This window comes from Martes martes, assembly GCF_963455335.1.
Source record: "Martes martes genome assembly, chromosome: 10".
Classification (NCBI taxonomy): domain Eukaryota; kingdom Metazoa; phylum Chordata; class Mammalia; order Carnivora; family Mustelidae; genus Martes; species Martes martes.
The window spans coordinates 10,081,922-10,151,480 of NC_137898.1; the positions used below are offsets into that span (position 1 = coordinate 10,081,922).

Below are 69,559 nucleotides of genomic sequence, written 5' to 3' on the forward strand. Positions count from 1 at the left end.
CACGTTTTATGTATTTGAAAAAAAAATTTTTTTGAAGTAGGCTCCCCGCCCAACATGGGGCTTGAAATCATGACCCTAGGAAGAGTCGTCGCGTGCTCTACTGACTGAGTCGGTCAGGTGCCCCCAAAGTATTTGTTTTTATAGCTACCTTGTTCGTTTGGGCAAGTGATGCCATTGATAACAGTTTTTCCCATTTACAGCTGTGATGTAAAGTTTCTTTTCAAAAATTAATTTGTTTAAATAAAGAAGGGACTCAAGGACGACAGTAAGGAAATATTACTATAGATGGGGCACGGATATGGCAAAGCTCAGGAAGGCAAGGAGAGGACAGGGTGTCTGGGACAGGTGGGGTGTTGGGAAGTACACGGCAAGATCTGGGGAAACCTGGATTTACCTCCTGTCTCGCTGCTTCTCGGCTGTGTAACCCCCCAGCCCCTTACGATATATTTTTTTTATGATTTATTTATTTATTTGACAGACAGAGAGATCACAAGTAGGCAGAGAGGCAGGCAGAGAGAGAGGGGAGGAAGCAGGCTCCCTGCTGAGCAGAGAGCCCGATGCGGGGCTCGATCCCAGGACCCCGGGATCATGACCTGAGCTGAAGGCAGAGGCTTTAACCCACTGAGCCACCCAGGTGCCCCCCTTATGTTATTCTTAATAACACTTTCTTTTCTCTAGCTTACTTCATTGTAAGAATACGGGATATAGTACATATGCCATACAAAATATGTGTGACCGACCGTTTATCTTACCGATAAGGCTTCGGTCAACAGTAGGCTGTTAGTAGTTAGGCTTTTGGTTGAGTCAAGAGTTGTATGCGGGTTTTCAGCCCCACGTTGTTCAAGGGTTGACTGCGCCGTGGGTCTGATCCAGCAAGATGTACTAGTACGAATAGGATAGGCTGTAACGAGGGAATGAATAAAGCACGAAATCGCCCCAATTTGAGAGCCCCTGAAGCAGTTTGAGAGTTTAGGCGACCCCCTCCCTGGTGTAGGCACCCCATCTAGAACATGGGTTGGATGTCTGTGGCAAGGTAGCAGCCACACTTGGGTATTTCTTTTCTGTTTTTTTTTTTAAGATTTTATTTATTTATTTGACAGAGATCACAAGTAGGCAGAGAGACAGGCAGAGAGACAGGAGGAAGCAGGCTCCCCGCAGAGCAGAGAGCCCGACACGGGGCTTGATCCCAGGACTCTGGGATCACGACCTAAGCTGAAGGCAGAAGCTTTAACCCACTGAGCCACTCAGGTGCCCCGCTTTTCTGTTTTTAAGATTGTATTTGTTTAACAGACACAGCGAGAGAGGGAACACAAGCAGGGGGAGTGGGAGAGGGAGAAGCAGACTCCCCGCGGAACAGGGAGCAAGATGTGGGGCTCGACCCCAGGACCTTGGGATGGTGACCTGAGCCGAAGGCAGATGCTTCACCAACTGAGCCCTCCAGGCGCCTCGTCGGGGTGTTTCGAAGGGCCAGGCCTGAAAGTGGCTCTCCTTACTTCTGCCCGCGCCCAACCTGCCGGTCCCAACCACGCAGCCCCGGCCTTATAGAAGGCAGGCTGGGGCCGTGTCATCTCCCTGCTTGGTCAGGAAGAAGTGGCAGTGAGCCGGGTGGACACCGTAGTCTCCGCTGCAACCCCACCTTCTGTGTGCCAAACCAGCCAGTCTTTCTTCTCAAGCATGGCACACTCACATTCTCCCTAAGGGACACCACCCTAAGTCCTGTCCAGTCCCTGCACCAAGCTCGAAGCCTGGGGTCTCCGGTGACACTGGTGCACCAGCCTCTTCCTGTCCCACGCGGCTCATCCTGGGCCAGGGACCCACGACTGGAAAGACAGGCACGCGGACGCTGGGGGGCCCATCCAGTGTGGCGCAGGGACGGCGCTGCACGGAGGCTCCTCCGCTCGCTGATCCTGCTTTGCAGGAGATCACGCTCACTGTTGGCATTGGCCCAGCTCTTCTACCCACGGGCCTCCTCCTCCGCCACCTCTGAAATGGGCATGGCACGGTCTGTCCCCCTGGGGGGCTGCAGACTCCCCCTCCTGCCCATGCGTGGTAAGTCCTTTCACAGCTATAAACTGTGGCACCCGCAGCTCGCGGTTCTGTTGGCAACACAACTTGTCACCGACCCACTTGCTTCTAGTCAGTTCTGTGCCCCCACAGTCACACTCACCCCAAGTCTTTTCCCAGACAGTTCTAGCACATAACCTGTCTTGCTGGTTCCCCTCTGTACCTCTCCTCTCCTCGATGGCTGTCTTGAAGGTACTTGAAATGATAAAAAGGAGATATGCCCTCGTCTGGTCCTGTCCTGAGGTGCTTTATCCAAGGGAAAAGTTTCACTGGGTTTTTGTGGCCCTCAAAAATTTTTTTTTAACCTCATCTTTTTCTACCTATGGCATAGAAGATTTTTCAACCCCGGAAGGCCCTGGATCTCTGGATTCTATTTCCCTTCATTACTACTTGAACACCACATAATTCTTTCCTGAGCTCATCTCTTCCTCATAACTCTCCTCCAAATGCAGAAAGAAGTAGCCAACAGAAAGGACTAGCTTCTGGCTTCCCAACCTCTTCTCCGTGGGTTGGCAGCTTGGAAGGCATGTGGGGTTCCTCTCAAGTTAGAGACCGCAATAGGTTTACCAAATTTTGTTAATGTGTAACATAGTGAAGGCCATTACAGTGCATCTTTAAAATTAAAGTCTGGGCATCTTTAACTGCCTTTTTCTACTTGAGCTGGGAGACACGTTATCTAGTGCAATATCTACAAAAATTTCTCACGTCCGTGGGACCCTGATGAGAGGGTGGGAGCCAAGAAAAACAGGAGAGTGAGGGTCCCGCTCACAAGGCCTGGCATCAGAGTCTCTGGCTCAGAGGAGCCAGCACTGGGCTGTCAGCAAAAGCGCAGGAGCCAGGGGTATGCGAGAGGTTGGGCAACTCATCTCTGTACCATGGAATGGGGTTTGCGTGGCCCTCCCGACCTGCCACGCCCAGCAAACAGAGCCAGCCCTCCAGCTCAGAGGGAAAGGACGGATAGTGACGGGGAGATCCAGAAAGCTTCAAACCTCATCTCTGCTGCTGGAGGCAGGCATAAAACCCTTGACCCAGGGCAGTTCGAGCCCTGCCCTCTGACTGCCCCCCAAATCCAAAGTGCTCCTCAACTCCAAACCATCATCGGGAGGTGGCACCGGTCCTGCTGGGAGGGCTCAGGGGGTTAAGGCTGGAGGTGCTGAGGCCATGCCGTCATGTCTGCAAGAGTCAGGGCCCAGGGGCCTGGCAGGGAACCAAGGGAGGGTCTCTGCGAAGTCCACACAGCAGTCCTCCACGGATCACGACGAGATCCGGGAAGATAAGCCAGTGTCGGGGGAGGGCTGGCCATGGTGTTCTTGTTTGCAGGTGACTCTGAGCAAGTACCTTTATATCTCATCAGGCCTCACTTTTCTTACCTGTGGAAGGGGAATGACAACCCTACTTATCTCCTGTGACCATGGTGCGCCTTCAGCCGGAGTCCTCGTGATGCTCTTAGCAGCGCTGGGCCCGCATCAGCAAAGAGCACGTTGCTAGGTCGACCTAGCAACAGCGTTGCTAAGGTGCCAGGTCCTGTGCTAGGCACCTTCCGTGTGCGACCTCATTTGGTCCTCACTCCCACACATGCGGGGAAGTTCCTTTTCTTTCCCTTTTACTAAAAAAGACACAGAGAGGTGGAGAGGTTCAGTTGACGCGCGCACCCGGCTGATGAATGGGCGATCCGGGAGTCTTCCTTCGATCTCTCAAGCAGCTGCCCTTAACTGCCCCACTCTACCTGCCCTCGCCATGGGTCCCAGCACATCGCGGAAGGTGAACGCTTCTCTCGATACTAACTAAATGACCTGAAATCCACTGGCAAACAAAATGCACACCTTAATGTCATCGCTCGCTTTACAACTCCGGGCTATGATGGGTCGTTATGTAAGCTGCGCTCACGGCGCCCTTCTTAAAGAAAACATCCTCGTCCTTGGCAGGAGTATCTGGATTCAGGCAACACCTGGGACCCAGCAAAAGACCGTGACTCTTCTCCCTGCGATTGTAGGTTACCAGGTGGTAGATTTCTTCTCTGCACGTCTTTCCCTTTCAAGCCTCTTATCTTGGATAGCTTCCACTTCTCCGTAATCCACCTTAAAATGTCAGACTGCTGACAGACCCGTGTTCCTTAAAGCTGCAAGAGCACCCCTTGCCTCAGGCCACCTGTCCCAAGGCCACTTTAGCTGACTGGGGAAGATCTGGCACCTTTCCTCACTCCCAGAGGGCTCCCTGGGAAACCTGTGTCCCGAAGACGGGCACCGTTCCCTTGACAGCTGCAGGATGGCAGGCCCACCCCCTCAGAAACGGCCGGCTGGGCTAATGGGGGGCTGTCGGCTCAGAAGTCTCCCAGACCTGCTGGCCCCTTAAGGCTGCCTGACTTCCGCATTGTGAACCCTTCCTCTTCCTTGAGCCACAGCAGCGTGGCGGATGGACTGACAGATAAACATGAGAGTCTCAACTCTGCCAGTAGAATCTCTTTTCCTGGTGATGTTTAAAAATATGAACGAGGTTTGTGACTGTGCCCTCCTGGCTGGAGCTACGAGATAGACCAGATAACCTCCAGATAAAGCCCAAAGCCAGAACGCGACACCTCTAAAATGACCCCAACAGACCCCCTCCAAGGCATAGAGCTCAGGCAAAGGGGTGTGGCTGGTGCACTGGGAAGACTGGGAATGATTGAGACACAAGACTGGGAAGAGAACAGCCTTTGTGAGCCAGTGGGACGGGTCACGAGGCAGCCCGGGTGGCAGAACTCACTTTGGATGGGGCAGGGCAGGGCCCCGGCTCGGAATGAGGTCACCGAGCAGTTTAGTGTCAGACTGAGAGAGATGGGGCCGGCTCCTTGTCCCCACACATCCTTGGGGGGCTGCTGGCCCTTGCTGTATGTTTATTAATTTTTAAAAAATGCGCTGTGGCCGGCCTAGTTTTAGTTAATGCCCAATAAAGGGAAAAACTGTTTACATAGCACCCCTGGGTCTGACGCCGAGCAGCTGAAGTTAGCAAGATCCTTCACTTTCTGAGGGGACACAAGCCAGCAGCCTGGGAGGAAAACAATTCTTCGGAAGCGCGCCAGTCCCAGGGGACAATGGCAACTGTTGAATACTATGTTAAATGAGACAAAATCAGGGTCAGGACACCTCGAACCCCCGGGGGGGAAAAGGCCCAGGCTGCCCACTAGGCCGCTGGGGAGGGCTGCAGCAGCGTCCGGGATGGATGGGCAAGTCGCTGCCCGTCTGTGTGTACATCTTACAGTCCAGTGCGCTCCACAAACTCTCCGGCTGCTTAACGCCCTCTGCCCAGTGCCTCAAACGAGGCCCCAAGTGGCCAGAGTCTGCAGGAAGCCCCCAGGCACGTCCTCTCCGAGGGCACTGCTTCTGCCTCCCAGCTGTCACTCCCACACCTGCTTCTCAACCCCAGGGCGTTTCTGTCTTCCCTGGCTGGTGAGACACCCCCGTGGTTCTCGAGCGGGCTCGGCTTTCCCGCTTGCACAGGTGACATGCCAGGCAACTGGTATTAGGAGACGGCTTTTAAGTCTCCGGCTGAAGCCTCGACCCAGCATGGACACCGAGTAGCTACTGAGAGCCAAGTGCGCTGGGGGCCGTGCAGGAACTTTGCGAGTTTTCTCTATTCTCATCTGGAGCTCACAATCAGCTCAGATAAGGAGAGTCGTCACCCCCATTTTATGGATGAGGACATGGGGGCTCAGGGCAATGCACTCAGCCAGCAGGGGGGCAGCAGAGCCAGGATCTGAACCTGAAACCGGTGCCAACACTGCTCCTTCCTGCCTGCGAGCTGCCCTGGGTAGCCACGGGCTTACTTTGGGAAGCATCTAGCAGCTTCCTGTCCCCTTCATGACACACAGGTTCACTATCTCAGAATGATCGTGTTTTTGCCCTAACATTGCAAAGCATGAATTCCTACTAAGTTTCCACCAGTAAAGAAGAGTGATCTAGTGGAAAGTTCCTCCCCTTTGGCGGCAGAACTAAAGGAGATTGTCACTTTCTGATGAAACAGCGACTTGACCTTGGACAAACTGCTCTCCGAGCCCACTTTCTCATCTACAAAATTGGCATAACACCACTTGTCCATAGGGGTGCTGTGAGGCTCTCACGGGGTCCCATAAGTAAAAGCTAGTTCTCTTCTCTTCTCTCCTTAGCTGGGGACACTGAGGTGCAAAGAGGACCGGGAGGAGGCTCTCCAGGAACCCCTCAGCTCCAGGATGCTGGAAGCAGGCACTGCCTCTCCGCACGCATCTCCTGTGATCACCAACCCCGTGCTTATCCACCTCGGCCTGCCTTCTGAGGTCCGCACCTCAGATGGTCCCCGCCCAGCCCGGGGGCGACAGTGCTGACTGGGTTACAGTTCTGAGAGCAAATCCTTCCAGGGAGACCACTGCTGGACACACATTAGTCTCCCGGCCCCGGAGCTCAGCACTGCCAACTGAATCATTCTAAGATGTTATTGCTTATGTGTTGTCAATTCGTCAACTACGATCACCGGGAAGACTGTAGAAAGACAGAAAAAGCTCGCCATCGTGCCACACGAGAATCAATCCTGTGGCTGTCACCTTATATAACTCTGGAGACAAGTGACTGTGGATTATATGAGGACAGACAGAATTAAAATAATTGTGTGAGGGCCGGGAACTGTGATTTCTCCTTCATAAAATATTCTTTAATATTTAATTATCTTTCAGTGTACAGAGTGAACGTTTGAGAGAAAATCTGATGAGGAGGATGTGGAGTCGTCAGCAGCGAGCCCACACATCCCTGCCTGCCACCCTCGCTCTGCCCGCCGTGCCTCTGAAAAAGTCAGCTCAGGGGGCTTGGGTCTGCTGCCCCAGGAGGAAGGACCCTACTGGGGGGGGGGGGAAGGGGGGAGCAGGTTTCACTTGAACAAAGCCCTGGGCTGCTCGGGGAAGCTTACTACCCAGCCCCCGCGGCTGGCTGCCTCTTTGCAGGGCACACACTTCTGGTGGAAGCTACGGGTGAGCACCATCGCGTCCCGACACTGCCCTCCTGTGGCAGAGGCCCGACTCCGGAGATCGGAGCCAGAGAAACAGGCCAGAGTGCCGGCAACACCAGCAACAGCTTTTTAGGCTTAGAACTAAACCAACGAAGTGTGAGAATGAGTCACACCCAGTATTTACATGTCCCGAGAGATGGGTCCATCATCTGAAGCAAGACAAATGGTCTAGGAGGGCTGAGTGTCTCAGGAGAAGCAGGAAGTCAAGGCCGGAGTCTATCCCAAGTTAGGGTCCACGGATGGAGCCCCCAGGCAGGCGGCGGCGGTGCAAAGCTCAATGTGGCTTTTCAAAGAGGTATTCCAGATCTGGGGCGCGCAGTCTCTGCTCTTTGTTTTTATTTTTAGCAAAGTCTCTCAGCAGTGCCATGACTTCGTTTTCAAATATTTCTGGGGCTGGTTTTGCTTCTGCAAGAGAAGAATGGGCAGAAAGAATGATGTCAGCTAATCTTCAGGCATAAGGACCCTGACACTTGAAACTGGCCTTTGCAAAGAACCAGGAGATACACAGACTGTCTCCAGTTTTCCTCTAAATGCACACAGTGGCCTGGAGCGGGAGCGGGTGACCCATGGCTGCCCGCCTGGGTAAACAGCTCTATTGGAACAGCTGCTCCCATCTGTTTACATACTGTCCACAGCCGCTTCTGCACGAGGATGGCAGAGCTGAGTAGCTGCAACAGAGACCATATGGCCACAAGACTGAAATATTTACCGTCTGGCCTTTTATGAACAAGTCGGCTGACCCCCAGGCCGGTCCATACTTGGCAGCACGATTTTGCTCTACACTCGGTATTTCCGTGATTTCTGGGTACTGTGTTTCCCCTTCCAGCCTATACGTTTCCCGAGGTGGAAGTCCTCGGTTGTACATGACAGACTAGGAGCTCTACTAACTTCAGCAAAAAGGAATTCATTAGAAGACTGTCAGAGGTGCACAAAATGGACATGACCCCAGAGAACCAGATGCAGATGGAGAGGCCACAAGGGCATGGACAGCAAAGCCACGGGAGTGTCATCTTGGGGGTGTGCGAGGGGGCCCCGTACGCCTGCTTATCCCCCAAGTCTCTCCACCTGGAGATACTCGCTTAAGATTCCAGTTACAAGCAAAGCCTCCCACCAGGGAAGCTTAGGTAATGTGCTGGAGAATGACCCTCCTACCAAGACTACAGTGCTGGGAGAGAGAATTCCTCAAAGCTTAATTCCCCCTCACTCAGCACAGAGCCCAGCATCTAGTGGGCTTGGTGTCGGGTTTTGTTTTGTTTTTGTGATCACTGAAGGCCAGGAGGTTGAGGCATCCCCCCGGGACAGTGCAAACTGGAAAGAACACTGGGCTCATCCTAACAAGAAAAGCCAGAAAAACTACAAATAGCACGACTTTCTGTGAAGTCATCCGAGAACAGAGGTCACGGGGGAACCAAGTAGAATAAAATCTAAGGGAAGAGAAGCTCCCCTCCCAAAGGAGAAAGTGCACTTGAGCACCTGCCTGCTTCAGACAGGGCCCAGGAAGAACAGACACTGGATACCATCTGGACAGGTCAGAAGAGTTCGGCTAACATGTTTAACCAACTGCTATAAGCCAAGTGGGAGCTAGCCACAGACGCCGGGGGAGTGCATGCCCTGCAGGCTGTTCTCAGTAAACCTCCAGAGTGTGCTCCTGACCAAGACTAGTTCAGAGCAAGAGGTGGGAGAAAGCCTCCCTCACCGGTGCGAGCCAGGAGCAGCGGAGTGGCCAACAGCGCAAAAAAAGCATAAAGCCCAGCCCAGCCCTTCTCCTCTACGAAATAAAAGCCTTAAGAGACTGGGTGTAGGTCTGCAAATTCTACCTCCTACTCGTTCAAGGACCCATTTGGGATGGTGAAAGAGAAAAGGAAAAAAAGAAAAATCTCATCCTGTGGGACAGGCAGGACCACAGGGACCGAAGGTGAACCAGGACAACGGAGAATGCCCCCCCAGCCTTCCTTCCCCCAAGCGGGAAGAGGGAATCTACTGTTGGGGAAAGGCAGGAGCGGCAAGAGATTCCCTTTGAGGCACAGACATGGGAGGAAGGGTGAAAGCTGACGGGAGAAAAGGAACACTGAGAAATACCTTCCGGAAACTCAGCCCCTACTCTACGTGGATGGGAGCAAGAGGCTGGTGGTGCAGGGCCGGGAAGGAGAGCAGTAACAGAAGCGAGGTGAGCGTGACTCCTAACCAGACTGACTCGATCCCATCCTAACAACTTACTGGAAGCACGCCCATTTCTAGGCATAAATACCATTCGCTTCACTCTTTACTGTCCTACCTGTAATGTCTAAGACTCAATTAAAGATTATGAGATACGCATGCACACAAAAGAAGAAAAACACAACACACTGTGAAGAGACAAAGCGATCAACAGAAAAGGCCTTGGGGATGACCCAGATGTCAGAACTGTTACGGGATTTAAAGTAACTAATACGTTAGGGTGTCTGGGTGGCTCAGTCATTTCAAAGCATCTACCTCAGCTCAGGTCATGATCCTGGAGTCCTGGGATCCAGCCCCGCCCCCGGCTCTCTGCTCAGTGAGGAGTCTGCTTCTCCCTCTGCCCCTCCCCCTGCTCACGTGCCCCCTCTCTCTCTGATAACTAGAATCTTTAAAAAATAACTAAAATATTAAAGGTTCTAGCAGAAAATGTAGACAAACTGTAGGAACAAATGAGCAGCTCGACTACAGAGCTGGAAACATAAAAGCCAAATGTCAATGTTAGAACTAAAAACACAGTAGCAAATAAGCAGATTGACCTCAACAAGCTCATCTAGAGACTCAACACTTCAGTGCAGGAAAGAACTGGCGAACTAGACGACAGATCAGTCTCACCCGCTCCACATTCCCCAAACTGATACAGAAAAAGGAAAGACTTAAAGACACAAAACAGAATCTAGAAGCTGAAGGGTACAAGTAAACAGTGTATGGGAGCCAACATGCCCGGAGAACCCAAGCAGGAAAATTACCAAGAACAAACATCAAGACACATCATACTCAACACCTCAAAACCAAAGATGAAATGGTGTAAACATTCAGGAAGAAAAGAGACATTACATGCACAGGAATAAAGAGACACAGTAGAGTTCTTGTCCTAACCTACACATACCAGGAAACAGCTCACGGTAATGCTACAGGAGGTAAAGATACAGTGAAGGTAACCGAAACAGCAAACCCGAACCCAGCACCGCTCCTGACCAGACGGCCTCAACCCCGCACACTACCAGCCAAACAAACAGGCCCCTGTAACGCGCTGAAAGAAAATCCCGTGAACCTGTAATTCCACACCCAGTGAAAATATCTTTCAAAAATGACAAAAACAGAGATAATTCATAAGAGCAGGGCTGCACTACAAGAAATAGTAAAGGAAGTTCTTTAGGCAGAAGGAAAAGGATACCAGATAGAAACACGGATCTATACAAAGAAATGAAAATCTCCAGCGATGACTAAAATAAAGGTCAATATAAAATATATTTGATAGTTATTTATTGTTGTACATATATAAGATATACTATAAAAATTACAATTTATAAAACTATATATATAAAATATAACATATTCTCTACCTTATTTTAAACTGCTCTGAAGATAATTGTCTCGGGTGTCTGGGTGGCTCAGTCATCTAAGCGTCTGCCTTCAGCTCAGGTCACGATCCCAAGGTTCTGGGATCAAGCCCCGCACTGGGCTCTCTGCTCAGCAGAAAGCCTGCTTCCCCCTCTCCCTCTGCCAGCCACTCTGCCACTTGTACACTATCTGTCAAATAAATAAATAAAATCTTAAAAAAAAAAAAGAAGACAACTGTCTAAAGTGAAACAAGAGAAATATAGTATAGGCCTACAACATAAGTAAAAGTAAAAAGTATGCAAGCGACAAGATGAGAGGGAAGAATTGGGAGTATATTATTGTAAAGTTCTTATATTTTATGTGATACAGTAAATATAACTGGAAGAGAGACTAATTCATTACAGATGTATATGGTAAAGCCTAGGCAATCACTATAAAAAGTGATACAGGAAGTATAAACAATAAACCAACAATGGAGATCATATGAAATTTAAAATACTCAATTAAAAAAATGGAAATAGAGGGGAAAAGGAAAAAAAAAGATGGAAGAAACAGGAAACAAAAGGACTGCAGATTTTAATTCAACCACATTGTTCAATTAATAAATGCAAATGGCCAAACATATCAATGGAAAGGTAGAGACTCTAAGACTGAATAAAAAAGAGACTACATATGCTATCTAGAAGAAGCTTGATCTGAGCATAAAAACAAAGATAGGTCAAAAGTAAAGGAATGGTGTGGGAGGCAGACTTCAAAGCTGGCCCTCAGTATTTCCCACTCTCCATGCATACAAGTCCTGCGTAACCCTCAGGACTGTGAACATGACAATGCTCACCATGATCAGGTTATACGGCACAGCTGACCTTAGCACAGAGAAATTATCCAGGTGGTTCTGACCTCATCACATGTGCTCTTTATTTTATTTGTTTTTTAAGGGGGGACAGGGAGAGAGGCTTAAGCAGGCTCCACACCCAGCACAGAGCTTGATCTCACAACTCTGAGATCATGACCTGAGCTGAGATCAAGAGTCAGATGCTTAACTGACGGAGCCACCCAGGCGCCCCACATGTGCTCTTTCAAAGCAATGTTCTCCAGCTGGTGACAGAAAGAAAGTCAGAGAGATCTGAAGTGTTCAGAGGGATTCCACGTGAGGGAGAATCTCCGTTGCTGAGATGGAAGGAAGCCTGCAGCAAGGACCTGCGAGTGGCTTCCCGGAGCTGAAAGAGATCAACAGGGAGCCAGACAATCGTCCTCAAGCCCCTAACCCTAAGCACATGAATTCTAGGAACCTGAATGAGCTTCCAGACAGGAATGCAGAACAGCTGACACCAATTTCAGACTGAGTTCTAGGCCTATAGAACTTCTCACTTATAGAACTATGACTATATGACTATACGTGTAGATATGTATGAACCATGGTGTCTAAAATCACTGTTTCTCGTAGTTCTTTTAGATTTTATTTATTTATTTGACAGAGAGAGAGAGAGAGAGAGAGAGAACACAAGAAGGGGGAGTGGGAGAGGGCGAAGCAGGCTCCTGCTGAGCAGGGAGCCTGATGTGGGACTTGATCCCAAGACCCTGGGATCATGACCTGAGCTGAAGGCAGATGCTTTAATGACTGAGCCACCCAGGTACCCGTTTCTTGTAATTTATTATGTAGCACAGAAAACTAACACAGATGGGAAAAATACATACCATGCAAACACTAATCAAAAGAAAACTGGCATGCCTAAATTATTATCAGACACTTCAGAATAAAGAATATGATCAGCAGTAAAGAAAGACATTATATATAATGGCAAAGGAGTCAATTCGTCAAGAAGATAGAACCACCCTAAATATGTTTTCACAAAACAGAGCTTGAAAACATATGAAGGAAAAACAGAGAACTGAAAGGAGTAATAGACAAATCCGCAAAGATAACTAAAGATTTCAGCACTTTTCTCTTATTAATCAACAAACAAGTACAGAGGAAACTGGTCAGAACATCGAGAACAGGAAGAACGGCATCAACCAAGCTGCCCGAGTTGACAATGACAGCGAGCGCACTTCATCCACAGGTGCAGAAGACATGTTATGTTGAAAGAAGTGCACACGAGACATTTATCAAGTGTCACAGTCATAGTTCAGGCCATAAAACAAATTTCAAGAAACTTAAAAGAACTGAAACTACACAACCTAAGTTCTGTGGTCCTAATGGAATCAGTAAGTTTCATTCATTTTGAATGAAACTTCCAGGGGCGCCTGGGTGGCTCAGCTGTTTGAGTTCCAGGGTCCTGGAATCAAGCCCTGAGTCGGGCTCCCTGCTCAGCAGGGAATCTGCTTCTCCCTCTCCCTCTGCTGTTCCCCCTGCTTGTGTTCTCTCGCTGTCAAATAAATAAATATTTTAAAAAAAAAGAAAAGAAAAGAAACTTCTAAACAACTCATGGGTCAAAGAGGAAGTCAGAAGGGAAATTGGGAATTGAATGAGTGAGCACAATCCATCCAAATTTGCAACAGGACACTAAAGCAGTGCTTAGAGGGAAATTCATAGCATTAAATGCTTAGAGTGGAAAAGGAGGTCTCAAATCAATGAGCTCAACTTTCACCTTATAAGACTAAAAAAGTAAGAGCAAGCTAAGCCCAACAAAAGGAGGAAAAAAGGAAATAAAGAGCAGACATCAATGAAATTAGAAAATGAAAAATAGAGCAAAACAATGTAACCAAAAGCTGGTTCTCTGAAAAAATAAATAAAATTGATAAACTTTTAGCTACGCTGACCAAGAAAAAAAGAACAAAACCCCACAAATCACCAATATTAGAAATAAAGGAGGGAACTTACTATAGCTCTTCAGACATTTAAAGAAAAAGGGAATATGACCATACCTTTATATCCATAGACTTAATGGCTTATGTGATGTGGGCAAATTTATTAAAGACACACTAATAAACATACTTCATCTAAGTAAGAAGAAACAGAGAACTTGAATTGTTCCATAGCTATAAAAAAAAAAAATTAGACTTTACAGTTAAAAACTTCCAAGAGAGGGGCGCCTAGGTGGCTCAGTGGGTTAAAGCCTCTGCCTTCGGCTCAGGTCATGATCCCAGGGTCCTGGGATCGAGCCCCACATCGGGCTCTCTGCTCGGCGGGGAGTCTGCTTCCTCCTCTCTCTCTGCCTGCCTCTCTGCCTCCTGTGATCTCTGTCTGTCAAATAAATAAATAAAATCTAAAAAAAAAAAAAAAAGGGAGTTAGTCCTTTAAAAAAAAAAAAAAAAAACTTCCAAAAGAGAAAACTTCAGATCCAGAAGGCTTCCCTAGCAAATTCTACCAAATATTTAAATAATACCAACTCTATATATTTTCCAGAAAATGGAAGAGAAGAACACTTCATAACTCATTTTATGAAGCCAGAATTCAACATCTATTTATGAAAAAATGCTCAATATACTACAAATGGAAGGAAATTTTCTCAATCTGATAAAAGGCATTTATGAGTAACCTACAGCTAACAATATATTAATAATGAAAGAGTGAATACTTTCCCCCTAACACTGGGAACAGGTCAAGGGTGCTGCTCTCACTGCTACTATCTAGCATTATATCGGAGATCCTGGACACTGCAATAAAGCAGGTTAAAGATACAATGAGCATGCAGATTGAAAAAGAAGAAAATCTTCCCTGTTCACAGATGACACAGCTGTCTACACAGAAAATCCCAAAGAATCTACAAAACAGCTTCTAGATCTGAGTATACAGAATACAAAAATCAATTGTATTTATACATTCTACCAACAATGGGAAATTGAAAATTTCTCTTAAAGTACCACTTATAATGGCACAAAAGTATATGAAATACCTAGTTACAAACCCAGCAAAATATCTCCAAAATACGCTTAAATTACAAACACAGATTGTAGCAGTTAGGTTTCTAGATGGCCCCCAATGACCTGCACCTCTATCATGCTCTTGTGTGATTCTCACGCCTACTCCCTGCCCTGGGCTGGACCTAACAACTTGATTCTAACCAACAGAACACAGCAAGGATAACACAATGTCACTTCCATGACTAGGTTACAAAACACTGAGACTTCCTTCTTGCTAGGAGACTCCTCTCTTGCCTTCTCGGCTTGCATGTTCTAAAGAAGCAAGCTTCAAAGCAGGAGAGGCCCTTGTGAGAAGAAACAGAAGGCAGCCTCTAGGCAACAGCTGGCTAAGAACTTGGGACTGCAGGTGGGGAACCTATGAGGAACTTAACTGTGCCAACACCAGAGAGAACTTAAAGCAGATCCTCCCCGGGCTGAGCCTCCAGATGACCCTAGGCTGACACCTTGACTGAAACTTTGTGAGAGAGCAGAGAGTAGCACCCAACTAAGCCATGACTGGATTCCAGGTCCATAGAAAGACTGAGATAATAGAGGCGGGTTTGTTTAAAGCCAATAAATTTTGGAGTAATTTGTCATACAACGACAGATAATATGCTAAAGAAGTCAAAGACCGGGGAGGAGTCAAGATGGCGGAGAAGTAGCAGGCTGAGACGACATCGGGTAGCAGGAGATCAGCTAGATAGCTTATCTAACCATTGTGAACACCTACAAATCCAACGGGAAATCAAAGAGAAGAAGAGCAACAATCCCAGAAACAGAAAATCGATCACTTTCTGAAAGGTAGGACCTGCGGAGAAGTGAATCCAAAGCGACGGGAAGATAGACCCCGGGGGGAGGGGCCGGCACCCGGCAAGCGGCGGAGCGACGGAGCACAAAATCGGGACTTTTAAAAGTCGGCTCCACTGGGAGACATCGCTCCAGAGGCTAAACTGGGGGGAAACCCAGGCGGGGTCAGCATAACCCCAGGACCCGCAGGGTCACAGAAGGACTGGGGGTGTCTGAGTGCCACAGAGCTCGCAGGTATTGGAGCGGGGAAGCCGGCTATAGCGACAAAGCCGAGGAGTGCGCTCTAAGCCCGGGGTTACCTTGTGCCGGGCGCAGGCTGGGTGGGCTCGGAGCGCGGCCGGAGGCCACGGAGACAAAAGCGACCCGGCGCTTTTCTCCAGCTCCAACAATTGACTGCTTTCCTCGAGGCGCGACCGCAAGCCAGGGAGGCGGGACTGTTGGGCGCTTTGCTCTGAGAGCGCACTGAGGAGCGGAACCCCAAGCTCTCGGCTCCTCCGGGCCGAGAGATTGGGAGGCCGCCATCTTTATTCCCGTCCTCCGGAACTCTACGGAAAGCGCTCAGGGAACAAAAGCTCCCGAAAGCAAACCCGAGCGGATTCCTTAGCCCGGCCCCTGGCAAGAGCGGTGCAATTCCGCCTGCGGCAAAGACACTTGAGAATCACTACAACAGGCCCCTCCCCCAGAAGATCAACAAGAAACCGATCCAAAACCAACTTCAGTCACCAAGAACAGCGGAATTCCACAGCAGGAGAAAGCAAATCCTACCTGGACAAAATGACAAGGCGGAAAAACTCACCTCAAAAAAAAGAACAAGAGGCCGTACCGAAGGCTGGAGACCTAATCAATACAGACATAGGTAGCATGACAGATCTAGAGTTCAGAATGACAATTCTCAAGGTTCTAGCCGGGCTCGAAAAAGGCATAGAAGATATTAGAGAAACCCTCTCCGGAGAGATAAAAGCCCTTTCTGGAGAAATAAAAGAACTAAAATCTAACCAAGTTGAAATCAAAAAAGCTATTCATGAGGTGCAATCAAAAATGGAAGCTCTCACTGCCAGGATAAATGAGGCAGAAGAAAGAATTAGTGACATAGAAGACCAAATGACAGAGAATAAAGAAGCTGAGCAAAAGAGAGACAAACAACTACTGGAACACGAGGAGAGGATTCGAGAGATAAGTGACACCATAAGACGACACAACATTAGAATAATTGGGATTCCAGAAGAAGAAGAAAGAGAGAGGGGAGCAGAAGGTATATTGGAGACAATTATTGGAGAGAATTTCCCTAATATGGCAAAGGGAACAAACATCAAAATCCAGGAGATGCTAAGAACGCCCCTCAAAATCAATAAAAATAGGTCCACACCTCGTCACCTGATAGTAAAATTTACAAGTCTTAGCGACAAAGAGAAAATCCTGAAAGCAGCCCGGGAAAAGAAGTCTGTAACATACAAGGGTAAAAACATTAGATTGGCAGCGGACCTATCCACAGAGACCTGGCAGGCCAGAAAGAACTGGCATGACATATTCAGAGCACTAAACGAGAAAAACATGCAGCCAAGAATACTATATCCGGCTAGGCTATCATTGAAAATAGAAGGAGAGATAAAGAGCTTCCAGGACAAACAAAAGCTGAAAGAATTTGCAAACACCAAACCAGCTCTACAGGAAATATTGAAAGGGGTCCTCTAAGCAAAGAGAGACCCTAAAAGTAGTAGATCAGAAAGAAGCAGAAACAATATACAGTAACAATCACCTTACAGGCAATACAATGGCACTAAATTCATATCTCTCAATAGTTACCCTGAATGTTAATGGGCTAAATGCCCCAATCAAAAGACACAGGGTATCAGAATGGATAAAAAAACAAAACCCATCAATATGCTGCCTACAAGAAACTCATTTTAGACCCGAAGACACCTCCAGATTTAAAGTGAGGGGGTGGAAAACAATCTACCATGCTAATGGACATCAGAAGAAAGCTGGGGTGGCAATCCTTATATCAGATCAATTAGATTTTAAGCCAAAGACTATAATAAGAGATGAGGAAGGACACTATATCATACTCAAAGGGTCTGTCCAACAAGAAGATCTAACAATCTTAAATATCTATGCCCCTAACATGGGAGCAGCCAACTATATAAACCAATTAATAACAAAATCAAAGAAATACATCGACAGTAATACAATAATAGCAGGGGACTTTAACACTCCCCTCACTGAAAAGAAGTCAAAGACCTAAGAGCGCCTGGGTGGCTCAGTCGGTTAAGCATCTGCCTTCTGCTCAGGTCATGATCCCAGGGTCCTGGTACGAGCCCTGCATTGGGCTCCCTGCTCAGCAGGAAGCCTCCTTCTCCAGTTCCCTCCATCCCTCTTTCTAGCTCGTGTGCTCACTCTCTATCTCAGAAAAATGAATTTTCAAGATATTAAATAAATGTAAAAAAAAGTCAAAGATCTAAATAAATGGAGATACAGCATGTTATAGATTAGACAATTCTCAATGCTAGAAGAATTTGATCTGTTGTTCTAACACAACTCCAATCGAAACCCGAGTAGGTTTGTGGGGTTTTGTTTTGTTTTGTTTTGTTTTTTGAGAAACTCAACAGGTGATTCTAAAACTATAAAATTCCAAGAAGAAAAACAGAGAAAATCTTTGTAACTTCGGATAAAACAGATTCTTAGACACAGTATCAAAAGCACAATCCACTAACGTACCAAAGAAAACACTGTACTTCACCAAAATTAAAAACTGCTCTGTGAAAGACAATGGTAAGAAAATGCAAAGACAAACCATAAGCAAGGAAAAAGAAATTTCCAAGACACGTACCTGATAAAGAATTTCAATCTGACACAAGGAACACTCAAACCTCAATTAGAAAATGAACCAACCCAACTCAGGGTAAAAACAAAGGTGGGGTAAGACCTGAAGAGACATATGAGCAAAGATGTAGGAATGGCAAAGCAGCACTTAAAAAAGATCCTCAATATCCTTAATCATCAGGGCCATGCCAATTCACTACAGTGAAATATATCACTGCCTATTTCTTAAAATGGCTAAAAACTAGTGCTGGTAAGGACGGGGAACTTTACATCTAGTCGCTGACAACGGCTAATTTGTCTTCTGCCCCTATCGTTTTGCCCTTTCCCAGACCATCATAAAAATGGCATCGTATAGTACGGATGGGCAGACTCTGAGTCTGGCCTCTTTCACTTAACAGAGGAGTCAGCAAACTATGGCCCGCTGCCTGTTTTTGTATGGCCTGTGCGCTAAGAATGACTTTTAAACGGTTCAGGAAAAAAGTCAAAAGGGTATTTTGTGACACATGAAAACTCTATGAAATTTAAAGTTCAATGTCTGTCAATAAAATGTTATTGCAAGACTGTAGCAATGGTAGCCTGTGGGCTCCAATGGCAGGAGTGGAAGACTCAAGACAAGGACCGTTTGGTCTGCACAGCCTAAATATTTACTCCCCGTTCCATTATAGAAAAAGTTTGTCTTAACTCTTACCCTATGACTCAGTGACCCTTCTCCTGGGTTTTTACCCAAGAAAAACTGCAACCTACACCCACAGAAAGCTATATGCAAACGTTTCTAGTGGCTTTACTCATAATCGCCTAGAACTGGAAACACCCTCATGTCCCGCCCCTGGTCAATGGATAAACAAACAGTGGGGCACATTCATATGATGGAATTTTACTCAACAACACTAAGGGAGTGCAGAGTAAATATTTACACTTTGTGGGCTTTCCAATGTCTATATAAGTCTCAAGACTGTATTATCACACTTTATGCTCAGAACCTACAGAATGGTTTCTATTTTATGACTCAAATCTGGGCTGGAAACTTAAAACCAGAAGAGCCGGGGTGTGAAAGAAATGGAGGAGATGTCTGCTAATATCCATTCTCCCATTTTTCCTTGATAACAGAACCCCCAATGTAACGGGATGTATGAAACAGACTGTATTATTTTTTCATCCTGACTAGAAATCATCATGTGACTGAACTGTGGGCAATGGAAAACTAGGGGGAGTGTGGGCATAATCTTCTGAGGACTCATAAAAAATAAGGCGCAAGCTTCTACACACTCTCCTGGCTGAAACATAAGCCATGACAGACAGAGCCGCAGCAACCACCTTCAACCGTGAGGTAGACAGCACACGACGGCCATCTGGGGGATCTGGACCGCATGACTTCTGAATGGAATGCCTACCTCTGGACTGCTGTTATGAGAGAGAAATACAGTCCTGATTTATTTAAGCTATTATTGGTTTGTTTGTTTTTTCTGACAGCCAAAGCTAATCCTAACTACAAACAGTGAGAACCCGTTCTTCCCAAAGGTAGTGCTGTTTTTAGACTATCAAGGAACACTTGCTACGCAGCCTTTAGAGCTATCGGGTTCCACACCATTCCCCATTCCCAGCCTGGTTTTTCTGTAACTCTGCCTTTCCACACCATTCCACTAAACTCCCTTTTTGCTTATGTCAGACGGGTTTCTGTTGCTTGCAAACAAAGAACTTTAATAAAACCATTTTGCACACTTTGAAAAATTTGGAGAGTGCTGGGGTTGAGTGTTGACTGCATGAACAAAAGAAAAAAATTGCCGAGGACACAAAATTCCAGACTCAAATCAGCGTGAGTCATCCTACTTTTCACATCACGCTGCTTGCTGATCATGCCCAGTACCTGTGGCCCAGTAGTAAATATCCCAGTCATTACTGGGCTCATTGATCAGACGATCATAGAGGTTCAGCTGTTTCTCAGTCATGCGGTGCAGATATTCTTTAGCAAAGAGGCTAAAACGAGAAAGAGAGAAAACAATGATGAAAAAGCCATCTCCAGTAAAAAAGAAAGTGACACCAAGTCTCGTATTTCCCTACCTAAGCAGAATACAGTTTTCCAACATTCCCCTCTTTCTGCTCTCATAGAGCAGCCGGGCTCTTTTGGTTTCTATGGACTCATCAGTTCGCTCCTGCCACGGAGGCAAAGGGATTTCAATCATGTCTTTTTGGGAATCTGTTGGGCTGTCACCTCTGTAGCAACGGCTGAATGATGGTGTGCTGAGCAAAGGAGACGCTAGATGGCGCCTTGACAGAGCAAGCATCTGAAATAAACCACAAACACCTTGATAAGGACTAACATCGCTGCCATTCACTCACTACTAGGTACTAAATGCATTCAATCTCATTTAGTTCTTAAGAAATTATGTTGACACTGTCCCCACTTTATTACCCAGGAAGCTGAGTCTCGGGAGGTTAAATAACTTACCAAGGTCACCCAGAGAGTAAATGCAGTTAGGACTGGAACCCAGCCCTAACTGCAAATGTACTCTTAACTCATACCCTTCCAGAAATTGCCCAGCAGAAATATTTTCTCTTTCCTTTATATTCCCTTAAGATTCTTATGGAATGCTATACATTTTAGTCACTTGCTTGTGTTGCAATCTGAGCATACAGCGATGGCATGGTTCCTAATCCTCCATAGGCTCCCAATTTGGAGAAGGGCAAAACCTATCAAAATGCAATGAGAAGGTAGTGACACCAGCAAGATGACTGAACAGGAAGCCCCACACTCTCCTTTTCTCACAGAGACACCAACTCAACAATACATGGACCAACTCCCTTTATGAGAAATCCAGAAACCAGGTAAGAGATTCCTGAAAAAAAGCCAGCAAATCCTTCCAACTGGGAATTCACGTGCATAAGCCTAGAGAAGACCTATCCATGCAAGAAGTCTGACAGGCTCCTGGAATCTCTAGCCAAGCTGACTGGTGAAAGTCTTTCCTTCTCCAAAGCCAGTCCACAAAGACTAGGAGAGGTAACTTTTTTCAAAAGTGTGGATCTGACAGAGAGTTGCAAGGGACATGAAGAAACAGGAATACATGGCCCAGTCAAGGGAACAAAATAAATCTCTAGAAGCCGGCCCTAAAAAAACAGAGGGATACGAATTACCTGACAAAGAATTCAAAACAAGGGGCGCCTGGGTGGCTCAGTGGGTTAAAGCCTCTGCCTTCAGCTCAGGTCATGATTCCAGGGTCCTGGGATCGAGCCCCGCATCAGGCTCTCTGCTCAGTGGGGAGCCTGATTCCCTCTCTCTCTCTCTCTGCCTGCCTCTCTGCCTACTTGTGATCTCTGTCTGTCAAATAAATAAATAAATAAAATCTTTAAAAAAAAAAAAGAATTCAAAACAACGGTCATCAAAATGTTCAATGAGCTAAAAAAAAAAAAAAAAAGCATGAACAGAATATCAACAGGAAGAAATATTTAAAAGAACCAAACAAATTTTAGAACCGAAGAATAGAATAACCAAATGAAAAAAATTCACTATGGGGGTTAACCGGCAGACTTGATCAAGCAGAAGAAATAATCAGTGAACTCAAAGACAGGTCATTTGAAATTTCCCAATCAGAGGAAGAAAAAGAAGAATGAAAAAGACTGAAATGCGCCCAAGGGACTTATGACATCATCAAGCAAACCAATATAAATATTATGGGTAAAGAGAAATATGTGACAAATATAGGATATTATAATAGTAGTACGTAAATCACTTTTAATTCTGGTATAAAAGTTGAAATAGAAAAACATAAGCTGGGCACCTGGGTGGCTCAGTGGGTTAAGCCTCTGCCTTCGGCTCGGGTCATGATTCCAGGGTCCTGGGATCGAGCCCCGCATTGGGCTCTCTGCTCAGCGGTGAGCCTGCTTCCCCCTCCCCCTCTGCCTGCCTCTCTGCCTACTTGTGATCTCTCTCTCTCTGTCAAATAAATAAATAAAATCTTAAAAAAAAAGAAAAAGAAAAACATAAGCTAATGGATATACAACACAAAAATATGTAATTGTGGGGGTGCCTGTGTGGCGCAGTTGGGTAAGCAACCGACTCTTGATTTCCACTTGGCTCTTGATCTCAGGGTCCTCAATTCCAACCCTGTGTTGGGGCTCTGCACTCAGTGCAGAGTCCGCTTGGGACCCTCTCCCTCTGACCCTTCCTCCCCACCCACCCCAACCTCTGTACACATGTGTGTTCTCTCGCAAATAAGTAAGTCTTTAAAAAATATATATAGAGAGGTGCCTGGGTGGCTCAGTGGGTTAAGCCTCTGCCTTCCACTCAGGTCATGATCTCAGGGTACTGGGATCGAGCCCTGCATCCAGCTTTCTGCACAGCAGGGAGCCTGCTCCCTTCCCCCCCCGTCCCCCCCCCGCCTGCCTCTCTGCCTCCTTGTACACCCCCTTCTGCCAAATAAATCAAATCTTTTTAAAAAAATACATATGTAATTATGACATCAATAATGTAAACAGGGTGAAGTAAAAGGGTCGGTTTTTTGATACGTAATTGAAGTTAAATTATTATCAGCTTAAAATAGATTATTATGTTTTATGTAAGCCCCATGGTAACCAAGAATAAAACATTCATAGAGGATATATAATAGAAAATGAGAAAGGGGTCGGGGCGCCTGGGTGGCTCAGTGGGTTAAAGCCTCTACCTTCAGCTCAGGTCATGATCCCAGGGTCCTGGGATTGAGCCCCACATTGGGCTCTCTGCTCAGCGGGGAGTCTGCTTTCCTTCCTCTCTCTCTGCCTGCCTCTCTGCCTACTTGTGATCTCTGTATGTCAAATAAATAAATAAAATCTTAAAAAAAAAAAAAAAAGGAAATGAGAAAGGGGTTAAAGGTTGTCTCCACGGTGGGGGGGGGGGGACAATGAAACACAAAGGGTAATAGGAAGTGAGGAAAAAAGGGACACAAGAGCTATATGACGGATAGAAAACGATGAACAAAATGGCAATAAGTTCTCTATCAGTAATTATTTCACACACGAAATAAACTCCAACCAAAACACTAGAGTGGCTAAATGGATTAAAAAACAGGATCCAACTATATGCTGTTACTTCAGACTCCTTTTAGATGGAAGAATACACAAGTTGAAAGCAAAAGGATGAAAAAGATATCCCATACAAATGGTAACCAAAGAGCAAAGATAGCTCTCCTTATGTCAATCAAAACAGGCTTTAAGGGGCGCCTGGGTGGCTCAGAGGGTTGAAGCCTCTGCCTTCAGCTCAGGTGGTGATCCCGGGGTCCTGGGATCGGGCCCCGCATTGGGCTCTCTGCTTGGCGGGGAGCCTGTTTCCCCCCCTCTCTCTGCCTGCCTTTCTGCCTGCTTGTGATCTCTCTCTGTCAAATAAATAAATAAAATCTTTAAAAAAAACAAAAAACAAACAGGCTTTAAGTCAAAAACTACCAGGAGAGATATGGGGCATTATCATATAATGATAAGAGTAGGGGTAACAGAGTAAATGCACCAGGAATATAAATCAATTATAAATACATATGCAACCAACATCAGAGCACCCAAATATATGAAGCAAACTGACAGAACTGAAAGGGGAGATAAACAGCAACACAATAAAAAAAGATTTCAATATTCCACATTCAGTAATGGATAGAGCATCTAGACGGAATATCAATAAAGAGAAGACCTGAATAACAATATAGACTAAATGGACCAAAACAGACATGTACGGAACATTTCACCCAACAGCTGCAGAATACATTATTTTCAAGCACCCTTGAATGGGAATACTCTCCAAGGTAGATCACCTTATCTATCTATCTATCTATCTATGATTGCAAAACAAGCCTGACCAAATTTAAAAAGATTAAAATGATACAAATGGGGGCGCCTGGGTGGCTCAGTGGGTTAAAGCCTCTGCCTTCGGCTTGGGTCATGATCTCGGGGTCCTGGGATCGAGCCCCACATCGGGCTCTCTGCTTAGCAGGGATCCTGCTTTCCCCCTCTCTCTCTGTCTCTCTGCCTACTTGTGATCTCTCTGTCAAATAAATAAAACCTTAAAAAAAAAACAAAAAAAATGATACAAATGATCCCACTGACATGAAACTAGAGATCAACATCAGAAGGAACACTGGAAAATCCACAAATATGTGAAAATTAAACAACACATTCCATCTCATGAATAACCAATAGTTCAAATGGGTCAAAGAAGAAATCGAAAGGGGAACTCGTACTCGAAAATATCGAGACAAACGAAATCGCAACACACACAAAAATTATGAGAAGTAGCCAAAAAGTAGTACTGAGAGGTTACAGTGTGAAAAGCCTACGATAAAAAAAAAAGCTATCTTAACATGTGAAATATCTCTAACAGGTATGAGACCAAAAAAGACTGAAGAACACCGAGAAGCGGCGCGCCGAGGTGGTGCAGCCAGCTCCACCTGGGGAACAGGTGAAATCTGAACTGGGTCTCGCACGAGACAGGCACACAGTGAGCTAAGAAAAGGGTGGATGTGACCTGATCTCCTGTTGCAAGGCGGATCTCTCCTTGGTTCTGCCCTTGCCCTGGGCTATCAGGCAGCTGGATGCTCCTCGCAGTCTTCATGACCGCGCTGGTGGACGAGACTCAGTCCCCCCTATAGTACCCGGGACCCTAAAATCTCTACGCTTCTTACCCGTGGCAGAACCTGGAACGTTGAGGCCATCGCCGTTCTTCCCGACCCACACCGGAACCCTACGGTCAGGTCACTTCCGGGAACTTCCGGACGCCTGAAGTGCGGACTTCAGTGCTGAAGGGCCTGAGCCGGAAGATGCGTCCCTGCGTCTGGCGGAAGTGGCTGTGCGTGTGACGCCAGCGGCGGGGGGGGGCGGGATCTGGGGCCGAGAGCGGTTCGCGCGCTTCGGGCCTAGTCCGGACTCGCCGCCGCCGCCGCCATATTCCCGGTAACGGGGGCGCGCGGCCGTGGGCCGGCTGGGCCGGAAGAGGGCTCGGGGCCAGCGCTGAAACTGGGAGGGGGTCGGTTGAGTTTGGGGTAGCTGGAGTCGGCGGGCGGGGGGAGGTGCGGGCCTTTGAGGGAGGAGGCCGAGGGCGCCGGGCCGAGTCTGTGGGGAGGGAGCGGGGCGGGCCTAGTTGGGGGCGAGGACTAGGCCTGGGTGGGGAGCGGAGGCGGCTGGAGCTCCACGACCCGCGGGGACTCTAGCCGGGACCGCTTTGGGGCCTAGGCAGGTGCGGCGGGCTGGGGCTGCGGGCTTTGCCGCCGTCGTTCTTCCCACTGCCGTCCCAGGGCCCCTAGGAGCAGAGGCCTGGACTTTGCCGTCGCGCCACGGGCAGCTGCGGCGCAACTCGGGTCGGGCCCGAGGGTGATGGGCAGCGAGCCCCGCGAGCCCCGGCGGCCTGGGAGAGCGAGGGGCGGCGCGAGGCCGGGGGCGGGGCGGAGCGGAGCGGAGCGGGTGGACCGAGCTTGGGCTGCGGGGATGCTGCGTCTCTGGAGACGGGAGGTTGGCAACCATTGCTCTCCTCCTAGCCCAGGACCCTCATGCCTTCTAACTCTTGCCTCTTTAAGGATACCGCAGTGGCATCTTCCTTACTTTGTCCGTTCTCCGGGCTCGCGATCTTCCTTCCGGAGCCATGTCAGAAGGAGTGGACTTGATTGATATATATGCTGACGAGGAGTTCAATCAGGTGAGGGGTCATCGGGAGCTTTGGGATTTTCCTGGATCTGCTGAAGAATCACTTTCATCAAACTTGCAGTGGTTCCAAGCTGCGGCAGGCTTTCCTAGGCCTGAACATCCCTCTATCGGGTCTAAAATTTTACTCTTATCACAGACTTTCAAGACGTCTGATCGTCCCGCTTCTGTTAATTTTAAGCTCCCAAGGCTTAATTTTACAGGCTTTAATTAAAGCAAATAAAAATTAGGTTTAATAGAATGGTGAATCAACCTGTGGAACTTGCTCCCCCAGGAGGCCAAACTTGGGTGTCAGTCTCCTCAAAGACTAACCACACTTAAAAATCACACTTAGGTTTGCTGTAGTATTCATGAGGACAGTGTTCATACCTGTTCCTTTGCGGATCTTTTTTTTTTTTCTTTTGTGAGGGAGAGGTGGGAAGAGGGAGAGAGACTCTTAAGTGCTTGTTGCCCAGTGCAGAGCTGAGATTACAACCCTGAGATCACGACCTGTGCTAAAATCAAGAGGAGGCTTGACGCCCTGAGACACCCAGGCACCCCCGTTCGAGATGCTTTGAAAGGGCAGCTGGATAAATTTAGTCCCCTTCTCCATAAGACATTGCAAAAACACAGTATGAGACGTACTTTAGCATTTAATTGCAGTTTCATTCTGACTGTTTTGGGTCTGTCTTCCTTCTCTAAGTAGTTTGATTCTAGTCTTAAGAGGTACATAGGCATTTTGGTGAAATCAGTTTTATTGGTGAATCTGATTGTTTTGAGGGTAGAGGTAAAGGTGTTGGATAAACCAGTTAAAAAGCACTTGTAGACCCCCTTATGTACCCTGGATTTGTTGGTTGCTGTATGTTATGCATAAGGAACATTATGTAGTGATTTCCCTTGAAATGATAATCTAACACATTGAGGTCAATCTCGAGAATGTTCCATAGTCTCTTTAAAACTTAATAATTATTTTGCCCAGATTGTTTTCAGTCCCATTTTTACTTGATTAAACTGGTTCTTCCCATTAGGATCTTTCAGTGGGTACACATAAGGACCTGGAAAGAAGATAAAAAGATTAGAGAAAGAAAGTCCCCTGGTTAGACCCTGACTTTTATACAAGGCAACAGAGGTTTTATACATGTCATTTTCTTTACTTGGCACAAGTTTACATTTAACAAAAAACATGTGCTGTTTTAACGTGGAGATTTTAGAACACAAAAGTAGGACAGTATAGTGAGCTTGTACCCACCAGCATCACCAGTTAATTTGTTTAATCGCCATTTTCCCAGGTCTTCTTGGGTAAACTGAGTCCTCTACATGTGGCTACCAGATGACCTAAATATACGGAAAAAAACTTGTTAAGTTCAAACAAGTCAAGTAATTATGGATGTAAAGAAAGATTTAGTATAGGAGTGTAGTTACACCATTATTTTCTGTATTACTTTGAATCAGATCTTTACTACTCTTTACAAGTTGTGGGTTGCTTTTTGTTTTGTTTTTAATACAAGACAAGAAGAAAAGAATGAGGTTCTCGTAGTTATTTATTAATAATAAAAACCATTTTTCCCCCTCAATTTCCTTCTCTGGGTTGAAAATAATGCTGCTGATTTCACTTTGAGAAACGGGCAGAACGGGGCAGATCTAGCCACATTTGGTCTGAAAAAATGGAAATCCATAATTTCTTAAGCAGTGTAAGTTGGAGGTTCTAGTCAAGGTACAGGCCTTGTCTAGTGGTCACTGTTTTGTGAGGGTAGAAGTCATTGGCCTCAATTTGTTGTATCTCTTCAGTTAGAAAAGACTTTTTTGTGGGTTTAAGATAGGCCAGAGATGGCATGTGGAATCTAGTAGACATTTATACCAAACAGACAATATTTAATGCTTGGCAGGGTGAAAGAAGTGTAGATTTTGAATGTTTTATGTCCATTTGTGGAAGGTCCAGGAGGGGTGCTGCCCACTGCCTGCTTGCTATCACCCCCAGTGAATTAATTTTTGGTAAAGCTGGATTTAGTGTAATTTGGAGGCTGCTAAAGAAATGATTAAAGTTCTGTTTGGCAGGGATTGTTAAAAGCAAGGTTAGACTGAAGGCAGCCAGTACAGATTGTATTTTAGAATGTTTTAGGAATATTAAGGATTCATCCCAAGCCAACCCATGCACAAGAACCCTGTCACACGTACTCTGCTCCCCAAGCAAAATGAACACAGTCCCTGGACGGAAGCCTGTGGTTCTGGCTCCCTGATCTCTTATGACATAGGCTGTAAAAGCCTCTTTTGCAGAGCTGCTTTACTCCTGTCACACTGGGAGTTGAAATTCACAGCTGCTCTCTTGGACTGGGGAGAAGCACTCTGAAAAAGTGAGAGCTGCCACTTTACTGAGTGTTTAGCCTTTTAAGGGAGACACTTTGCACATTGCCCAATTCTGTTTGCCACTTCCATCAACGAGTACTTATTGAGCAATTTCTGTTTGCTAGGCACAGTGTCAGGACTAGTGAGGGAACAGGGACGAAATGGATCCCTGTGTTCAAAAGAGGTTTCATTCCTGGTGGTTGAGGACAGTGGATAGCAGGGAAGGAGGGCATAAGGTGAGAACTAGACATAGTCATTATAAAGCCAAAAACTTTTTTAGAGCTTTTGTTACAATTAGAAGAACAATGGTATCGAGTAGGTGGCTTTGAGAACGATAAATCTTAGCTTTTCTTACTTCCCTCAGATATCAGGAAAAGGGGGTTGGAGGGTAGAAACACTGAGCATACAGGTGGAGAAGTTCTTATTTAAATTCAAAATCGTGCAAGTTCTTTTTTATCTAAAAAGTTTCAGAGACAGTCCTAATTCTTCCTATGCTATTAAGCAAAAAATGTTTCTTGAGATTTTCATTTAGTTTTAAATACATACTTACTTTTAAATCTCCCTGGAATGAAACCTTCAGCATCAATGCATGTAAAACATTGTATTTTTTCATTTAATTTGTAGAATTAGATTTTGCTTTAATCTAATCCAACACTGCATAAATCACCAGCTCATATGGTAATCAGAAAAACCTCAGGCCCTTAACCTGTTTTTCTGTTTTACCAGCTGAAGAAGTCAGAATGCATTGGTGTTGCTAGTAGATTTAAATCCAAACAGAACTTGATACGTTGTTTCTTCAACAGACTCCTCAACAGGCCTGCTCTGTGCATCAGAACAGTTCCCACCAACTTTTTTGAACCGAGGTTCTATGGCCCAGAGAAACCATTTGAATCTTGTGACAATTTTGGATTCATTGAATCCTTTTGTGCTTCTTAAAGTGGTAAGGTAATCCATATACAAGGTTTTTCAGGACTTGAGTCTTTCGTGCTCTCTAAGGGTTCCTGAAAGAGTAGATTGTTGGCGTAGGCTTGCAGTATGGGAGATTTCCTGGTGATGTGTGTGGTCTCTGAGCTGTCCAGATCTGCGTGTTAGTTCACTGCCCAATTATCAGTGGTAATTTTGGTATTATAAATTTTAGACACACATCTCTGAATCCCAGATACTGCCTGGAAGGAATTCCAGTTTGGTTCCACTGAGTATCCAAAATGGTTTGTTTCTTTATTCCCATTTATGTTTTACTTCAGAATCCTTGATTTAAATTTTAAAAGTGCCCTGGAGTGAAGTAGTGCTCTCTAAGGATTAGAACATCAGAGAGGATCCAGTGGTTTCCCTCTTTTTCCTTTACCTTGATCCATAAGGCGTATCCCCATCCCTACTATATGAATAAGTAAATAAATGATTTTGTTTAAAGTTGCAGTTCTTTGACAGAAAGGGGCTATGAAGTATTTTACACTCATTGTATTTGTCAAGTTTTTAGTACTTAATTTATTATCCACCCTGTGCTCTCTGATGTTCTCTTCTCTTCCTGTTCTTTACATACTCTTTTTATCCAAGATGTTTATTTATTTGTAATTTGACTACATAGAACAGTCTTTCTGTGCTTACTTGTCTTCAGTGATTCCTTTTCTTGTTTGATTTTTTTTTAAGATTTTAGTTTTTTAATTTTAGAGGGAGAGAGCACACGAGCAGGGGAGGGTCAGAGGGAGAGGGAGACCATCTCAGATAGACTCCACGCTGGGTGTAGAGCCCATGGGGCTCAATTCCACAACCGTGAGATCACGACCCGAGTGGAAACCAGGAGTCTGACTCTTAACCGACGGAGCCACCTGAGTTCCACACTGCCCCCCCCTTTCTTGTTTTTAAATTCCCTCTAAAAAGGTTAGTCTCTTTTGCAATTCTCTCTGATATTTTTACAAGGTATAAACTCCTCTCTTGTGGGGTTTTTTAGAGTATTTATAGTATTTGAAATTATTTTTTGCCTCAGGAAGTAGAATCCTTTCCCCTTTACTATCAGAACAGTCTGATAATGCTATTTTTGTGTGCGTGTTCTTCCATTGTACTTGAGATGAACTGAGAAACTAAAAGATGGTTTCCAGAAGTTTGTGATGTTATATATAGGTCTAGGAATGAATTTGGAGTGAGTCCTCTCTCTAGTCTCACTTTAGAATCTACAGTTCTTATGATAGAATTGAACAGAGAAAGTTATTGGAGCTTCCCATCTTGAGTTGCATTGGAGGAAGTGCTCCCTTTCTTCAGGGAACTAGACAAGTTAATGTAGGTTTTTCCTTTATTCCTTTTTTAAAAATACAGCAATGACGTGAATGAGCTATAGTTCCCTTAAAACACATTGAACATTTGTCTCTGTCATTTTGGCAGCATCATCTTTAGCGCTGTTGGGATGTTTTAGAATATTACCTGAAAAAATACTCACTGATCCTTAACATAAAAAGAGCTCTTTGAGATAACATCACAAATCTGAAAAACATTAAGATTTCCTGGTAGTAACTCTTACGGTTTTAGGATTTGGGGTATATGGTGTTAATTTGGCTGCTATAAGAAAATACCAAAAACTGAGTGGCTTATAAACAACAGATTTACTTGTCATAGTTCTGGGGACTGGAAGGTTGAAGTCAGGTTTGGGCAGTAGAGAGGGCCCTCTTCAGGTTGCAGAATGCCAGCTTGTATCCTCATGGATGCAGAGCAGAGCAGGCAAGTTATTGGCTTGATGAGGGTTCCACCCTCAAAACCTGGTCTAATTGTAATTATTTCCCAAAGACCCCACCTCCTGATACCATCACGTTGGGGAATAGGTTTCAACATAGCATTTTTGTGGAAACAGGTAAATTCAGCCCATAATAGCAATAAACAAGTAAACATAACACATAAAGTATACTTTGCATTGTGTTTTTGGAGTGCACGTTCACATTGTAAATGCTTACTGTGACATAGTTTATGGTGTGGGTGTTTGTCCTTTTTTCTGACCCTTAGATTTGAGAGAACTTCGCTGTTTTTGTGTATCATTGAACATCTCTGGTGTTGCTCCCAAAAGTCTCTTATTTATTAAAAGAATCATGGTAATGTATTGGAGCTGCATTATCATCTGAGAAACAGTAAGAGAAAATCTCCCAGAGTATTTTCCCTTTTTTAAAAATGTTTCTTTGATGGTTACTAGAAAGTTGGGTTGTTGAATTTTAGAACTTCTCTGAGTCACTTTTGTAAATCTGAAAGTTTAAACCGGTAGCTCTGATTCTTTTTTTGAATTCTGGGTTCTCACTTTAATATGCTTTTCCCCTGCTTTTTATTTCAAGATGAATATACTCTCATTAAATAGAGTAGTAAGTTTTGTGTAACTCTTGATTTTGGAAATAGCACAAGATGTGGAAAATAAGTTTTCGTTACTCTTAGATGTGGCCCTTCGGAAGCTGACCTCATTGACGACAGTAGCAGGTGCATCTTTATGCATTCCTAGTTTGCTTTTGTAATCATTGTGTACCTTCTGATTCTTACAGTTGGCTGAAGCTGGAAACATTGCAGACAATAACAGGGTCTTGAGAGAAAAACCTACAAAGCATAATCAATGAAAGGGTTTCAAGTGAAAAATTATTCTTACCTGGTTTCCTAGAGTAGAAAAGGGAAGTTTTGTATGTTGTTTTATCAAGTATTTGACTGTGGATTCTAAGTAAACTAGAATGAAACAGAATAAATCCAGTGGAAGGTCTGCAAACCCACCTTTGCCAACCCATCTCTTAGGACCCAGAGTTCAACAATACAGATCAGATTGACCTCTATGATGACGTGTTGACAGCCACCTCACAGCCCTCAGATGATAGAAGCAGCAGCACTGAGCCACCTCCTCCTGTTCGCCAGGAGCCGTCTCCCAAGCCCAATAACAAGAGTCCTGCGATCCTGTACACGTACAGCGGCCTCCGCAATAGGCGAGCTGCTGTCTACGTGGGCAGCTTCTCCTGGGTGAGCATGGGGAACCAAAAAGCCTCCTGGGTAGGCTGGAGGGAGAGTGCTGGGAGGTGATGGCATTTTCAAAAACCACTGTTGCACTGTTTTGTGCTCTGATGGGGTTGGATTTCTTTTTCCTGGGATCAGGTTGGATTGATCTCTGAAAGAGAACTATCCTGAGGACGTACTGGTGCCGAAGAAAGCAATAAGTGGGTAGTTGCTTTTTCTGCCATCTTGTTAATGCCCCTGACCCTGGGGCTTTATGTCTAGCAGGGTCATCTGTGGGATGAGATTTCAGAGTGAACACCTTGAACTCTTGGTGGTCATTCAATGGTCCTTTGATAACGATGGGTGACAGGGATCAAAGACCTTGATAGTTCTAGTATATTCAGGGTAGGTGGTGATTGTTGTTCTGCAAAAGTTCTTTTGTGACAGACATGTTTGGGGGCTGGTGGAGGGAGGGTCCAAATTAGGAAATGTACATACTGAGGGAAAAGTTCCTGACAGTGGTCTAATTATAGCCTGTCAGGTCTCTCATTAAAAGCTGTTAGTAATCATTGTTTTAACTGATGACCAGGTAGCCCAAATGGCGGTCAAAGTTAAAATAGGTTTTAATTTTCTTAATCTCAAAGATGGGGATTGGGAAGGGAGTGGGGGGCTTTGGAATTCTGGGTGGGTGAGGGTAATCAGAAAAGCCTGCACTAATTGAACTGTTGATGGGCTCTTGGGTTTCTGTGGGAGGTCATGGCTGTGACTAGAATCCTAGGTTTGGGGAAAGGGTTTGGGACATTCTAGGTGGGGAGGGGGTGTAGCTCTTGACATTTCTTCCTTTTCCATCTTGCCGGCCCAGTGGACCACAGACCAGCAGCTGATCCAGGTTATTCGCTCTATAGGAGTCTATGATGTGGTGGAGTTGAAATTTGCAGAGAATCGAGCAAATGGCCAGTCCAAAGGGTGAGTCTGGATTTGAGAAGTCCCTTTTAGTTTGTCATGATTAGGATAACAGATCTACGATGTATTTTGGCCCTGGATTTTAATCCCTCTGGCCCCTGGCCCAGGTTATTGCCTTGGTTTTGACAGACCACCTTAGAACGGGGACCTAGCTGCAGTGTAACAATGTCCATCTATCGAGGGGCAAAAAGAACTAATTTCTGATTCCAAATAATAGGAAGATACAGACTGACACCTTTTCGTTGGTGCTAGTTTTGTGTATGTTGTATTAGCAAGGTATTTTTGCTTTACCCATTTTCACTAAAAGTGGAAGAGAGTTTCTTTGTTCCTCTCTTGCTTGGCTAGTAGATCTCACTCATTTTTAATTTTTCTTCCCCAAGGTATGCTGAGGTGGTGGTAGCCTCTGAAAACTCAGTCCACAAATTGTTGGAACTCCTTCCAGGAAAAGTTCTTAATGGAGAAAAAGTGGACGTGAGGCCGGCCACCCGGCAAAACCTGTCACAGTTTGAGGCACAGGCTCGGAAACGTGAGTGCGTCCGAGTCCCAAGAGGGGGTACGTGGAGACCATCTGTATGAAGGGGACAATTTTGTGGGTTTGTTTTCTGTGTGCGGGTTTGTTTTCTGTGGTGTGGGCTCTGCCTCCAGTGTGGAGGAGTTGGGGGGGAGGGTGGTGGTGGTGGTTGTGGGTGGTGGCATGGGCAATTAGTAGACCCAAAAATGAGGCTGTGTACAAAAAAGAGCACTGTGCTGAGAGGTGGGTTCCAGTTATAGTCTGGTTCTGCCACTGACTCATTGTGTGACCTTGGGGAAGTCACTGTACTGCTTAGGGCCTCTTCCCCTCTCTGAAATAGATACATGGTGTTTAAAGTTCCTGTCAACTTTAAATTATGTGGTTTTGTGTAAAAAATCAGTGTATAAGTGAATGGGCTTAATTGTAGCATGTGCTCTTTATAAATTGACAAGCAGCCTCCCTAACATGCAGGTAATGTTTGTAAAGATGGCTATAATCTTCTCGTAAACATGTGCTGGAGGGGTCCCTTGTAAGAAGTCAACCAAAAGGAATGTTGGAAAAGAAGAGTTTAACAATATTTCTCCAGCACTGTCCAGGGGACAGGGTGCCCATTCAGTTACCTGATATTTTAATCTGCTTGGCAAGTATTTCCTACTAATAAAGCTGCATTACACGACTTTAGCTTGATGATAGTTTCCCTGAGTTCACCTTACTCCCTTTGTTCTGATTCTGTACTCACCAAGCCACCTTCTGATACTAATTTGGTTTCCCAACTAGGCTCTCCTACTGGGAAGAGAATGCGCTGACCAGCTGACACAAGTATTCCGGTCTGCTTGGCAGTTATATTTCTCATTGTAAATTAATAAATTGGCATTCTGGTTTATGAATCAGTCTCTTGTGAGTTTGGTTAGCGTGAATCAATTTTCTAGGGTACAGTCACCCCTGGGTGAACTTTTAAAGTCGAGTTTCTGAACCTGCGAAACCTGAGGACCAGACCTTGGATTTTCCTGACCTCACAAGGTGCAGCCACCCTGCAAGGCCTTGCCTGAAGCAGCCAATTGCCTTTCTTTCTTTTCTGACAGTGGGGGTGAGGGGTGGGGGTGGTGGGGAAAGTGTCATCACTTGCATTCTGTCATTTCTTAGGTTCTGCTCTCAAAATAGTGCTTTGTATTGATTGGGTGGTCCACTGGGATCTTGTATGATTGGTTGAAGGTGGAGATAGGCTGCGTCTCTCTTGCATAGAAACAACTGTTCTTCTAACTGGATTGAGAGCCTAGATGGGTATAGTGTGAACTCCCATTGCTCTGGGTTAAAAGACACATGCTTTTCTTCTTTAACAGCTTGAATTTTCAAGTTCTTCTGTTTCAGAGCTTTTGTATGATTTGACCCTTTTCTGACTTTCCTAAGCTGCATAAATGCACAGTTGCATTAGGGATAGCATTCCTACTTCCGCTTAGCTGTTTACTCCTCGGTGTTCCCTTTCTTTGCTGAAATGATGGCAGTGACTGGTGGTTATCTGCTCTATCGCGTTGACAGACTTGGGTTCTGTTCATTCACTAAGTACAGCTGGTGGACTTCCTCTGCTTAAAAATGGTCGCTCCTCTTGGGATTGTAGGCAGAGATACAAAACAGAACCCTTGCACAAGTAGGAAGAGTAGCTGGGAAGATGGCTAACTTTCAGAGGATCCCACTTGCTAATACGTCTTTCTTTGGTTTGAAAGAACTCAGGGAAGAAACAGGTTGCCATGTGGATGAGACATGAAGCACAAGTGTGCCATGATAGGCACCGGTGATAAACCACAGAGGACAAAGCGATGTGGTTGCTGAGATGATGGGTCCCCCCATGCCTGAAACCGGAGTTGGGTTTACCAGCAAGTATTAGTTTTAGGAGCACTCACCTTTCTGTCCACATTTGACTGCCAACAGCATCTCTCTGCTTCCAAGACTCCTAAGGCCATGGGATCATGTTCTGTTGGATTCCACATGAACCAGGCTTGGAGTAGACTGTTAAATTGGCGAGAGTGAACAAGTTTAACTGAGTGACTTGACAATGGCCAGCCATATTCCCAAGCATGTATGAGCCCCTGTTGTGCCCAACACCATACCAGCGTGCTGTGGTGATCCTCCTGTGGGGTACAGTGTTTGGGCCGTTGAAATTCAGGGGGAGCTCCCCAAATAGGAGGCTTTTTTTTTTTTTTTAACTAAGCTTTTACTAGGAGTCCCTGCTGTCAACTGTGCCATCTGCTCCGTCTGTGGGCACATCTTATCTTGGCTTACTTCCCATTTTCTCTCTCTTTCTCACTTGACCTCTAGTCTTCTGTGGCGTATGTCTCTTCCCCATCCCAGTGACAGTTTCGGTATGTGGAAGTATCTATCCCCTGCCCTTCTCTCACTTATCCCAAATTCCCTGCAAAGAGAAAATTCCAGGTGCACAGTAGGATAGTACTGATCTCAGGTCAACTAGTACTGGTTAAAGGAGAGAGGCCCTGAACCTCTTCATCAGGGACAGGTGATTTCACATCTGCTTGAATCCGCCAGAACAGTAATGAACATACTTCTCAACAGTGTCATTTTCTCATGGGTTAATTAGGGTCCTGCATTTAGAAATAGAAAACAAATCGAAGGATAAATTAAGTGTGAAGCACAAAGTTCTAGGTAAAGAGCATTCTTTGACGTGGAATTGGTGAAAACTGCTTTCTCGGTTTATGACTTAACTAACTTGCCTCCGCCCTTTCTTTCTGAGGCCAAAGAAAAAGGAGTAGATGATTTTACCTTCTTCCTCAGGTACCTGTTGCCGCCTTCAGTATGGTGTCAGAGGACTCTTGCTGAAGGATGATCTGGTTCCATGGATACATGTAAAGCTTTGGGCAGTAACGTTAGTTCTGTTTTCCTTCATAGGAATACCTCCACGGGCCCATTCCCGGGATTCTAGTGATTCTGCTGATGGACGGGCCACACCCTCTGAGAACCTTGTACCCTCATCTGCCCGTGTGGATAAGCCCCCCAGTGTGCTACCCTACTTCAATCGCCCTCCTTCAGCCCTCCCCCTGATGGGTCTGCCCCCACCCCCAATTCCACCCCCTCCTCCTCTCTCCTCAAGCTTTGGGGTCCCTCCTCCTCCTCCTGGCATCCACTACCAGCATCTCATGCCCCCTCCTCCTCGATTACCTCCTCATCTGGCTGTACCTCCCCCTGGGGCTATCCCACCTGCCCTTCACCTCAATCCAGCCTTCTTCCCCCCACCAAATGCTACAGTGGGGCCTCCACCAGATACTTACATGAAGGCCTCCGCACCCTATAACCACCATGGCAGGTAAGGACTATCTTGTTCCTTTCAGATCTGAGCCAGGTATAGTAGGGTACACCATGTGTTAAGCATTTTATTCTCCCTGAGGAAGTGAGTGTGAATTCTTGTGTTCTCCCTTGTGGAAACTCTGTTGTCATAGTATTGAGTCCTGGGAAATAGTTAACCATCTGTTAGATAATGTTTTTTATTTGGTGTTTCATTTGCATCCAAGTCTCTTGACCCAAACCACGTCTTCCACATCCCTTTTTAAGGAGCTTGATTAAATCAAGTGCTGTATGTGGCTGTTAGGGTTGCTGTGAATGTCTAGCGCTATTGGGTCACGCCAGAATTACAAAAGAATATGTTGTAAATCCTGTCCTTGAAGAGAATGTGAACACATAAAACATGAGCAGGCTGAGAAGCATATAAGACATTATATAGGAGAGCATGATTAACACTGTATGGTAGGATATGGTAAAGATGATAAGAAGTGTGGGCAATCAGGAATGGTGTTATTTCTGTGCAGCCGAGATTCGGGCCCTCCGCCCTCTACAGTGAGTGAAGCAGAATTTGAAGAGATCATGAAGCGAAATAGAGCAATTTCCAGCAGTGCCATTTCCAAAGCGGTAGCTGGAGCCAGTGCAGGTAACTCACCCTTACCTTTGCCATTTTCTCCTTACCTTTAGTTTTTCCATGTTTTGTCATTTCCATTGGCAAGAAGTTCAACAGGATAAAATTGGAGCACTGTTAGATTCTCTAGAGTGGCACATTGTGGGTAATATATAACCTGCTTGAATGGCTTTGGGGAAGCTCTAGTGGTGTTAGTCTGTATCCAGACCTGCCCCATGAAGACAAACTTAGTGACTAGATTATAAATAACTAGTAGTATCTGATTGTAGTTTTTGTTGTAGAATGAAATTCCTGGCCTTGTGGAGATCTCAGTGGTTCATCAGCGGACCTAGTGTCTTTGTAGTGCCTAGTGTAGATCCCAGGTTTTTTTAGGACTGATACCCCAATTAGATGTGATTTGATATGGAATCTCTTTATATTTGGGGTCTAGACAGAACTGCTGGCCTCCCTGTAGCCTATCCTAGAAAGAGGCAAGTCTGTTGGGTGTCATCGTAAGACATAGTATGCCCTTACAGCTAACTTCTGCCCTGCTGTCAGTATTAAGTGGGCAGAACCAGAAGCTGTGACTTGGAGAGCCCTGGCATGGAATCTTTGATTCTTTATAGGGTTCTGGTCCAAGTTTCACATTATGGTATGAGTCATATTCGCTTCCTTCTTGTGAGTTTCCCACATTAATGTAAATGTAGACTGTCAGATCTCCTAAGAAGTAAGTTAACACTAAATATTACCATCTGTTTTCTGTAATTTCTCATCTTTGGCTGCAAAATTTGAATCCACAGAGTAGGTTAAAGACAGGAAATACATGTATTCTCTCTCTTTTTTTTTTTCCCTCCAGAAAACTTTCATTGACATCTGAAGGATTTTTTAATTAGAAAGTAATCTGTGCTCATTTTAACAAGTCCAATATACAGAGGAGTATAAAGGAAATAGTCATTGTACTTCCTTATCAGCTCCTTCACTTAGAGAAATCAATAACTGAATCTCTATCTCCCTTCCTTTTTGTTCTCATTTAAGTCATTCACACCACAAATACTTACTGAATGCCTACAAAATAAGCAGAAATTCCCCACCCCAGTAGAGCTGACATCCTGGTGTTCCTGGACCTCCACAGAATCAAAGTTCCTCCACAGTTTCTGATCTCTTCTTACTGCCCTGCACAGAGGAGGCTGCCAGTCCTCATCACTGGACCCCTGTCTGGTTTCATGCTTTCCTTGCATTATCTTCTGTCTGGATGTGCTAGGTTTAGCTTGGGAAAGCATTCTGCAAGTACCTAGCCCCTGACCACGATCCCTGAGCCAGGCACTGCTCACCTTTGGGGAATGAAGGGGCTAGTTCTTGATGGCAGCATAATTTAAAAAATACATATGTATAAATACACTCCACATATAGACGTGTTAGATATACGTTACATATACATGTGTACACATCTGATTATAGATTCAAAATAATTCAGACTTAGAAACGTGCAGTGATAATTAATAAAAGTCTGTACAAGGACCACCACCAAGACCACCTTCTACAATTTAGTGTCTGTCCCTCAGATTTTTTTTTCTGTGCATATGACAACATATATAGAATTTTTATTCTTTTTACAAAAACGGAATACTGTTTTTGCAGATTTTTAGAAATTAATATATTCTGGACATGTCAATATATAATATCTAATATTTATCGAGCCCTTACTGTGTGCCTGGCACTGTGCTAAGCGCTTTACGTGGATTACTTTGTTTACCTGTAGATGTATTGTGTGCTTTTTAACAACTGTGTAGTATTTTATAAAACCAACATCCCATAATTTATATAGCACCCTGCTGAAGGAACTTTTAGGTTATGTCTAATTTTTTGATAAGATAATGCTGAAACATAACATTGTTAAGCATACATATTTGTGAACAGAAGTAGAATATTCTTAGAATTGCTGGGTCAGCAAGTATGCACATTGTTTATTGTAATGGATATTGTCAGACCACCCTGCCCCGGTTTGTACATCCACTAGCAACATCCGAGAACCTCTGTCTGATTGCAGACTGTTGGAATATAGGTGCCGTCTACTCTTCTACCTGCCAGTTAAGCCTCATCCATCTTACCATGGTTCTGTGGGACAACTAGTTACTCTTGCTTTGTGTCCTCCTGAGTTCTCCTTTCGGTCCAGTTAGTTTACTGCCTCTGCTCATCCTTGGCCTTTCCCATCCGTCCCCTGTCAGGGGATTACAGTGACGCGATTGAGACGCTGCTCACAGCCATTGCTGTTATCAAACAGTCCCGGGTCGCCAATGATGAGCGTTGCCGTGTCCTCATCTCCTCTCTTAAGGACTGTCTTCATGGCATTGAAGCCAAGTCCTACAGTGTGGGTGCCAGCGGGAGCTCGTCCAGGTGAGTTGTCGGTTGCTTCAGCAGCCTACCAGCCGCAAGCAGCACTCTTCCAGGGATTGGCAGGGGGAGGAAGAGAGCCCAGGGGATCTGGCAAGGCCCTGGCTGGAAGAGCCGGCCTCGCCCTGGTGTCTTTAAGGGGACGGAATTAATCAAGCATCTGCATCAACACATGCCGTAACGTCTGCAGTCCGTGTTGTCACCCAACACGGTGAGGCAGCGGGCTGTTGAGGAATATAGACTGGTGGATAGTTAAGAACATGGGCTTTGAAGCCATACGTGCTTGGATTCAGATCTAGTTTTGCTCCCAAGTACTTGTATGGCTTTGAGTATAGCAGTCAGTCAGCTTTCTAAACACTCTTCTTGTCTTTGGAAAAGGGACAGTAGCAGTCCTTCTCTTACAGATCTGTTGTAGAGAGTAGGTGAGATAAGCATGTAAAGCTCCTAGCACTGTGCCTGATGCATTAGTAAGATCTCAACACATTTGACTGTTACTATTTTCTCAAAAAAAGACTAGCAGTCCTCAAAGAGCTAACATTCTCAGACATTGGGCCCATAGTAGAAAAGTGGTTCGGACAAATACCGGAAGACACGAAAACACAACACTCTTGGAAGGCATGTGGTAGGTCCTCCGAGCGAGGCTGAAGGATCTTTCTAATAGGAAAAGACATCGGTCCCGAGAGAGGTCACCTAGCCGGTCCCGGGAGAGCAGCAGGAGGCATCGGGACCTGCTTCATAACGAAGATCGGCATGATGAGTATTTCCAAGAAAGGAACCGGGAGCACGAGAGACACCGGGATAGAGAACGGGACCGGCACCACTGAGAAAGGTGGGATGAAGCCCCGCTCCTGGCTGTGGGCGATCTTATAAAAGAAAAAAATACTGATCATGAAGAGTCTGCTCTTTTTGAAAGCAAATTCAGAGAAAGGGAGGACTTTTTGACTTAGGTAACAGAAAATTGAGGAGGGCAGATTTCCTGCTCTTCCTGGTCGTTTGGAGAAGTCTCACCCTGAAATGGACCTGAGATTGAGCTGGTTTTGTGTCTTGTCTGCCTTAACCTGGTATCTGAGAGACAGCTTGGCGTCCGGGCTGAGAACACAGTGTCTGCTGGCCGTGTTACTTTGTTCTTCAGTTTTCTCATTTGTAAGTGAAGATAGCACGAGCAGCTGTCTCGCTGAATTCAGTGAGACAGTCCATCCAGAGCATTAGCACTCGTGGTACGCGTCACGTACCAAGTTCTCAGTAGACGATATCCAGTTATATCTTTACCCCACTAAACTTGCAAGGTGTTTTCAGGAAATTGACCAAGACAAAAAAGTAAAACCACTGCCTACTTGTAGGTTTTTGAGGCGCAACATGGATGATTTTTAAGAATTAAGATCTATTAAAAGGATATTGAAACTCAGGGTACTTTAGGAGAAAGCTGATCTGGAAAAATAATCATGTTTAATAATATAGAGACTGTGTGGAGGGTATTTCAATGGAAGGATGTATTTGTTTGGGGAACAAAAGACAAAAGCAGAAGAGTTGTAAGTCGAACTATATTAACTCGGGTTATGGAGAAGTTGAGTTAGGCTTGGCTGGGTTCGGGGGCTCCAGCTGTGTCCTCAGGACTTAACCCCTCCGCATCCCTCAGCTCTGCTCTTTCTCTGTCTTCATCCTCAGACAGGCCTCAGTGGTTGGGGTGAGGGAGGGGTGGGGGGAAGGCACCACAGCCCCATCATTCTATCCCACCAATTTAGCTATCCCAACTGAAAGTTCCCAACAAAATTTGTTTCTAGTATATAAGCAAGCAAGAGTGGTTTTGATTCTGTTTCTCTGGAAACCTTTAAAAGCAGTCTAGACTCTGGCTAGGATGATCTGGTTTTGGTTCTTGGAAGCTGCTGCATGACCCAGATGACTTTAGTATCTCATCTTGACTTTGGTTCCACATCAAGTGTGTTATGAAAATGTCCTTGTTTTTTGTTTGTGTGTGTGTGTGTGTGTTGTGTGTTGTGTGTGTGGTGTGTGTGTGTGTGTGTGTGTGTGTGTGTGTGTGTGTGTGTGGTTTTTTGCAGTTTGGTTGATCTGAAGTGATGGTGACTGGCAGGAGGGTGAGGATTGAGAACGGCTCTCCACCATGCCTTTGGGGTGGTTAGAAGGGTGAATGGATGAAGACAGGAAAAGAGACCCTTCCACAGGAATGCCTGTAGTTCACCAGCAGTAGCCGGACTGTAAACAGTGCAGTGTTTGGCCTAGCGTCCTAACAAGAAAAGAGTTCTGTCCTGTTTTCCTGCCGCCCTCTACTTTGCTGTTTGGCATTATCTACCATTAATATAAGCAGTTAGAGCTGGAAATTTCTTTTTACCTTCTTTAGGAGGTGAATGAGTGGGAAATGAGAAGTTAACATTTTTTACCTGCCTGCCTTTTCTGTTCTCAAACCACTCATTTATTCCACAAAATTTTAGAATGCTTGATGTCACGGAAATCTAAGCTAATCCATATAAATCTAAGCTAATCCATATAAAATCCATATAAAATCAACAGACTGTGTGTTCTAGATACTTCTTTGTAGGTTTTGCAACAGGTTGAGATTGGGGAGGTACCCATGTATCTCCAGGGCTCTAGGGAGAGTGGAGCTCCCAAAAAGCTCTGGCCTAATTCGGCCTCGGGGTGGGCGGGAGGGTGAGCATCAGGGTAAACCTCTGTTCCTGTCCCATCCCTCTGTGGCAGCAGCAGCGTTTCCCTGCTCTTGTTTGAGCCGGCACAGTTGCTAGTGTTGCTGTGGGTCTGGGGCCACCCCTTCCTTAATCCTGCTGCTCACGGTGTGGGTCCTTCTGAGTGGAAGAGACTAGAACAGTGACCAGGGAGGTACGTGTCCGTGCAGAGCATGAATTACAGTCTCCGGGGCCACTTTCCCGTTAGCAGTTAGAACATAGAACTGCATGTCACAGTTCCTGGCAGCTTTGCTTCTAATAGCCTTTTGACGGAAATTGTGAGATCCACTGACAGTTAGTATTTTGGGGATTGGACATCTGAACCTGAAACAGGAGCCGTCATTTTGCTTCATTTCTTCTGCCTGTAAAATGGGCCTCTTTTTCCATTATGAGGGTGATGCACTTTGGATAACTCTGAAGAACCTACAACCCAGTAGTTCCCAGAAAACAGTCATTTGGCTTGTGCAGGCCTATGACAAGAGGAGGAAAAGGAACTCTGAAACAGGTTTTCTGGGTCCCCATGTTTTATCCTGTAGATATGTCGGTCATTCCTTCCAAATAACTAGTCCAAAAGAATTGCATCAGGCACCCCAAAAATGTCATTTTCTCACATCTCATCTTAAGGACTCTGCATTCTATCTGTAGTCACTAAGTCCTGACATAGGATATCTCATGTTGGGGAGATGGTGCCTGGGCCCATTTATCCGGAGAACTATGCGAGTTCTGTGTACGACATGTTTTAGTTAGAAAATACTAGTGTTCATATTGTATGGACAGTGTTCCCTGAGAGCCAAAAAGTGTGTCTGTCTAGAGGCAGCAGTACAGACAGCAAGCTTTTCTGTCCCTTCTGCCTCAGGGTGGGCACCACCACTAGGGCACAGTCTCATTGGCCACTTGGGCTTCTGCCTGCATCCAAACATTACCACCAAATGTATCCACAGGCTCTAAGAACTGGGTGCTACAGTTGACTTTTCTTGATGTACTAGTTATCCTGTGTTTTGTTTTGTATGGACAGTTCCCAAACTACATCTGTTTTCGGGTATATGTGTGTATGCTTTGGAATTTGAGGATATCCTTAGGTAATATGTGGCTTTGGCTTCAACTTCTCGTGGTTCTTGGCTCTTGGCTCTTGGCTCATTATTTGGAGGTATTACCCTACTTAAGATACAATCGTTCTCACCTCATTCCTTTCCTCCTGGTCCAGTGAAAACTAAACATTCTGTTCAGTTTTGATCCAGTGTAAAGATTCAGAAACGCAGATGGTGTGGAGTGGAGAGGCACAGAGGGCTTCGGTTTTCCCTCACAGGAAATGAGACACATGCCTGCAGTATAGGTGTTTGGAGAAGCCGGAAGGCAGTGGCCTCTGTAACAGATTCTGGGGATTCCAAGCGGAAATAGTGCCATTTCAGAACATCAAAGGATCAGGCAGCTTGTGGATTCTCCCCCCAACCCCCTTGGATAGCTCCTCCAGGTTACAGAAGAGCACCCATAAAGTGAGCATTTGTGTGTAGGCTGTGTTGTGGGTTTGGCCTTTAGCGGAAGTCCCAAGCCTGAATTTAATCTCCCTTTCTCCTGTTACCTATGAGTTCTGTTTTACGCGGTCAGATGGACCAGGCCGCTTCCCGGCCTACTGATGCTGCAACACTGGAAAAGGGCTGGGTGTACCAGGGACCTTAAGTTTGGTAGACATGTAGTGAGTGGCTTTAACAGTGTCTTAATGTTTGGCAGAAGTTCTTAATTGTGCTTTTAGGTTTCTTGAATGGGGACTACTGGTTCTTTCATCTCCATGCTCTGCTTTCTGTTGTGGCCTGGCCAGATAACTCTTGGTATTAGGCTGTTTCTTGGTCCCTCACTCAAAGCTGTTGTCTGGGGAAAAACGTAGAATCCCTTGAGCTTTAGTACAGGTTAGATGATCCCCGGCCCCTTGCGTGTATGCACGCACACATACTTGCAGGAACACTGTTTGGATTCTATTTTAAACAGGGCTTCTTGGAGAGAAAAGTTTAGGAGTTTCCTGTGTAAGTACATGCTCCCTGCTAGGGCCTCTTGGGCGTTTGGGGGTGAACGGATATGGCTGTGTGCACACTTGTTTTCTTACCATTGTACCTCCCATTTCCAGATTTTTACCCCTCCCCTTAAGGTAAGCTCTGACTTGCTCAGAACAGATTTTCTGAAATGGTATTTCAGTTCCCCATATTTCCTTACTGCAACTCTCCTTGGATTGTTGTAGTTTCTCCATACTTCTCCGGGCAAAGTCTCCTTTTCAGTCAAACTGCTTTGAAACTTCGTTTCATTGTCTGTTTTCCCCTAACCTTAAAGTGAGATGTCACTGCTTTTTTCTCTCTACTCACTGTAGCTCCTGCAACCATTCCCACACTGCGCACAGTGCCAGACACCCCCAGACAATCCTGCTTTCTTTCCTTCACTTTCCCAGGCTTGCGTTCTGTCTGTGTATATACCCTACTTCATACATTCTGACTTCAGAGGATGCCAGTGTAACTCGCGTAAGCCCATCAGTCGGAAGGTAACCGCTAACCTGTGTTTTCTTTTCTTCTGATGTTCTCATTGCAGGAGTCTGGTTGGAAGCAAATGTTTTTTTAATGGACTTGCATCTCCTCACCTTGATCAGGACTAAAGGACGGAGGCCACTCCACCCCTCCCCCTTCCTCCAAACCCCTCACCCCCTTCAGACACCCAGGGAATACCCTCTGCCCTACAGGACTGAAGACTGCCTGGCAGCCCTCCCAGTCCCACCCCTCCTGTTTGTCGGGGGAAGGAACCTGAAGACTTCGTGTGGTTGGGAGGGCTGGCAGACAGGAAGAAAACCTGTCCAGGCCCCTGGTCTCCATAGAGAATGGTGCTTTGTCCAAGGAAACGTAGGAGTTTCTGATTCTCCAGGAGCAATTCAGTGGTGAGGCTGATAGGAAGACTTTCTTCCCAAAGAAAACGGATCCTCCATGCAGGATCTGGGAGAGTGACTGGGTGTGCCAAAATATGCCCAGGCTCCTGCCCTCCGCACGAGGCTTGGTGGGGCCAAGAGGGTCCAAACCCCTTGCTAACATACCACTTCTTTGTTTAACTCCTTTACCTTCCCAGCCCTTTGAGGAGGGACTCTGAGAACAGAAATTCCCTTACAAGAAGCTTCTCCTGTTCTTGCTTTTCCCTCTTACATATTGACGGTTTGTTTCCCTGACCTCCCAGAGGGCTGAACCTTCCCACCTCCCTGCTGCCCAGCCGCCTCAGTGGACTTGCCCCTCCTAAGTAGAGAAGGCCCCTGAGGTTGCTTGCTGCTGGGGAGCCTGGCAGAGCCAGTTACCACCCTCTGCTGCTTCGTGCTTGGTTGCCTCTTGGAAGAACCCGCTGTACTAGGTGTTCCCTTTCCTGGGGCTTTTTCATTTCACACGTGGAGCCCCTCCCCCAAGAAGGCTGCTTCCTTGTTTTAGAGGAAGCTACTGCCCTTGGGAGACGGGGACATCGGACCTCAGCAGTGAAGAACCCTTGTGAACTACCAGGAGGGGGAGGACAGAGGCAGGTTGGGCAGGCTGTGGCCTACTTCCATAGAGGCTTTCATTTTTCAGGTTCGATGTAAGCATGGGCTTGCATCCCCCAGGTACATACCTATTTTACTCACTGTGGGAGAACCTGGCACTAGCAGGCAGGTGAAGTCACAGATCTGGTGTCTTTCCACCTTTTGACTGTTGATGTATTAATAGTTCCCCTCGCTCAGTGTGGAGGTGCTTCCTACCTCTGATGAGCGAGGAGGAAGTGGGGCCTGACTCAGGTGAGCTCAGCTCAGAGTTCTAAGGACCACCACTCCGGGGGCCATTTTCTACACAGGCAAATGGAATTGCTTTTCCCATAACATCCAAGTTGTGGTGTGGTTGCTGCCGACGACAGCTGCAGCAACAGAGTCCTGCGGTACCCGTGGGGCGATGGCTGCTGCCTCTGCATGCATGTACGGGGCACGTGACATCTAACAGAAGAGATGTGGCATGTGAGACGAGCTGTGGCACGTGAGACTCAGGGTCACCTGAGACCCTCTGGCTCAGAGGGAGAGACTGAGTTGGACTGGATCCCTTCCTCTTCCCTGCACGTTTCTGACGTAGCCCTCAGTCAGTCAGTGAGGGGGTCCCCCCAGGGTTGGAGAGGCACATTCCCTTGGGATAGAGGCTACATGTTTGTAGCTTTTTTCCCCCTGTCCCCAACCCCATCCCCACCTCCACTTCAGAACATGGCCCCCCGCCCGGCTGGCCAAGTGTTAAGTGATGCGCTTATCCTCGAGAGCAGCTCCGGGTGTCTTTTTAAAATGTAGAGAAAACCAAGTAAGGTGACAGTTTAAGGAAAAAAAAATATATAGAATACCAGAAAAGCCGTTTACCCGGAGAATTTTTTCTCCCCATTTTTGTTTTGTTTTTACTCAATGACACAAATTTTAGTTTTATTTCCTGATAGCAAAGGAAAAAAAACCCCAGCCCTCAAAAAGGCCAAGGCCCCGTCCCCCTGTTGTCGGTGATTTGTTTGTCTTTCTGATAGGTTGAAAATTGTGTAATAAACTTGATGACGCTGTCAATCTTTTATACTGCATTGTATTTTTTTCCTTTTGTAACAAAATATTTTTAAATAATAAATGGGGTGTGAGCTGTTTTATGGATTCTGCATTGAATAGCTTTGTTGAGGTATTTGGGACCCGGGCCGGGGCTGACGTAGAGGCTCTGGGATGGCAGTGAAGCCCTGACTTCGGAGCTGGAAGTGCCGACCGGGCGTGTGGTGGCCTGCGTGACTCTAGGGGGCCTGGAGCACAGGTCTTTAAGCGCCCCTTGAGGGTTAGCTGGCTTCCTTAGCCAGCTAAGCTAAGGGAAGAAAAATTCCTAGTTGTCCTTTGTCCTTCAAGATTCCTAAGGTTCGTTCTCCGAGTAAATGTCCTCCCCTTACAGCTGGGTTCTGATGTTCTCAAGTTCAGGAAGGGAAGACTCCTCTGCTCGGAGTCTGGAAGTATGCCTGCCAGTGCCTGCTGCCGCTGTCTGTGGACAGTGGCATAACTTGTGAGCTGAGAACCAGAGCTGTTCTGCCTTTCACACGGTGGTGTTTGAAGAATCCAAGAGAGCAAACGTGAACATGTTTTGGAAACCAGAATGCTGTCTAAACTTTAGGAAGTACAGATCAGAAAGTTTAGCAGAGCGTTTTGGGTGGGCTCCTTGGCATTACAGAAAGCTTCTGGCTTTTCAAAGAGCCAGATGAACCGAGACAAGTGTTCCATGTACAAAAAGATGAACAAGAGACCAGGTGGTACATAATGTGTACTGGGACCTGCAAAGGCAAGATCAGCAAAGAAAGAAGAAACTTTTCAGGGGAGGGAGAACCCCAGAAGCTCTCTGACAACGCACAGCATGAGGGAAATAGAAGTGGGCTCTCAAGGCAAATACCGTGGTCCTGTGCTGCCTGTTCCAGCAAGCCCCACTTCTACGTGAAGTCTAGAAATCTACTTTTTATGTCCCACCTGACATTCGTGTAAACTAAAGCGTGAGGACCGGTAAGTTGGAGAAGTAAACACGTTCTTCATCAAAGTGCTACTGTGGTGGAACAGAAAGGGAATGCCTTTGGGGTTCCTGTTGGTTCAAACCCCAACTCTTAAACTAAATGCCCTCAGACAGGAGGTGACTTAACATTTGAGTTGGTTTTCTTCTGCCTCACAGGATCACGGTACGGATTAAATCTACTCTGCCAGGCACTGGATGAGTATTAGTCTCCTATACACTGCTGTCATGGTATAGAGCCACAAACCCGAATCTGCGTGTGCCGAGTGCTTCCTGAACTGGGCCAGACCTCAGCCTCTAGGGATGGCCATTGCAGTCACCTGACCAGTTCTATCCATGCGTGTGATAAATATCTGAGCAGGTCTCTCCCAGCCCCTGTGACCAAGGCCTATTCCTTCACTCAGGTCCTCTCCACTATTCCAGAATGTTGATCCTTCAGGTCTAGATGGGCGGCTCAGTGACTTCCCTTGGCATTCGAATACAAAATCCGACCACATTAACCCCGAAAGACTGGCTATGCTCATTCCCATCCCCTGTGCCTCAGTTTCTGTTGTATGACATTCTGTTGTGTGACTACGCCTGCACGTGTGGTTCCAGCGAGCCGCAGGAAGAATGAACATCCGTGGAGCCGGCCCCAGGAAGCACAGTGCACGAAGCTCCCAGAGAACCATCAGATGAATGAGGACTTCCTGCTCTAATCCCATCCCCATTTCCAACCACTCATCCTCCTCAAGTGGTACCTGTTGAGTAGACTTTACTTGATCTAGACTAAGACTGCTAAGACAAGATTTCTAGATCCAACTGTTAGTAACTGGTAGTGGGATGCTTGGCAGTTCCCTTCTCATCTTTAAGTCTCCAAAGTGGGGGATTAGATTCCTTTCCAAGGTTCCTTTTAATTATAAGTCACCTCTAAACTTCCACCTGAGCCTTTCATTCATTTATCTGTGTTGCCGGGAGAGTGACCTTAACCACTGAACCTCTAGAAGAAATGGGGAGGCCCTGGAGAACCAGTTCCTGTCTAGCTTGATGTCAACAACAACTTCAAAGCACAGCTAGAGAAAGCAGCAGTGCAAGAAACAGGCTGGGGGTTGGGGGGGGTCTGTGACTGAAATATCAAGGAGGTTCCAAGATTTTTTGTTACTGTTTCATGGTGGATTAGGCCTGTTCACTACAGTTTTTGGATAGACTCCAAAAGCAGCCAGGAAGCAAGGACACAGAAGGGGTAGGAAACAAGATAAATGATCAGTGCTTCTGGACAGTGGAGACCTTCACAGGATGAGAAGGAGCTCGATCACAGGAAATAAGCAGAATTAAAAGCCAGCATGGAAATGCTTAAAGACTAATTAACTTTGACTTTGAGCAAGAGCAGATATTCTAGGATTCATCTGACAGCAGAGGGGCCATATGGCTTGAGGTTTTCTAAAGTGGATTCTCTCATGGCTCCTGGCGGCTTCTTGGGGGAAAAGAGAAAAAAAAAAGCCACTTCTGAGTTCGATGAGAAAATTTTAAAGACTTGGAAAAAGGAATGATATGCGCATGTAGGGCATTATTTCTCCAGTTTAAAAAAAAAAGTGTATTTCCTTTTATGTGAACTTGAAATTTTAAAATAAACAACTGGAAAATGCTGGCTTTTGACTATGCTTCTTCCAAGTATTCCTGCCTCACTCTGGTAAGAAGCTGACCATGACCTGTAAGAGGAGTGAGAGAAAAGATGCTGGCTTTGGGGCAGAGGTGAAGAGTAGAAGCAGTCTGTTATAGGACGACAGGCCTGAGGAAGATACAGAAGCTGACGGTGCCTTTAGGGGTTAATTTAAGCTGGAGCCGGGGGAAGAAAATCACCATTGCCTTCGTGTCCACACAGGACCAGTAAGCACAGCCTGAGAACAAACCACTGGGACAAAGCCTACCTTCCCTTGGGGCGGATGAAATTCTAGGGACAGGTGCCATAAGGAAAAGGCTGCAACTCCCATGACAGAAAATATACGTTTATTACAAAATAATGTTTGTATCATGATGAGAGTAGAAAAATAACACTATGAGCCACTAAAAAAATTCTGGAGCTCAGTCTCTAGGGAACGACGTGAGAGGCTTGCGCGTCACCCTGGGAGCAAACCGTCCCGAGGTTCTCTGCTCACGGGGAGCATGTGGCTCCGGTCCTGCTGGAAGCCCAAGGAGCCCACGTGGGCCACACAAGATGCTCTGGCCGTGAGGATCAAAGAGAACCGGAGCTCAGCAGGGAGCTGGCTCTGAGCCGGGCCAGGATGGGACAGCCTTGCCCCTCCCTACGCTGGAGTGTAGCACAGTCTCTTAGGCTGATGGTCCTGGTTTAGAAGATGATGCCCAGTGGCCTCATGCTCGAATGTCTGTACTGAGGAAGAGCTGCGACCCTTCCCAGAACAACTTGACCCAGTTCTCACTGGTGTGGCTAAAGACCAGAAGAACCTGTGGTCTCAGCCCATGAGGGCTGCTGGCTGAAATGTCTGCACTTCAAATCCTGTCCATACTGATGGCAGAAAGAAAGAAAAAAGGTTAAAAGACCAGTGAACAAGAGCAGCTGGCCTGAACGGTTCTATCTTCAAGCCTCTTGGCCCCAAAGAACAAGGAGAATCTCTTCCCTGAGTCACTGTCTACCCCGAATAGGAAAAGCAATCCCCTAGGCACCCTTTTTCCCCCCGGAAAGTGCTTCAAACCCCTCGGGCTTCAGAAGAACAATGAGTCCCTCCCTAGGAGGAGATGGGAACCCAACCCTCAGGTGACAGGAAATGGTCCCTCAGCAGTGGTACCTGGAGAAAGCCGTCAGGGTGAGCACCTCAAGCAGCAGCTCGGAACCACAGAAGAAGAGCAAGATGCTGTTCATGATGGCTTCCAGGCGGAGCACGTAGGTCTGCAGCAGCAGGTAATAGGAGGCCATCATGGCAGACGGGAAGGTCAAGGCCACGCTAATACCAAGTGGCATCTTTCGTTGGCAGAGGTTTCCCTTTGTACCTGTCAGACACAGCCCACGGAATCACCTCCGAGTGGCCTGCTTTCCCTGGGCTCAGAGGAAAGGCTGGGGGGATGGGATGGGAGAGCCTGGCAAGGCAGAGAAAAATGATCCCCAATGGGGATGGGCAGATTTATAAATGGGGTCCCACTGCGCTCAAAATGCGAGGCTCCGGACGTGCCACAGGATGGAGTCGTTCACTCCAAAGGTCCTGCTTCAAGTCTGCCTCCCACTAAAGGGACAGCGACTTCTTTGCTTGGGGAAAATATTTTTTTAACTATAATATATAATCATTGAAAACTTTTCAACTAATTAAATACAGAAAATAATTTTAGAAAATATAGAAACTAAAAGGCCCCAGAACTGCCCAGTGGAGATAGCCATTATTACAGAACGATGTATACTGCTGCAAATTTTTTTATGTGTGTATACTTACATATTACTATTTATTATCATAAAAATAGGATCATACTCTACATACTGTTTTCCATTTATTTTTTCCCATTTAATGTAAGTTAGACACCTTTCCACGTATAACTACCTTATTCTTTTTTTTAATGGCTATAAGCGATTTCATTGAGGCAATTCTATAATTTATTTAACTAATCCTGTATTGGCAGATGTTTAGGTTGCTTCCAATTTTTTTTTTTAAGATTTTGTTTATTAGAGAGAAAGTACTATCAGGGGGAGGGGCAGAGGGAGAGGGAGAAGCAGACTCCCATTGAGCAGGGAGCCCAACGTGGGGTTAGGACCCTGAGATCATGACCTGACCTGAAGTCAGATACCTAACCAACTGAGCCACCCAGGCGCCCCTCTAATTTTTTTTTAATTAATTTTATTTTTTAAGTAATCTCTACCCAGCATGGGGCTTGGACTTACAACCCAGAGATCAAGAGTGGCACGATCCATGACTGAGCCAGCCAGGAGCCCCTCTAATGTTTTGATGTTACAAAATATGTGGCCATAAGCTTTCTCCAATAGGTACCTTTACATATCTGTGGAAGTATTTTTTTTTTTCAACCAGTTTTAGATGTGTAATTGTCAGGACTAAGAATACAAATTTTAGGGGCACCTGGGTGACTTGGTCCTTTGAGCTTACGACTCTTGATTTCAGCTCAGGTCATGATCTCAGAGTTGTGAGATCAAGCCCTGCATCAGGCTCTGTGTTCAGTGGGGAGTCTGCTTGAGATTCTCTCCCTCTGCCCCTCAACCCCACTCATGTGTGCGTTCTCTCTCTCAAATAAATAAATAAAATCTTTAAAAAAAAAAAAAAAAAGAATACAGGGTGCCTGGGTGGCTCAGTGGGTTGAGCCTCTGCCTTCGGCTCAGGTCGTGATCTTGGGGTCCTGGGATCGAGTCCCGCATCGGGCTCTATGCTCAGTGGGGAGCCTGCTTCCCCCCTTCTCTCTCTGCCTGCCTCCCTGCCTACTTGTGATCTCTCTCTCTGTCCAATAAACAAATAAAAATCTTTTAAAAAATACATATTTTACATGGCAAAACTATTAGCAAAACAATTTTTCTAATTTATATTCCCAAAGAGTGTGGGAATAGAGAGGCCTGGTCTTCATATCCATTCCAATACTGGGTTATTTGGAAATCTTTTAAATATGATGGATGAAATTGTTATTTTGTTGGTTCAATTTGCTTTTTATTAATGAGTTTGGGCATTTTATCAGGATTACTGATCCTCTGTAATTATTCTTATATGAACTGCCTATTAGTGTCCCTTACCAATTTTTAAAATTAGGTCATCTTTTCTTTAGTGATTTATGTGAGCCTTCGTTATCCTTTGTTACATGTGTTGCAAATACTGTTTCTTCTCGGCTTCTGTTTTAACACTGTTTTCTGGGATAAGATATTCTAACTAGTAAGGAATTTGCTCTGGACCTGTGAGGATAAAAAACTTGTCCTAAGGGCACCTGGGTGGCTCAGTTGGTTAAGCATCAGCCTTTGGCTCAGGTCATGATCTCAGGGTCCTGGGATTGAGCCCTGTGTCAGGTTCCCTGCTCAGTGGAGAGCCTGCTTCTCCCTCTCCCTCTGCTGCTCTCTCAACTTCTGCTCTGTCTCCCTCTCTTGCTCTGTCAAATAAATAAAATCTTAAAAAAAAAAAAGTCCTAAGAAATCCGTGTTCAGAGAGCAGAGGGGACCTTAATGCTGACTTATGTGACATATATGGCCTTGAACATGGAGTTACAATCAAATCTATTCTCCCGAGCAAGCCAGGGGGAGGAACCAGGCTCTCCTAGCACTTAGGAAATTAGGAAGGAACTATCTAAAACGCTACTGCCCACCTCTGGCCCTACAGAGCAACAAACAAGTAAAGCTTGACCCAAAATATGAAGCAGCTTGAAACTTCCGAGAGGGAGTAATGGGACTTTCCACCAGATCCAATCTCTTGTTGTGAGACTAGGTTATGTACTTGTTCTTGTTAATCAAGTTACAGAGAGCAGTCTGTCTGAGAAGGAATGGAAATATTCTCTGGACAACACTCACCAAAAAACAGTCGAATTACTTCAATTCCAAGGTAAAGGAGAAGCATCACCACATCGAGTACTAGGTTGGCTGTTGGGTATGGTAGCAGGAGAGCTGCCAACAGAAAAGCCAGGGTTTGCAAGCCTATAACAGCACCCACAAGAGCTCCCCCACACCTGGGGATAAAGAGGGCATGCATCTTATCAGCTTTCCATGAACTAGTTAGCGAGATGTGGGCAGGATCTGTTAACCTGCTGCAGGGCATGTTAACTCACAGCGTGACTGTGTCTGTTAGAGGCCAGCCCGTTATTAGGGGATTTCACCCGAACTCCAAGAGTCTGTGAGGCCTCCACTCTCCAAAATGATTGGATCTACATAAGTAGTTTGAGGGTCACCAATGAGCTTACAGTGGGGCTCAGCAGAGAGGTGACAAGGGAGAGTAAGGACGGAGAAGCCCACATTTCCCAAACTGAGGAAATTCTTGCTGAGGGGCTTCCTAGTGAATCATTCTCGAAGAAGCCATAGGTTGAAGAAGGGAGAAGGAGCTACAGAAAAGCAGGCTCCTGCTCCTGATGGGAGTTAGCTCTGGGCTGAAGTGGGGAAGGGATGTTGGGGCAACGGTAGTCAAGCCCCACACCTTACCTTTGTACAGAAATATGAAGAGTTCCAGCAGAAAATAGGTAGCATAATACCACCCGTTCAGAAAGAACAGGATTTCCAGGGGGGTGGAGGACAGCCGTTTACCTGGAAAGATGAGCACAAATAAGAGGGATGGGCCGGACAGCACCTCAATCTCTGTTCTTTGAATGGTTCTGTGCCTAACTTGGAAGAAAACACGAGGTCGCAGCTAGTGGAAAAGGCCACTGGGGTACCTCTGACTGTGGATAATGAGAAGGCGTGTGCGCGCGTCCGTGTGTGTATGTAGTGGTTTCCCTTAACCCCCCTCAGTCCCCGGAACTACCGTCAAACCCGACTCTTGTCTTCTGGATGAAAGTCAAGGCCTCTCTAAGATCTAACCCGTCGATATTCGGGCCATTGGGGCGCAAAGGCCAGCACTGGCCTGTTCGAGGTCACACAGCAAATTCGTAACTGAGCCGGCCTAGAAGAGGCCCAGCCCAGGATCTGGGGGTTTCTAGACCTGCACCTGGAGACCTTCAGGCATTCCGGGAGGGTGCGGCTGCGAAACCCCACTCTAGACGAGCGAGGAGCGATGTCCCTAGCCCTGAGAATGACGAGTTTAGGTCGAGCTCTAACGGGGGCGAGAGGGACACTGAAGGCATCAGGACCAGAGACTCACACACCTCCGAAATCTCACCTCGCGGCGCCATCTTCAGTCCCCATGGAAACTGCGCACGCCGCTACAGCCGCTCCCAGAGCAGCGAGGCGCGGCCGGAAGCGGGGGATGGAGCGACCCGGCTTCTGGCCCCTCTGTCCGCCGGCGGCACTCTATGGTTCCCAAGGCCCGGCCACGCGTGCGCGGGGAGGAACGCGGGCAAAGACAGCCTTTGCTGGGATTTCGGCAGGAACAGTGACAGGGGGCACAGGTGTCGCCCGAAGGACCCCGGGGCAGTGGCAGTTCTCAGGCTCCCTCAACCCCAGGTGGCCATGCATTGGTCTAAATGGTCAGCAGTGTGGCACCGTGACCACAGGATTAGTAAATGGGCCCTAGCCCGAAGATTCTCTTTTCTAACGGACTTACAGTGAGAAGGCGCTTGCGCGACGTTGCTCTGCAAACGCCGAGTGGGGGCTTAGCATCGGCCTGTAGTGTGGCCGATTTAGGTGCCAGGGAGTTAGCGGACCCCACAATGGGTCAGAAACAGAAGCCCCCTCCAAGAAGCACAGAGAAGACACAAAGATGAAACGTGATCACCACGTGACCCAGAACAGGAGGGGAGTTGAGAGGCCAAAATACTCCCCGGCGGGAACTGAAAGAAGTTGCCAAGGGATGGCCTGTGAACTGGGTTCTGAAGCCTGAATACCATTTGGAGTAATAAAAGTGTGTCGCTTCCCGCAGGGGAGTGGAAAGATAAAGGGTTTTCAGTGGACCCAGGCTGACATGCCCGTTAACCCGCAGTCGGTCCTGGCAGGGCAGGAAACAGGTAATTTGAATAGAGTGACTAACCTTTAAGGACAGCGCTGTACTCCTCGCTAGTTGGAATGGAGGTGGGCGGTAATTCTTTCCTTCTAGACATAAGGGGAAGGAGCAGAAGCGATTCCATGCACCTGGAGAGAGGTATGAAGAAGCCCTCCCACCAGGCCATGACCGTCTGAGAAGCTTGGTGGGTACATAACCAACCTTGTTTCCCTCCCCTCTCCTCTTCCTTCCTGTCTCTACTTGTGCCTCCCATTGGCAGAACTTTCTGCAAGCTGAAGGTTTTCTTTAGCAACCGTGAGCAAAGCGCAGAGTAAGGTGGGGACAGGTGGAAAGGGATCTGGTGGCACAGGGCCGTCTTTACCTCTACTGCCTGCTCCATACGAGACATTAGGCAGGTTCCGGCTTTGAGTCTCAGATGTCCCATTTCTAAAAGGAAGGTGGACCAGCTGCTCGCTCTTGTGCTTAAAGTTGGCAGGTTGGCAGGGTGTGATGGTGGCGAAACACAGCCACACCCACTCATTTACATATTGTATACAGCTTCTCTCAGGCGACAGTGGTTAAGCTGAGTCCTCTCCAGCAGAAACAATGTGGCCTGCAGCCTTGAAAACTTAACCACCTGGCCCTATTCACCTCTGTCATAAAGGATGGCAAGGAGTAAACGTACCACAGGTTAAAGTAGATGGTAAGACTGAGTTGCTCCTAGCACAGCAGGCAGCAAGAATGGCAGCATGGCAGCCTGGGTCCCCCTGCACCCAGGTCCTTTGAGTGACAATGAGCCCAGATAGTGGGGCACACAAAGCACTAAGCCCCATCGGAAGAGCCCAGGGTAAGGGCTCAGCACCTTTTAAAATAGGCAGCTAGAAAGCCAGGGCCCCTGGGGTGGGGAGGGAGCAATTACAGTGTAGTCATATATACAATAAGGGGTTAATATCTAAAATATATAGAGAACTTGTACAGCTCAATAACAAAACAAAACAATAGTCTGCTTAAGAAATGGGCAGATGCCATGAACAAACATTTTTCTGAAGAAGATATCCAGATGGCCAACAGACACATGAAAAGGTGCTCAACATCACTCATCATCACGGAAATGCACATCAAAATCAGTGAGAAAAAAAGAAATCACCGAGTGCCTGGGTGGCTCATTGGATTGAGCCTCTGCCTTCAGCTCAGGTCATGATCTCAGGGTCTTGGGATCGAGCCCCGCATCGGGCTCTCTGCTCAGATGGGAGCCTACTTCCCCCTCTCTGCCTGCCTCTTTGCCTGCTTGTGATCTCTATCATATAAATAAATAAAATCTTTTTTTTAATTTTAAAGATTTTATTTATTTATTTGACAGAGAGAGAGATCATAAGTAGGCAGAGGCAGGGGGAAGCAGGCCCCCTGCTGAGCAGAGAGCCCAATATGGGGCTCGATCCCAGGACCCTGAGATCATGACCTGAGCCGAAGGCAGAGGCTTAACCCACTGAGCCACCCAGGCGCCCCAATAAATAAAATCTTTAAAAAAAATTTTTAAAAAAGGGGGGGGCGCCTGGGTGGCTCAGTGGATTAAGCCTCTGCCTTCAGCTCAGGTCATGATCTCAGGGTCCTGGGATCGAGCCCCGCATCGGGCTCTCTGCTCATCAGGGAGCCTGCTTCCCCCTCTCTGTCTGCCTGCCTCTCTGCCTACTTGTGATCTTTCTCTCTCTCTGTCAAATAAATAAATAAAATATTTTTAAAAATATTTTTAAAAAATAAAATATTTTTGTCAAAGATTGCATTTGTTTATTTGAGAGAGAGAGGGAGCCCAAGCAGGGGGAAGCAGCAGGCGGAGGGAGAGGGAGAAGCAGGGTCCCCGCTAAGCAGAGAGCCCAATGCAGGTCTCGATCCCAGGACTGTGGATCATGACCTGAGCCCAAGGCCGATGCTTAACTGACTGAGCCACCCAGGTTTCCCAAGACCATTGATTTTAAATATGTCTTCTAGGGGCGCCTGGGTGGCTCAGTGGGTTAAAGCCTCTGTTTTCGGCTCAGGTCATGATCCCAGAGTCCTGGGATTGAGCCCTGCATCGGGCTCTCTGCTTGACAGGGAGCCTGCTTTCTTTCCTCTCTCTCTCTGCCTGCCTCTCTGCCTACTTGTGATCCCTGTCTGTCAAATAAATAAATAAAATCTTTTTAAAAATAAATAAATAAATATTTCTTCTAATAAAAAGCTGCATTGTAGGCATTTTAATGTTTTATTTTCATTATTATTCAGTTCAAAGTACTATCTAATTTCCTTATGATTTCTTCTTTGAGCCATGCATTCTTTACAAGTGTATTATTTAATTGCTCAGTATACTGCTCGTCAGCTCGATTCACCTCTCGGCACTTCTTCTGTGCTAGCAGGCTGGCCGTGGAGCATTTCTCCCTTACAGTGAGCACGATGATAAAAGGATGCTAGAAGGACGCTGCAGGAAGGAAGGGACTTTCCTGGTTCCGGGGTGCGTCTGCTCTTGCTGCAGGCTCTCGGAGATGTGCATGTGGGGGGACATCCAGCATGCTCTGTCCCAGCTGTGTGCCCAGATTGGAGGGACCCGCAGCAATCTGTTAGCTTCAGCCCAGGTTTGGTGATCACCTTGCCACAGCCTCACTCGGGCAGCGCATTGGATCCCTCTGGAGCCTGCCCAACGGCCCCAGCTTGCTGCACCCCAAGGGGTGTTTCCCAGAGCTTTCCTGATATGGAACCCAGAGGCTCCATATCTTACCCTGCAGTAGCGCCCTGACTCCTCTGCATCCCCTCCTGCCGGCCTTGGCTCACCCACACCCACACCCTGGGGCCCTCCCAGCAGAGACGCCATGGACACCGTGTACTCCTTAAAACATCGCCTCTGATCAAGACCCTCATTTCACAGCAGAGGAAGTGCGGCAATGGGCTTGTGCCACACAATTAACAGGACTTCCCACACATACTTCGTCACCCGGAACCAGGGGGCTTGCTTGAAAAGTGGAACAGCTTACTGAAGACTGGGTTATGGCACGGGTGGGAGACAACATCATGAAAGGATGAGGCTTGATATACAGAATGAAGGACTTCTTTGAATCAGAGTCCATTAGATGGCGCTGTCATCCCCCTGGCCAATATCCATGGGTCCTGGAACCAAGGGGGTGGGAGTAGGAATGACTTGTCCCATTAGACCTTACCCACTCAGAGTTTTTGCCTTTTATCCTGAAAAATTGGAGCCTACTGATTTGGAGATCTTGGTCCGCAAGTGAGGAATGGTCCACAAAGGGACACAAAAATGGTACCATTGAATTGGAAGAAGGGACTGCTACCTGGCCATTTTGGGCTCCCTATGCCACTAAACCATGGGGCAAAAAAAAGAGGGAGGGGGCCCAAGCTACTGGCTCGAGTAATTGAATTGATGCTGATTCTCAAGGGAAAGTTCCACTGTTGCTACACAGTGGAGGCGAGCAAGACTATCTCTGGAACCTAGAGGATTCTCTGGGGGCATCTCTCAGTACATCCATGCTTCCCCAAAAGCAGGGCAATTAAGGACTCAGATCTTTTAGAATGAGGGTTTGGGTGACTGTACCAGGTAAAGAGCCCAAAGCACCAGAATCTCAGCTGAGGACAAGGGAAATACGGAATGGGTAGCTGAAGAAGGAAGCCATGTATGATATCAACTGTGACCTTGTGATCTATTACAAAAGTGACCCGTTACAAAAATGAGGACTGCAGTAGCTTTGCATGTGTTTCTTTGATTCTTATATATATCTTTGTATGTACTGACCATTTTCTCCTTTTTTACGTCCCTTTTTATTTTATGTACAAATTGCAGCAGGTTAACTTTATAATTTAATCTTTAGGTAATAGAATATTTCGTGGAACCATGACTAAAATTGTGGAGCAATTACTATAGCCAGCTCTGGATACAGTGACAGTTAGGACCGTGTCTTCTCATTTGGGAGAAGGGTGAGAACATCACTTTTAAGGATAGACATATTTTATTGGTAGGACTATAACTGATAGGGAAGTTCAAATATGTCTAGAAGGACACATATGGATCCTGAGTAGCCAAGAAGATGAATTCTGGTATCTATTTTTTTGCCTCTTGGTTCCAGATTCACCCTATATTTAGTACCTGTTCTTTGGTAATGGACAGGACTCAGCATTTCTTCCATTTAGCTTTGTCAGTAGAGGGCACTGGAGGGACACTCGAGGAAGGAAAGGACTTGTCTTCTTGGCTGCAGGGAGCTCTGGTTTGCTTTTCCTTGCTCTGGTGCCCTGCCTGAGCACAGGGACGTCAGGAACCATGGTGGGTGGGGGAGCTCAGGGCCAGCTCAGCACCAGGAGTGGGCACTCCCTCGGCAACCTTGCAGACTGGGTCCAGCCCCAGCGACTGCTTTGCGGTGGTCCTCCTGGGAGGGAGGCTGCATGCTCCAGGCCTTGGACCTGTGGCAACTCCCTAACTCTCTGCATAGGCACCCTGGGCCTTTTTCACTTATGCCCCAGACCATTGTCCCAGAGCCCCCCAGGCATGGACACCGCGTACTCACAGCAGTGTCCCGACTCCCTCTGCACGTCTGCTCACCAACCTCGGCCTTTCTCCTGGGAGGGTTGATTCCAGTGGCCCTCCACGCCTTATGTGGAGGTCATGCACTCCAGGCCTCGGACACACAGGACACGCTTAATTCCTTTGGTCACCTTCCCAACAGTCTTGGCTCCCCTGTAGCCTGGAAAGTTGTTTCCTGGGAGCTTCCCAATGTGGACATTGTGGGCTCTGGGCCTGGGGCCTACAGGTGGTGTCCTTATGCTGCCCGTGCACCTGCTCACCGGCCTCGGCTTACCTGTGTCCTGGAGGGCTGCGTCTTGGCTGGCAGCCGTGAAGCAGCTCTGGCCTGAGCAAACCCGTGAACTTGTCTACCACCCAGTGGGCTACAGTGAGGTCTGAACCCCAGTCTCGGGGTTGGGGGACCCTGCCAAGTTTGTCCTTTCTTGAGTACTCTCCCTCAGCCCTCGGGCACCTTTTTAGGTTTCTCTTTTTTTAGAATTCTCTTTACATCTTTATAGTTACTCTTTTGTCATAACTTTATGTTAATTTATTAATTAATTTATAGTAAATGTGCCACGTTTAAACTACTGTATGGTTTCTGTCTTCTGATTGGACCTAGACTAAACCACCTTGCTATCTTGTTACTGATTTCTAGCTCCATCCCCATTATTGTCAAAGAACATACTCTTTGTACTTTTAAATTTATTGAGAATTGTTTTATGGTATATACTGGCCAATATTCTGTGTACTTGGGGAAAAAATTGCATTCTACACTCCTATATGTTATAAAGAAATTAATAGGAGAAAAGACAAAAAGACTTTCCTTTTAACTGGGCACTATTTCCGACGTGCTTCATTCCTTTCTGAGAATCTGAGTTGCCATCTGTCCATTCCCGTTTCCTTCAGGCCAAAGAATTCCTGAAGCATTTCTTGTTGTGCAGAATTGCTGGCGGCTCATTCCCTGAGTTTTCTTTTATCTGAAAATGTCTTTATTTCAACTTCATTCTTAGAAGTGTATTTTTGGTGAATGCTGAATTCTGATGATCTTTTTTTTTTTTTTTTTTAAACATCTTAGAGATGTTCTGTTCTCTCCTGACTTCCAATTTTTAGTAGGAAGCCAGCCATCAATTGCTATTCCTTTCTGCGCGGTGTGTCTGTCTTCTCTTGATGTTTTCGAGATTTGCTTTTCACCTTTAGCTTTCAATGATTTGACTAGGATGCCCTAGCGGTGGCCTTTCTGTGTTTCTCAAGGTGGGTCCGTGCAGTATCTTAAATCTATAAATCTTTCATCAAATTAGGGTAATTTTTGGTCATTGCTTCCTTAAATCTTTTTTCTGCCCTGATTCTTCTCTTTGCCTTCTGGGACTCCAATTACAGATACGTCAGACTGTCTGATGTGATATAACTAGTCTGTGGAATTTTTTTTAATCTCTTTTTCCCTCTGTTTTTCAGCTTGGGTGATTTCTGCTAGTCTGTCTTCTAGTTCACTGAAGTTCATTGTTATCTCCGCTTTTGGTGTTAAATCCATCCATTTAATTGAAAACTTCCCAGTTACTGTCATTTTTATTTCCAGAATTTCTATTTTTCAAAAATTATTTGTTTCTGTGCTGAGGTCACCTATCATTTGGCTGGGAATGTATTTTCATTGCTGCCTTAATATCCCTGTCTGTTAATTCCAATATCTGGCTCATCTCGATGTCCATGTCAGTTTTTAAGATTTTATTTGAGAGAGAGAGAGAGCACAGCAGGAGAAGGGGCAGGCAGAGGGAAAGGGAGAAGCAATCTCCCTGCTGAGCAGGGAGCCTGACCAGGAGGTGGGGAGGCTCGATCCCTGGACCCTGGGATCATGATCTGAGTCTGAGGCAGACCAGACACTCAACCGACTGGGCCACCCAGGCGCCCTCCATGTCAGTTTTGAATATTAAAGTGTGGAGGCTCTGGTTTCTGTTCCTTGTCTGCAAAGACTAATGTTCCTTTGGTTGCCTCTGGTAATTGGCCTGGCTGGATACACACCGGAGGCCACACTTACTGGGTGGTGGCTCCAATCTCAGTCCAGATCTTCTGTCTTTAGCTGAGTTGTGGTGAGTCTGCATCACACATGCGTGGCGCGGGGCTTGGGCAGAGACGTGGGCAGACAGAATCCGGGGCTTCCCGCCTCTCCGGCTACTTCCCTTCTGAGATTCTCATCTTTCTCTCCCATGCCTTCAGTTGCCCTGGCTCGGTACTCTGGTCCTGGGATTTTTTTCTTACCAGCATCTGGACATGCCACTTTGCCTACTGCCAAGTTACGAGTGGCAGAAATAGGGAAGTTTCTCTGTGTGAATCTCCTCTTGAGAGTGTGGACTGCCCATCAAACTCTCCCTTCATTCTGTTATCTTCAAGCAGCTGTTTTTCCACATCATGTCCAGACTTTACAGTTATCTGTGGAGGTGTCATTCCCATAAGTTCCCAGGTATAGTTTAAGTATTTTATCGATTCCCTCCATGTTTTCCTCTATTTCGTGAGTGTATCAATCATAGTTTAAACCCCTTGTCTACTTTTTCTGGATCCCCTGTTTCTATTTTTTTACTTTTACTCTGGTTTTAAATAATAGGGCCTATCTCTTGACTTGCCCGTACTTATTGCTAGATCCAGAGATTGTGTATAAAAAACATAGTGTTTCTAGATGTTTTTTCTTCCACTCTTCTCTGAAAGGCAGATAGAAGGGGACTGATTACCTTAACTTACTCACGAACTCTATAGATGGTGGAAGTTGCACCGCCACTTTGATAAGCGTCAGTCTACCTGTTTCATCTTGTTCCTAGTGAGGAACCCTGAGCTTTTTATCTGTTCAGCAGTTCCCTCCCGCCGGCGGGTTCTGAATTCTAATTATCGGCACCGTAAATCTGCCAAAAATTCTGGTCTGCTCTTTGGAGCTTTGCAGCTTAGCTTTTGATAACCTCTGGCCCTAAGATTTTGTAAATATCTTCAGGAGGTAATTGTTTTCTGTGTAAGCCTCCTCCAGTCCTCAGTTTTGTTTCTCCAATGTTGTAAGACAACCTGGCTCAGCAGGCTTCTGTTTCCTGGCTGTAACCCTCCATCTGAGCAAAGCCTGGGTTCTTGGCTTCTTGCTCAAACCCAGGATCAGCAAATGCCCCCAGGGCAAAATCTGCCGCAAACTGTCGGCTCCCTACTTCAGAATTTAGTATGAATCTCCCTACTTTAGAATTTTAGGTCCCTCAACCCTCCTTCTTTCCGTAATCCTCTGAGGCCCTTTAAAAAGATGATTTTTATATTTTATCTGTTTTTTCTAGTTACTAACTGGAGCACTGGTCAGCCAGAAGCAACTCTGTCCTACTAAGTCTCTAAGCATTTGTAAAATGCTTTTCTTTCCTCTGATCGCCGACTGTCCCCAGGGAGAATTTAACATTCCATCTTAAATACACATTCCTACTGCTAAGTGGGGGTGGGGAGGCAAACAGTTTTATGGCATTTTCCCCATAATCATAGCTGCATATAAAATATATACACATATTGTCAAAGATTTGAAATAAGTGAAATAAATGACTGGGACAGGACTGTGGCAAACTGCGTTTGTCTGTTTTCGGTAAAAATATTTCTGAAACGTTATATTATCTGTAAGAAGTAAATAGGTAAATGTAGATTGTCAGGGAGGGGACGGAGAGGGAACTCAGTGGCTGAGCTACAGCAGTGGGAAGATTAATCGCATAAACCTTTTTAAAGCTTAAATTTTGTACCACATGAATATATTAACTATTAAGGAAAGTAAATACACACACACGCATCCCAGAATTCACAGGGCCCGAAAGTGCCACAAATATTTTGAAGAAACAGGCATTTGGTTGTTCTCACTAGCTGCAAAGACTACAGAGAACAATCTCGGCTAGATTCATTCTGCGGCCCAGAAAATTTCATCTTCCCGAAATTGTTGTGAGCAAAGGGGAATATAACATTCCTATACAAGCTTTTGTGAAAAGTTCAAAGCTGGGCTATTTTTTCATGGATATGGGTGTAGTAAGCATAGATGATGGTTGCTTTGTTAGGTTTTTTTAGATCAATTGTTCCAATTATAGCATATGGGGCCTTACACGGTTTATTTAACCCTGTACCTTTTCTTTTTAAATAACTGTTAAAACCTTGAAAGCACAGCTGATTACCTATACAGTCTCTCTTTCCCCAAAACTTTATTCCAGTCCTTTAAGCCAGTGCTCAGTATACTGTGGCCTGTATGGGGCAAATCTAGCCTATTTTCACACAGCCCTTGAGCTAAGAATGGCTTTACATTTTTACATGGCTAAAAAGAGTTTAAAGAAAAATATTGTGTGACACATGAATAGGATATGAAATTCAAATTTGTGTCCTTAAATAGTTTCATTAGAACACAGCTACATTCATTCATTGATGTATCATCCCGGCTGCTTTCACATTCTGGCGCAGAAGTGGAGCACGGGCAGGCCCGAGACAGGCAGGTCTGGTTCCAGACCACCGCGGCAGAGAAATAACGCAATAAAGTGAGTCAAATGAATTTTTTCATTTCCTAGTGTACATAAAAGTTGTTACACCATACTATAGTCCACTAAAGGTTCACTAGCTTTAGGTCCTAAAAAACCCCTACATATACACCTAATTAAAAATAATTGCTGGGGCGCCTGGGTGGCTCAGTTGGTTGAGCATCTGACTCCTGGTTTTGGCTCAGGTCCTGATCTCAGGGTGGTGGGATCCAGTCCTGCGCTGCATCGGGCTCCACATGCTCCACGGGGAGTCAGCCCGAGATTCTCTCTCTCCCCCTCTCCCTCTGCCCCTCCCCACCGCTCTCTCGCTAAAAAAAATAAATCCTTAAAAATATTAAACTAAATTAAAAACAATAAAAAATAATGGACATTGGGGGAGGGTATATGCTATGGTGAGTGCTGTGAATTATGTAAGACTGATGATTCACAGACCTGTACCCCTGAAGAAAATAATACATTATACGTTAATTTAAAAAAAAAACAATAAAAAATAATTGCTAGGGGAGCCTTGGTAGCTCAGTTGTTAAACGTCTGCCTCTGACTCAGGTCATGATTCTGGGGTCTTAAGATCGAACCCCGCATCGGGCTCTCTGCTTAGCGGGAAACCTGCCTCTCCCTCTCCTACTCTCCCTGCTTGTGTTCCCTCTTTTGCTGTCTCTCTCTCTGTCAAATAAATAAAGTCTTTAAAAAAAAAACTGCTGGGGCGCCTGGGTGGCTCAGTGGGTTGGAGCCTCTGCCTTCAGCTCAGGTCATGATCTCAGAGTCCTGGGATCGAGCCCCACATCAGGCTCTCTGCTCCGCAGGGAGCCTGCTTCCTCCTCTCTCTATGCCTGCCTCTCTGCCTACTTATGATCTCTGTCTGTCAAATAAATAAATAAAATCTTAAAAAAAAAAAACTGCTAAAAAATGCTAACCATATCCGAGCTTTCAGTGAGTTGTAATCATTTTTTTAAGATATTTATTTATTTGGCAGAGAGAGTGAGTGAGCACTAGCGGGGCGGGGGGCGGGGGGCAGCCGGCAGAGGGAGAAGCAGAGTCCCCGCTGAGCAAGTAGCCTGATTCAGGACTTGATTCCAGGATTCTGGGATCATGACCTGAGCCAAAGGCAGACGCTTAACCGAGCCCCCCAGGAGTCCTGAGTCGTAATCTTTTTGCTGGCGAGGGTCCTGCCTCAGTGTCGCTGCGGCTGCTTCCCATGAACTTGTGTTATGGCGACTGCTGCTTTCCTTAAACCTCATGACCCAGCCTCCACTAGTTTCGCACTTTTCTTGGGCGGCTTGCCCACCTCTCTCAGCCTTCATAGAACTGGAATTTGGGCCCGGCTGTGGGTTGCTAGGAATGTTGACGCTGGTTTGATCTTCTACCCAAACCATTCAAACTTTCTCTGTGTCAGCAACAAGGCTGCTTTGCTTTGTGTGAACACTAGAGCAGCGCTTCTAATTTCCTTTGAGAAATTTCCTTCGCATTCACAGCTTGGCTGTTTGGCCCAGGAGGTCTACCTTTCGGCCCATCTTGGCTTTTGACACGTCTTCCTCAGTAGGCGAAGTCATTCTAGCTTTTGATTTTAAGTGAGAGACACGCAACTCTTTCTTTCACTTGAACATTCAGAGACCATTGTAGGGTTATTCACTGGCCTAAGTTCAATACTGTTGTCTCAGGGAACAGGGAGGCCAGAGGAGAGGGGGTGAGACGGGGGATAGCCAGTCGGTGGAGCAGTCAGAACATGCTGAACATCTATGGCCTAAACCTGCTCTCTACTATGGGCGTGGTTCATTGTGTCCCCCATAGTTACGACAGCAACATCAAAGAACACTGATCACAGGGCACCATTTTAACAACTATAATCACAATGACAAGTTTGAAATGGTGCAAAAATTACCCAAACGTGACAGAGACATGAAATGAGCAAATGCTGTTGAAAAAAAATGGCATTGACAGATTCACTTAACAGGATGGTGCCACAAACCTATTTCTAAGAAACACAGTTTCTGTGAAGCGTAAAGTAAGGTATGCAACAAAGACCATATGGCCCTCAAAATCTAAAATACTTAATATCTGGAGCTTCACAGAAGTTTACCAACCCCTGTGCTACAATGCTTCTGAATGAAGAGTTTCACAGCAACTTTCTGACGAGGTTAGACTGAATGAATGGCCCTCCCTGTCTCTGTGCCTTTTACCAGGACACTTTGTAGCGTGCTCCCACCCGGGCTCTGGGCTCGGTCACATGACTCCCTTTGACCAATGGGAGTCCAAGAGATACAACACAAGGGGTGGGGGGCTGGAAGTGAGATTGCACAATGGGGCTCATTTTTTTGTTCCTCTGCCGCTGTCATGTGAATAGACCCAGGCTAGTCCTCCGAGGATGACTCACAAGAACCAGAACAGCCCAGTCATTCCAGCTGAGACCAGCCTAGGTTAGCCAAAAGCCCCAAATCCCAAGATCATCACAGCTGCCTGGCTGACCCACAGATGACCACAGACACATGAGCAAGCCCTGCAGAAATCACCTGAACCGGCCCAATCAGCTGAATCCCAAGGCTCAAAAGCCATGTAACCATTCATTGGTACCTGCCGCTGAAGTCTGGGGATGGTCTGTTTCATGTGATTCTGGCAAAAGAAAGCTGATACCACGGGCATGTGAAACTTTTAAAAGATTTTATTTATTGATTTGAGAGATAGCGAGAGAAGAGAGAGAAGGAATGGGGGATCTGCAGAGGGAGAGGGAGAAGCAGACTCCCCACTGAGCAGGGAGCCTGACTCAGGGCTCACTCCCGGGACTCTGGGATCATGACCTGAGCCAAAGGCAGACACCCAACTGAATGAGCCACCCAGGTGCCCAGCACATGAATTTTTAAAAATTTATTTTGCTGGGGTGCCTGAGTGGCTCGTTGTTAAGTGTCTGCCATGACCTCCGGTCATGGTCCCAGGGTCCTGGGATCAAGCTCTGCTTCAGGCTCCCTGCGTGGTGGGAGGCCTGCTTGTCCCTCTCCCACTCCCCTTGCTGTGTCCCTTCTCTTGCTCTCTGTCAAATAAATAAATAAAATCTTAAAAAAAAAAAAAATCTACTGTGCCAGTACAGGCTAAGGAACATTTTTATTCTTCTGAGGGCAGTTTAGGGCTCTGAAGATGGGGAGAGTCTGAATAAAGCACAGAAGTCCAGGGGTGTCTGGGTGGCTCGATTGGTCAAGAATCAGACTCTTGGCTTTGGCTCAGGTTATGATCTCAGGGTCAGGAGACTGAGCCCTACGTTGGACTCTCTGCTCAGCGCACAGTCTGTCCTCCCTCCGCTCCTCTCTCCCTACACCCAGGCACGTGTGCACACGTGCACATGCGTTCTCTCTCTTGCTAAAATAATTAATTAATTAATTAAATCTTTAAAGCAAACAAACAAACAAACAATAGAAGTCTGGAACTCCAAGGGTTGGGGTGGGACATCAGACTGCATCTTGAATTTCTATAAAAATAGCTTGTACTCATAATGGCATTCAATAAATATCTTTATTTGTTCTGTGGCTCAAGCTGCCCACTGGGTCAAGTAAATGTTAAGGCCAGGACCTGACATGCCTCTTATCTGCAAAGAGATCTAGCTACACAAACAGACTCCACCATTTATGGAAAAAGAATTCAATTTATTTCCTATTTATAAAATGTAAAAAAAAATGCCTTGGTTATAAAATCTAAATGTCTACGGTGTGATCAGTCAGGAGCTCAGAAACATCACTCTTTGCATCCATTAATTACGTTTGGTGCAAAGAAAGCAGGTGCCAGGAGCCCCTCCTGTACTAGGCTAAGTGACAGCTTCCCAAGGATCAAGCCTCACAGCCTTGTGTGAGAAGAGGTGTAGAGAGTAGGAAAGGCAAAGGGGCAGAACTGAGGTAGGCGGCCAGGGAGGGTTTTGCACTGAAGCCTGTATTGGGAAACACTTTAATTTGCAAGAGGGAAGATCTTCCCTCTTGACTGTTGAACGTTAAGTGGCCTGTCGTAGGAAAGTCAAGGTGCTTCCTGTGCAGAGCCAACCCCCACCTCACAGAGGCACAAATGTAGCCTCTGTCATGAGGGAAAGACATCCATCAGTGTGACAAGCAGCGGTCACCTCTGGACTTGCGTGAACTCCTTGCGCAGCCATAGAGAGTCCTGGTAGAAGCGAGGATCACCCAGTCTTACAGCTGTGCGTTTGTAGAAGTAACAGTATAACACTGCCGCTGTGGACAAGAAGTAGGAAAGAAGCTTCAGGGATGCTCCCAGATATTCTTTTCAGGCTAAGAACATAACCTAACAAGACAGAGGGGCCCAGCCTCATGATGTCCCAGTGACTCCCAGCAAGGGCAGCAGGCCATCATCTCTCCTATTCTTGTCATGGCTGTTCCAACTCATCCCATGCTGCCAGTGATGGACTGGGAAAGCCAGGATCACGGCCCTTAGTTGCCTGAGCCATAGGTGGGACCGAAGTGAGGCCTGTGGTTGCTCTGGTCCTTACCTAGTCTCTGGAATACAAAGAGCGTTTGAAGTCCGTCTGTCCAGACAAAACGGTTGGAGTTTTTCCAGCGCAAGTTCTGAAGGAGACATGAGTAGACAAGGAAACGTTAGCGACCAGACGAGGCCCTAGCATCTCCTCCAACTTGGTTAGGGGCAGAAATGCGGCCTGGTTTTAAATCAGGCTAATCTCATCCTCCTTCTTTCTTCCCACAACCCTAAGGAATGTTTCTCAAAGAAGCTTCAAATTCCCTTTTCCAGCACAAAGGAAATATCCTTTTAATCCTGAAGGATAGCCTTTTCCAAGGTGAAGTGATACACATTATCTCAGGAGTTCAGTGCGGTCACTGTCTTCCTTTGAAGATCTCAGGCTCAGTTCCTGTTAGATAAAGGCTTACTGCACTCAGGGTTTAATCAGATTAACAGCTTTAGAGTACAAAGTACAAAGCCAGGTCCTATTTTGGCCCCAAGAATCAGAGCAGAGACAATCCTCTTCGGGAAGCACCGAG

General features: G+C 46.2%; 4 protein-coding genes across 14 annotated transcripts in view; 1 reads left to right on the top strand and 3 right to left on the bottom strand.

The window, feature by feature from the left end:
• Positions 1-6,679: 6,679 nt before the first annotated feature.
• Positions 6,680-24,868, bottom strand: SDHAF2 (succinate dehydrogenase complex assembly factor 2). Its single transcript, XM_080817710.1, has 4 exons — positions 24,738-24,868; positions 20,161-20,384; positions 19,967-20,076; positions 6,680-7,479 (listed from the first exon to the last, which is right to left on the bottom strand). The coding sequence occupies exons 1-4, from the start codon at positions 24,765-24,767 to the stop codon at positions 7,349-7,351; spliced, it is 495 nt and encodes a 164-aa protein (XP_080673836.1). The 5' UTR covers positions 24,768-24,868; the 3' UTR covers positions 6,680-7,348.
• Positions 24,869-24,921: 53 nt separating this feature from the next.
• CPSF7 (cleavage and polyadenylation specific factor 7) lies at positions 24,922-47,120 on the top strand. 7 transcript variants are annotated; one of them, XM_080815771.1, is made up of 10 exons: positions 24,922-25,078; positions 25,626-25,744; positions 31,822-32,040; positions 32,876-32,979; positions 33,357-33,529; positions 36,386-36,800; positions 37,300-37,418; positions 39,608-39,776; positions 40,435-40,602; positions 45,041-47,120. In XM_080815771.1, exons 2-9 carry the CDS (start codon positions 25,691-25,693, stop codon positions 40,595-40,597), a joined length of 1,416 nt encoding a protein of 471 aa, XP_080671897.1. In that variant the 5' UTR covers positions 24,922-25,078; positions 25,626-25,690; the 3' UTR covers positions 40,598-40,602; positions 45,041-47,120. The 7 variants fall into 7 exon arrangements, with proteins under 7 accessions (XP_080671897.1, XP_080671896.1, XP_080671899.1 ...); XM_080815770.1 differs by having other exon boundaries at positions 24,928-25,005; XM_080815773.1 differs by having other exon boundaries at positions 24,950-25,005; positions 33,357-33,502.
• Positions 47,121-49,968: 2,848 nt separating this feature from the next.
• TMEM216 (transmembrane protein 216) lies at positions 49,969-55,758 on the bottom strand. 3 transcript variants are annotated; one of them, XM_080815825.1, is made up of 5 exons: positions 55,581-55,758; positions 54,101-54,202; positions 53,480-53,572; positions 50,787-50,988; positions 49,969-50,506 (listed from the first exon to the last, which is right to left on the bottom strand). In XM_080815825.1, exons 1-5 carry the CDS (start codon positions 55,717-55,719, stop codon positions 50,491-50,493), a joined length of 552 nt encoding a protein of 183 aa, XP_080671951.1. In that variant the 5' UTR covers positions 55,720-55,758; the 3' UTR covers positions 49,969-50,490. The 3 variants fall into 3 exon arrangements, with proteins under 3 accessions (XP_080671951.1, XP_080671952.1, XP_080671953.1); XM_080815826.1 differs by lacking the exon at positions 55,581-55,758 and adding an exon at positions 54,774-54,814; XM_080815827.1 differs by lacking the exon at positions 55,581-55,758 and adding an exon at positions 54,760-54,809.
• Positions 55,759-68,056: 12,298 nt separating this feature from the next.
• TMEM138 (transmembrane protein 138) overlaps positions 68,057-69,559 on the bottom strand; it is a 6,338-nt gene continuing 4,835 nt past the window's right edge. For 2 of the 3 annotated variants that reach the window (XM_080815269.1, XM_080815268.1), the window contains exons 4-5: positions 69,055-69,130; positions 68,058-68,779 (exon numbers count right to left, since the gene is read on the bottom strand). In XM_080815269.1, coding sequence (XP_080671395.1) covers positions 68,667-68,779; positions 69,055-69,130 — 189 coding nt within the window. In that variant the 3' untranslated portion in view covers positions 68,058-68,666. Of the gene's footprint in view, positions 68,780-69,054; positions 69,131-69,559 lie in introns of all 3 variants that reach the window. The other variant, XM_080815267.1, reaches the window with a different exon arrangement.

Bases quoted from the DNA above. Each gene is read 5' to 3' on its own strand.
- SDHAF2 (XM_080817710.1), bottom strand. From the start codon at position 24,767: ATGGCCTCAACGTTCCAGGTTCTGCCACGG. The intron at 20,385-24,737 runs GTAAGAAGCGTA...GGTTTATTTCAG, and splicing joins CGTTCCAGGTTCTGCCACGG to ATGCTTGCTCTGTCAAGGCG. The intron at 20,077-20,160 runs GTAGGGAAATAC...TTCTCGTTTTAG, and splicing joins GAAAACTGTATTCTGCTTAG to CCTCTTTGCTAAAGAATATC.
- CPSF7 (XM_080815769.1), top strand. From the start codon at position 28,940: ATGGCCCAGAGAAACCATTTGAATCTTGTGACAATTTTGGATTCATTG. The intron at 32,041-32,875 runs GTGAGCATGGGG...TTGCCGGCCCAG, and splicing joins ACGTGGGCAGCTTCTCCTGG to TGGACCACAGACCAGCAGCT. The intron at 32,980-33,356 runs GTGAGTCTGGAT...TTCTTCCCCAAG, and splicing joins GCAAATGGCCAGTCCAAAGG to GTATGCTGAGGTGGTGGTAG.
- TMEM216 (XM_080815825.1), bottom strand. From the start codon at position 55,719: ATGGCCTGGTGGGAGGGCTTCTTCATACCTCTCTCCAGGTGCATGGAA. The intron at 53,573-54,100 runs GTAAGGTGTGGG...TTCTGTTGGCAG, and splicing joins CTTCATATTTCTGTACAAAG to CTCTCCTGCTACCATACCCA. The intron at 50,989-53,479 runs GTGAGTGTTGTC...TGTGTCTGACAG, and splicing joins AGTAATTCGACTGTTTTTTG to GTACAAAGGGAAACCTCTGC.